Source organism: Juglans microcarpa x Juglans regia, chromosome 3S (genome assembly GCF_004785595.1).
Source record: "Juglans microcarpa x Juglans regia isolate MS1-56 chromosome 3S, Jm3101_v1.0, whole genome shotgun sequence".
Classification (NCBI taxonomy): domain Eukaryota; kingdom Viridiplantae; phylum Streptophyta; class Magnoliopsida; order Fagales; family Juglandaceae; genus Juglans; species Juglans microcarpa x Juglans regia.
Window position 1 is genome coordinate 17,832,436 of NC_054599.1, and position 62,898 is coordinate 17,895,333.

At 35.3% G+C, this 62,898-nt stretch overlaps 3 protein-coding genes and 1 non-coding gene across 9 annotated transcripts; 1 reads left to right on the plus strand and 3 right to left on the minus strand.

Moving 5' to 3' along the window:
* Window positions 1-9,602: 9,602 nt before the first annotated feature.
* Window positions 9,603-21,923, minus strand: LOC121257587 (putative potassium transporter 12). 3 transcript variants are annotated; one of them, XM_041158651.1, is made up of 9 exons: window positions 21,419-21,923; window positions 19,955-20,183; window positions 19,618-19,866; window positions 17,376-17,426; window positions 16,769-17,029; window positions 11,982-12,034; window positions 11,765-11,879; window positions 11,375-11,629; window positions 9,603-10,972 (listed from the first exon to the last, which is right to left on the minus strand). In XM_041158651.1, the coding sequence occupies exons 1-9, from the start codon at window positions 21,668-21,670 to the stop codon at window positions 9,903-9,905; spliced, it is 2,535 nt and encodes an 844-aa protein (XP_041014585.1). In that variant the 5' UTR covers window positions 21,671-21,923; the 3' UTR covers window positions 9,603-9,902. The 3 variants fall into 3 exon arrangements, with proteins under 3 accessions (XP_041014585.1, XP_041014586.1, XP_041014588.1); XM_041158652.1 differs by lacking the exon at window positions 17,376-17,426; XM_041158654.1 differs by lacking the exon at window positions 11,375-11,629.
* A 10,698-nt stretch (window positions 21,924-32,621) lies between these two features.
* Window positions 32,622-32,728, minus strand: LOC121258922. The gene has a single exon (XR_005939473.1). It is a non-coding gene; the product is annotated as a small nucleolar RNA R71 (small nucleolar RNA).
* A 15,870-nt stretch (window positions 32,729-48,598) lies between these two features.
* Window positions 48,599-49,989, plus strand: LOC121257873. Of its 4 annotated transcripts, none has more exons than XM_041159128.1 (3): window positions 48,599-49,217; window positions 49,365-49,748; window positions 49,808-49,989. In XM_041159128.1, the coding sequence occupies exons 1-2, from the start codon at window positions 48,728-48,730 to the stop codon at window positions 49,733-49,735; spliced, it is 861 nt and encodes a 286-aa protein (XP_041015062.1). In that variant the 5' UTR covers window positions 48,599-48,727; the 3' UTR covers window positions 49,736-49,748; window positions 49,808-49,989. The 4 variants fall into 4 exon arrangements, with proteins under 4 accessions (XP_041015062.1, XP_041015061.1, XP_041015060.1 ...); XM_041159127.1 differs by having other exon boundaries at window positions 48,600-49,217; window positions 49,290-49,748; XM_041159126.1 differs by having other exon boundaries at window positions 48,604-49,755; window positions 49,810-49,989.
* A 232-nt stretch (window positions 49,990-50,221) lies between these two features.
* On the minus strand, window positions 50,222-54,371 carry LOC121257872 (spermidine synthase 1-like). The gene is made up of 9 exons (XM_041159124.1): window positions 53,956-54,371; window positions 52,847-52,923; window positions 52,647-52,769; window positions 51,891-51,995; window positions 51,551-51,623; window positions 51,394-51,465; window positions 51,109-51,304; window positions 50,571-50,700; window positions 50,222-50,498 (listed from the first exon to the last, which is right to left on the minus strand). Exons 1-9 carry the CDS (start codon window positions 54,143-54,145, stop codon window positions 50,433-50,435), a joined length of 1,032 nt encoding a protein of 343 aa, XP_041015058.1. The 5' UTR covers window positions 54,146-54,371; the 3' UTR covers window positions 50,222-50,432.
* Window positions 54,372-62,898: the final 8,527 nt, after the last annotated feature.

The following is a 62,898-nucleotide window of genomic DNA, read 5'->3' on the forward strand; positions in this document are numbered from 1 at the left end:
AACAAACTACCTCATCCATGGAACGTCGAGCACCTCAAGAAGTACTACCCTTAGAAACTGTAACCTTGCTTATGAGAATGTAACGATTACATTTCATAAATAAAGAGATACGTTCGCCTTGATTTTACTCTGTTAAAATCGGGAACCAACAAGCTAGTCCCTTGAGTTAGAGTGTCCCGTGGCTAGTCGGACACAAGTCCATTGACTTGCAGACCTTCATGACAGACAAGCCAAGTCCCTAGACTCGCTATGATGCATTGACTAGGCCAGGGCATCCCGAGCTCGCCCACAAGGCCAGTCAAACACACGTCCTTTGACTTGCCAACCTTGGTGACCAACAAACCGAGTTCCTAGACTCGCCGTGATGCATTGGTCGGGCTAGAGCATCCCAAGCTCGCCGACAGGGCTAGTTGGACACAAGTCCCTTGACTTACAGACCTTCATGACCAACAAGCCGAGTCCTTAGACTCGCCGTGATGCATTGGCCAGGCTAGAGCGTTCTGAGCTCGCCCACATTGCCAAGCCGAGTCCCTAGACTCACCGCGATGCGTTGGCTGAGTTAAAGCATCCCGAGCTCCCCCACATGGCCAGTTAGACACAATTCCTTTGACTTGCTGGTCTTCGTGACCAACAAGCCAAGTCCCTAGATTCGCTATAATGGATTGGCTGTGTTAGATCATCTCGAGCTCGTCCACACAGGCAGTCAGACACAAGTCCCTTGAGTCCTTGACTTGTCGACCATCATGACCGACAAGTCGAGTCCCTTGATTTGCCACCCTTCGTGACCAATAAGCCTAGTCCCTAGCCTCACCACAATGCATTGGCCGGGCTAGAACATCCCTAGCTCGCCCATAGGCTCAGTTGGACATAAGTTCTTTGATTTGCCGACCTTCATGACCAACAAGCTGAGTCCCTTGACTTGCCATGATTCGTTGATAGGGTTAGAGCGTCTCGAGCTCGCCCACATGGCCAGTTGGACACAGGTCCCTTGACGTTTCGAGTCATAAACTAGTCGCGATTCATCGGTCTGGCTAGAGAATCCTGAGCTTGCCCACACAGCTAGTCGAACACAAGTCTCTTGACTTGCCAACCTTCGTGACTCAGCGAATTCACAAAGAAAAATGGGAAAAAGAGGAAGGGAAGGAGGAGATACACAAAGACAAGAGCCAATTAACTAAGAAACCAAAGAAAGCCACACAAGGCAAAGCTCATATATACCCATGCCAAAGCGTTACATCAGTGGCCCTGTCGGGTGCAAAAAAAAAAAAAAAAAAAAAAAAAACATGACGACAGTTGTGAAGGCAGAATGGAGGTGTCTGGAAAGGCAAGGGCATCACATCCTTCTCGATGGTCTTGACGAAAGCAAAGGCTCGGAGGTTGGGTTTGAGGGGAAGCTAATTCAAAGTACTAGGGTTGACTGCGGGGTTCCATAGAATGCAATCCCTTAACTACTCGAGACCTCCCTTGTAATCGTAGCCCCAGGCCTTGTCCCGAACGACTTTGGCACTCCTGATCTGAGACATGACGGCTTCCCAGTAGTTGTGACTGGCAGCCAGGCTGGACTCCATGGCCGAAATGAGGACTTCTTAGGTCAGGATGGAGTTGGTCGCAATGAGCAGCTTCGTCTCCAAAGAACGGACCTAGGCTTCCCGTTTCTGCATAAGGGCTCTTTGACGATAGAAGGACCAGGTCAGCTCAAAATTCTTGGACAACAACTGCGAGTGTCGTCCGGCCTTCAAGGTGTGTTGCTCTATCAGCTGCCTCCTCTCTTCTTGGAGCTCTGCGAGCCCCCTTCATGCCAATCCTAACTACTCTTCTTGCCTCTCCAAGTGTCGTTGGAGCCTAGCACTCTTGTCCCTGAGATGCCTGCACCCCACGACGACTTGGGAGAGCTCTTCCTTCATCCTGCCTAGCTCACCCTCCTTAAAGGACTTCTAGTCTCGAAGCTCCTTGCCCCTCTCCCGCAAGAGTCTGTTGCTCTCCCTCAACGTGTCCAAGTCCTCCACCAGGGTTTCACGTTCGAGGAAAACCTTCTCCACATCTCAGTTTGTCTTGCAAACCTCAAAGTGGGCAAGCCGCGCCAGGGAGCGAAGCACTCGATTTTCCTCCTCAACCTCCCGTTGCTCCTCCACGATCATAGCAGCCAGTTGAACAACACCTTGCACCAAGAGTCACGTAAAAAGAAGGAAATTTGGGAGAATCAGATGGAGTGCAGACAAGAGATACATGGACAAAGAGAGGCCTTAGCTTCTGAGCTTCTCGATCGATTGCCTCGACCAGAGCCCAATCGAAGCCCGGGCCCGTTGCCTTGGGCCCCTCGAACCCAGCATACAAGGACGACCCAACCCCCACCCCCCTTCCCCAATTTCTATGAGGACCCAGATGAGCCCGAGAGGAACTCGGAGGAGGGGACTATATTACAATCCTTTGGTCGGCTACCCAGACGTCGACTTCCCTTGGCTTGATCACTCTCCCCTCGAAGGTAGCAGCCCTCGAGGAGGGTTATGCAATCCTCGTGGGCACTTCAACTTGCGTTGGCGCTCCCTCGGTCTCAACAGTGGCCTCTGTTCTTGTAGGGGCAGGCTCTCCCTTGGGGGGGGGGGGGTGGGTGGGATTGCAGCATAGCCTCATTCAGAACCAAGTAGGAACCAATGTTTGGCTCTAAAGAGTAGCCGAGGGAGGGCGACAGGGTGGAGACACAGTCTTTGCTCAACTCCACAATGAAAGAGAGGCCTGCCTCAATCTCTTCTTGGACAAGCAGCTGGGGATCGGTAGTAGGAATTGGATCATTAGGCACCACGAGCTAAGGAACAGGGTGCACCAGAGGAGATATTTTTTCGAATGGAGGAAACGACTCCACCTCCATGGGGGGCTCTAAGGTCGGGGTTTGAGGAAGGCATTGAAGAAGGCCATCCGAAGATCTTCATCACCTTCTTCCCCAATAGTCATAGGCCCCGAGGTAGATAGAGACACGGTAGCCACGAATGGAGGGCACGATGCCTTCTGCACAAGGCCCTTTGAGGGGAGGGTAGCGGGACCTTAGTTCAAGCAACCATCCCTTCATCCCTCGAGATAGAGTGGGAACAAGAACCTCCTCACTCCTAGAGGTCTCATCGACGGCGTCACATGCCACCAGGTGCCGTTTCTCCTAGCCACCGGTCGTGGGAGGGTTGGTGTGGCGTTTCCAGACCCAAGGCTAGGAAGGACCTTCCAGGAAGTCTTGTCCCAACTGGGAATTCCTAGTTGACCTCCTCCCTACTAACGTACTCCCACCCCGAGCCCGAGACAAAGATGAATCATCGAGACCAGTCTTTGATGTGGGAGTGTCATTTCTCTAGACTAGTGATGCATTTCTTAGAGGAACGTGCCTGGAAGCTACATAAGCTCCCGTCGAGACGTAGCACACGGTACAAAGACAGAAACTCCTGAGCCATCAAGTCAGGATACTTCTCCAAACCAGAACTGAGTACTCTCCGGAAGATCACATAGTTGGCAACCAAGAGCAGCCATGCATTCCGATGAAGCTGCGCCGGGGCCACCCCCTAAAGATCGAGGATGTTCCATATAAGGCGGGAAAAGGAGAGCCGCAGACCGTTCGAGAACATCAAAGGGTAGAGCGCAACCCGAGATGCCATCTTGTCCGAATCCACCGCGGCGACATGACGCCCAAAGATCTCCAGAATTGCTGAGTCTGGTATATTATAAACTTTCTTCAACGCATGGAGGTCAGTGGCGAAAATTGACTACTCCCAGCTCCGCCCTACAAAATACAAGTGTCGAGCATCAGAAGTTTCTTTGGGGGTCATCGAAGAGGAAAGGAAAGGTGGCGAAAGAAATGAATGGTAAAGAGAGAACCAAGGGAATGGAGACGGGCACGAATGAGAGAGCATAAAGCATAAGAAAGCTTAAATAGGGAAGGGCGTGAAGGTTGGGGTGTCGCAAGAAGTGAAACGACCTGCCGTTAGGAACCGAAAGGGCATGCCGAATCTTGAGATTCATGCCAAGTGGCATCATGGAGAATCCAAATGGTCCGAACCCACAAATGAGGACAAAGCAGACATCGCGCACGTAAGAGGCAAGGACCAATACGCTGGCAAGTGCGTGGACGGACCACTACCTGCCGTCAACTATCAGAGAACAAAAATATGGGAAGAACATGAGTTGCCTACAAGCCATCATGGAGGCAACCGAACTGTCACGGGGTCTCGAGTGTGAGAAAATGAGGATTGATCTGAAGGAAACAACGGCAACTCTTTGAATTCCCACCACACGTGCATGGTGGGAATTCATAGGGTATTGTGAGGGAGGTTGTTCCTCTCGCAACGGGCCGAGAAGCAAAGGCCCAGCCCGCGGGGCACAAACAGCCTCAGGGTACCCCATGTTGCATGCGTGAAGTGTGAGCCTTCCAAGTCAGAAGGCCTAACACCTATACTGGCCAACAAGCCGTGTACGCGAGGTTAGAGATGGCTAGTGACCCAGACTACCAACGGCGGGTCAAAAAGAGAAAGTGGGCTCGCCAGTGCAGAGCACGCCGCATTTAATGACTGGTGGGGTAAACAAGCCACGACATGGACCCAGGTTTGTCAAAACGGCCATGATTTGGCATGGTCAGCTTGTCGGATAACAGAAGGTAGGAAGACGATACAACCTGGGTACAAGGTGGCATGACCATGATCAGCTTGGCAGGAGATCGCCTGCCACTGGGGCCTCACCCAATGCCCCAACATGCTACCATTGACAAATGTTGGGGACCACCGCAACCAAGTGTAACACCCAGGCTTAGCACCAAGCCCAAGACAAGCACGAATGCTATAAAATTTTTCTTTTGGGTTAATATATATGAAAAGCCCATTTGAGTTTTAACGAGTAATTTTAGTTTAAGTTACGGGCTCAAAATTTATTTTTGCAAAGTATGGATTTTATTGAGCTTAAAAATTAGGTTAAAATCTTCTAATGGGCCAAGTGGGATTTGACCCGAGTAATTTATGAGACGAATGAACTATTTTAGAAGTGAGCCGAGGCTCATTACTCATAAAAATACGGTTAACTTAAAGAGATTATTTGCATTACGCTAATTTGTCAAACCCATTTTTTGTTAAGTTCATACACCAACAAGATGTAGGCCCAAATATTTCGAAATGGACCCAAAGCCAAAAGCACTACCTTAGACACGTGCATAACCCATGCATGTTGATCTCTCTCTTCTCCTTCATTAGGGTTTTCAACATCGTCTATATATATATTATATATATATATATATAGATAACATAAACTTAGATCATGCACAATAGTTTCCTCCCGCCATGAAGACCCACATCTCACGACTCTGCATCGTTGGAAGCCAAAAACCATAGAAACCACTCCTCCTTAGCCCACATGAAAACTGCCTTGGAGCCACCGTACCTCCTCAAGGCCATCACTGCCCCTATGTGGAGTCCAGAAACCCACGTTCAGGGGCTCCAACAACCAAGTCGCGACCTAGCTACAACCGTAGCCCTCCATGCATGTACGTACGTAGCATACATGGCACCTCATGCCACCACCGCACTCGAGAAACCACACAACCCTCAAGCCTCCACGTTCAACCACTGTCAACCCACACACCAACATTGTTGCCTAGTCACTTGAACCACCACCCCAAGCAGCCACCTTAACTCCTTACACACGGCTAACAAGCCACTTGCAATAACATGGAATCCTCTATTTTTAGGCAAGAAAATAGAGCAATCCTGAAACTGGCTGCCCTCCGTCTCAACCGAGAGTCACCGTAGCCCTACCAAGCTCAGCCTCTCCAGGCTCCCATAGCTTTGTCCAAACTGACAACCCCATCGTAAACCACCAAACCGGTGCACATGAAGCCTCCAAGCATGGCAATGCCGTAAACGTTCTCTCTCTCTCTCTCTCTCTATCTCTCTCTCTCTCTCTCTCTATGACGGGTTACTGCTGACCACCCTTAACTGCCGCCCAGACCTTACTTCGCTACACACCTCCTTCCCTCTCGGTATGCCTCAGCCATATAACACACTCAATGGCTCCGTGTTTACTTTTTGTTTTTCAAATAGAAACTATTTCTGTTGTTTTCCCGTAAGGTTTAACGTGAACTATGAGTAGTTTTGAAAAAATTACACTTATGCCATTTGAGTTATAAGCCAAAGTGTAGTTATAATTTTGGACGTAAATTTTACCGTGGGTCTCAGTAGGTTTCCAGAAAACTTGTAAAATATTTTAAGTGGACCTAGTCTCACTTTATAGTACAAATAGTATATTTTTCAGAAATATCCTGGAATTAATGTATTAGTCAAAGTGATTAGGAAGTGATGATATTTTAGAGTTATGAGAATTTTTGGTTTTGAGGTATTAAAATTGGTCAATTTAGCATTTTAAGCTTAAATATTGAAATACGTGGTTATTTAGAAATTTACGAAAGTTACGTGACTATTTGTTATAGGTGATTGATTTTCGTTTATCACTAGTATGAAGAAATTCTGAAAAACTAAAAAGTCTAGGTAAGCGGGGTTCCTATACTAGACTTTGCATAAAAGAAAATGATTGAGGTTGAGGTTGAAAATATGCATGTTTGTTCTGAAAAGAAACCTGAAAATAGCTATATGTTCTGCATATGCATGAAATCTATATAAGAATGAAGTATTTTCTGTCATGACTGATGTAGACATGAGCTTATTTTTTTAGCATTCTGTTTTTTGAACCATGCAAAAAGAGTGAATATGAAATTTATGAAAATTTGTGTATGTGATGTGAAGCTGTTCCAAATCTGTTTTTGAATATGTGTAATGATCTAATTCTATTCAGTATTATGTTTTGATATGATGTAGCAAAATCTTGGCATAAATTTTTGATTCTGTAATTGATTATAAGCTGGTTACAATGTTGCTTTTGTTCTGTTTTAGTTAAGGCCTTGCCATGAGTATAATAGTGGTATACGACCCCGTCACGGGTATAATGGTGATATATAACCCTACCAGATAGTTTAAACATAGTATACGACCATGCCATGGGTATAATAGTGGTATACGACCCTCTATGGGTATAATAGTGGTATACGACTCCGTCATTGGTATAATAGTAGCATATGGCTCCACTACAGGTATAATTGTAGCTTATAACTCTACCACGGGGATTAAACATGGTATACGACCTCGCTACTGATATAATGGTGATTTATAACTCTACCACAAGGGGTTAAACATAGTATATGTCTCGATGTAATGCTCTGATATGATATGAAGATGAGGTCTTAGTTTATGATATGCCAAAGGATTTTTATTTTTGAATAAGAATGTTTATGAAAGTTTCGCTATGATATTTTTTATAACATGTTTTGATTATGCATTCTGAGTCTCTTCTCCCAAACTTCTCTCACGCGGCCACGCCACACATCGATGGCATTTGTTCTTTTGAATTTGAATTTCGATTTGTGAATCTGTGATCTAGTTTTTATTTATTTATTTTTATTTTTATTGCATTTTAATATGTTTGGTTTTTATGTGTTCTTCATCTTTGATTATTATTTTTCATATTATTTGTTGTCTAAATTGTTTATATGTGTATGTCCAAGGATTTTAAAAATTTTGGATCAAATTCTTGGGACTATGAACAGTGTGATCCAAGACCTAATTCCAATGTGAGTGTTAGATCAAATTACTTGGTGTTGATTTAATATATAAATATATATATATATATATATATATATTTGCATAAATTGTGTCCACTTCCTAAGAAAAGAAATGTGAATGATCTGTCAATTGTTTGGAACCATTTTATGAAGGTGGAAGGTTGTCTCGTAGATGATCTTAAGGTTAAGTGTAATTAGTGTGGCAAGTTGTACTCTTGCCACTCAAAGAGGAACGAAACTTCATCCATGCAAAACTACCTGCTTTCATGTCCTAAAAATCTTCATAAACGTGGGGCTTTGGATAAATACCAAAAAGACATTGGCGGTTGAGGCAACACCTGAAGAAGAGGTTGGAGAGCACGATGGTAGTGCGGTAAAGAATCTTATAACCCACAAGTATAGTGAAGAGGCTGTGGGTTGTCGATTGCAGAAATGGTAATTATCGATGAATTATCATTTATAATTGTTGAAGGACAAGGATTTAGGAAGATGTGTTGGTTGCTTGAACCTCGATTTAAAGTGTCATATCATATCACAGTTGTAAGAGATTGTATGAAATTGTTTGCATTAGAAAAGGGAAAGCTACAAAAATTGTTTAAAGATGGAGGCATGAATATTTCATTAACTACCGTTACATGGAAATCAGTACAAAATCTTAATTGTGTCTAACTGCACATTTCATTGATAGAGGTTGAAAATTGCAAAAAAAAAAAAAAAAAAAAAAATCATTAATTTTTGTTTAATCCCAAATCATCGGGTGATACTATTGGAAGATATATTGAATTATGCCTCATTGATTGAGATATTGATAAGATATTTACTATTACTATTGAGAATGATAATAAAATTAAAATTAAAATAAAACTTGAATATTTAAAATGGACTTTAAAAGCTCAGCAAATTAGAATTTGAAATCATCCCAAAAAAGTCCAAAAAGATGTTGAATTGAGAAAAAAAAGTCCAAAAAAAGTTGCCCAAATTGGTCGGAACTGATCCGGCCGATTTCACCCCTTTACATCGATCGGTTTCAGCCAGTTTCCCCCAGTGAAAAACCACCAATCGATTGGTTTCGGTTTGGAGCCAAAACCGAACTCACCGGTTTGATTTTAGCCCTAGTGAAATGTCAAATTTGCCCTTGTTTAAAACTCAACCTCATGTTTTTTAGACCCTTCTCACCCATGAGCATCACCCACATTTCTCACCCAGGGGAAAGAAATCTCAGAGAGAGAGATTCTGCTCACTGGTTGTTCAATGGAAACCCTAACCCTCTGCTCGGTGTTCAAGTCAATGCAGTTTGATGAAGGAAAGACCCGTGTTCATTTTGGTAATCATTCATTTGCTCTTCTTCTCTCTATCAGAAAATTAACTTTACCACAACTCATTTTATTATCTCACATTTTCTCAAACAAGGTGAGATTTTCTATAACGGTGTTTTATTCCTCTTAGTAAGTAGTTTGGTAATCTCTATTGAACGAGGGAATCCTCAAACAAAAAGAGAAGAAATGATTTTGTTTTTGGTTTTTTTTTTTTTTGGGGGGGGGGGAGGTTTTGCACGAGAGAAAGGGGAGGTCTTTTGTACGAGAGAAATGATGGAGAATTTGGAGTTGATTTTTTTTCTTTTTTTAATCCAAGTTTCATGCAGTGTGTTTCACTTAAAGGCTTTTGTATAGCATTGCTCATCTTTTATACCTAAAAAATTTAGGAATTTGCTATATATCATCCTGCACCACACACCACAAATGTTTTAATTTTTTGAATAATTAACTCAACTTTGTGAAAGAAAAAGTTAGTCCTAGGGAGAGCTCTAAACACTGCAGGATATTGTTTTTTTTTTTTTTGGCTGAATAACCCCAAGCATGAATTGTGCCATACATACTGGAGAAGCTTGCTACATAAACGGAAGTTAGAAGTTAGAACATATATAAAAAACCAAAAAATTTTGGAAATGGAAGAGGGTGAGTTCAGTAAATAAAAGGTAAAGGACAATATCATCAAGGGTTTTGTTTAAATGTGTCCCAAGACTCCAAGCCCATGTTCAGCAAAAGCTCACCATCATCCCCAAAAAACACAGGTAACAGGAGACGAGAGAAAGTGCATCGAGGAAAAAGAAACAATCAAAGACACTAAGAGCTGCAACACAGTCAAAAGTCATGGTAAGATCGATCATTCCTAGTCTATCTTTAAATGACTTCTCAAGGTCCTAGCATTGATTTAGCAATGGGCATCCAAACTCAATGAAAGAAACAGATTCTAAAACGCCATAAACAGATTATACCATGTATGTCATTCCAACGCGAATGACATTCAGGTGAGGCACTCTCATGTTTGCAGCTCCTGCTCTGCAATTCCTCCTCAAAAATGCATAGAAGTAATTTATTACCAGTTTCTTAAGGAAAAATGAGTTTTTCTTTGCCCTTACTTCACCATGTGCAAGCATATAAGTAAATCCAGAATCCATTGCCTCTCGAAGAGCTGAAAGCTCATATTCTAGACTTGGGTCTTCATCCACGTCACTGGAGGGGAATGCAGAGACAGCTTCTTCTGAGGTAACAGTACCTGCTTCTTCCGAGGTAACAGTACCTGCTTCTTCCAGTATTCGATCGCGCATCAATGGAATCCTAAGATCATCATTCCCATCCCCACCTAGGGCTCCAGAATCCCTCGACCTCACCGAAACACTATCAAACTCCAACTCGTTCAAATTCATCTCCAATGCAAGATCTTGAGCCTCTCTTCTCAAGAACTTCACAAGGCTCTCAACCAAAAGTTGCTCAAATGCATGATGATCTTCCTTCTGGACATCTTTGTAACCATATCGAGCAACACAGCGGAACATATGGTAGTCTTTTGGGCAAACTCTTCGAAACAGAAACCTTTCCTCTTGAGGAACCACTGGAACTGGGACATACTTGATGCAAACAAACACCATTGTAGAGTGGATAGCTGGAAGGCCCAGTAAGAACTGCCCAAAGATGGAGGGAATGCCTTGGACAAGCTCGTTGTATAGCAATCCAATTCCTGGGACTCGTACTGTCCCGAGGGTTGAGCCAAGTTCAAGCATGAAGTCTGTCGATATCTTCCCCTTGACTTCACTCTGGTACTTCAATACACTGCCGTAGTTCCAGGTGTACATCACAGAGAGGAAGCAAGTAGCAAAAGCAAGGGGAAGCCAACCACCCTCTTTTATTTTAGATAGCGCAGCCAACAAGTAGATGAGCTCTACTGATCCAAAAACAAGTGGGAAGCACAAAACCAACAACAGGTTGGTCTGCCAGATTAGAAGCATTACAAGTGTCACCAAGGTGGTGCTCACAATCATGACACCAACTTCAGCTATGCCTGCAAGAACAAACTGAATTTCATTAGCAGAAATTAACACTAAACCATTAGTGTTGGTATGTGTAAATTCAATTCTCATTGAGTTAATAAAAATGAACATTCATGGCCCTTACATAAAAAACTTTGGGGTTGAAGTAATTATTTGCCGCCATCAGCAAAATGGTAAAAAAATGCCAGGACTCAGTTTGAGGAAAAATAGAAGGAATTACATTTGTTGATGAAGCACATCATGGGTAGAGTGAAAGATAAGCATATGCTGTGATTGCTTCAATACTTAATGACCTCCAGAATTTTCAACACAATACACGGCTTATTTTTACAAGATAACCAACCAATAAACATTAAGATAGTATTTTCCTAAAAGACACTTCCAAGAAGAAGAACAGGAGGAAGATACTTAACCATACGCATTGGCAATATCTGTAGTGCTCTGAAAGATGGCAACTACAGCTATACACATGATCATTAAAAACCAATTCATTACGGGGATGTAAATTCGACCCATTTGCCGTCTTGAGGTGTGAATTATCTTCAGCCTCGGGAAGCATCCAAGAGCCATAGACTGCTTCACACATGAAAAGGTAGCAGATATCATTGCTTGGCTGGCAATCATGGCAGCAAGGGTTGCTATCACAAAAACTGGCCAGAATAAAGCATCTGTTTTCACAAGATCCGGGAACAGGAAGTGTCAATATGAGTGCATAATCTAAACACATTTCTCCTGAGTATAATAACATGAAATATTGGGTCTGTTCGACATATGTAAGCAGCCACATCAATAAAAGGTGTTACCTGGCACAGAGTCATAGAATATTCTTTCTGCAGAATTTGGGTATTTCATCAGATAAGCAGCTTGGCCAATGTAAGCAAGGAGAAGACAGGGAAATACCACACAAGTAAAGGCGATCTGGATAAATAGTATGGATTATTCATAAGGAGCCTCTAGTAAAGCAAATGCATGAATTTATTCTCCAAGGAAAAAATGATTTGATGTAGTGCAGAAATAAACCTGTATGGCACGTACAGAGAAGTGACCTAAATCAGCAAACATTGCTTCTGCACCTGTAGCAACAACAAATGAATTGGCCAAACTAGTGGAAAAGGTAAGCTGGGACATAAAGTTCAAAGGAAAATTAAAAAGAGTACTCTTAAACAAAGTTAACTTGCCACCCTTAGATAAATATATCCTCTTCCAACCAGCCAATCCACATTCAATCTTCTCAATCATCCCATCCAAAATAGACTTGGCCTTGAAAGAGGCACCATAGGCCAAGGTACTTCATGAGCAAAGAGGGTACCTTGCATCCCAGTATGCTAGCCATACCATCCACATTAGAAACATCACCCACAAGAACCAACTCTGATTTGGCCAAACTCACTTTCTACCCAGAAAGAACTTCAAAGCTTAACAAGAATGGTTGATTAGCTATCTTTGTACTCTCTTATGCAAGAGAGAGTTCTTTTCAATAAGTAACTTTATTTATTCAAGAGCAAGTTACTAAGCTAGATTGAGACAACTCAATTCAACTTGCTAACTCGGTTTGATTTGATTCAACTCAACCTGACTTGAACTGACACTATTCTGTTTAACTCAATTCGATTTGGAAAACTATACATCAACTCGGGCCCAGTTCAAAGCAGTTCTTATTAAGGGGAAGGGGGTGTTACATATATACGCTAGATCTATGAACTGCATCAGTTTATCTTAGCCAAAGCATGCACCTTGACCTATTAGTAAAACTCTTTTTTTCAATGCTGGGCCTATAGATGATCTTAAGCAACCAAACAACAAACTCTTAATGAAGAAAAATTTATGTCAACATTAACAACTAGTTGTAAATCTTAATTATCTCATCACCCTGTTAGATAATATCATATATAGCTACTTATAAAAAAAAAAAAAATATCATATATAGCTAGGATACGTTTACGGTAAGCAAATCCTTAAAATGAGGAATATTTCTCTTGAAAACGGAGTTATAGCTATTCCAACGCTAATTCCCTCACACAACTCTGGGGGTGGTCCAACCACTCCGGATGTCATTGGGGTGGCAAAGACCACCCTTGATGATTATCTGATCCCAATGGTGGCTGGAGGTGGTTGGACCATAGCTGGAACAAAATTCCAAGGGTGGTGCGACCACCTTGGATGTTGAATTTTTTAAACTTTAAGGTGAGAAAATAAAAAGGGTGGTTGTTTCGGAAAAAATTTTGGAGCTCGGTCTAGATAATCAAGTGGTTAGAAGGATGACTAGAGACAATGCACTAGGTCTAGATGGTTTTACTATGGCGTTCTTTCAGCCTTGTAGGGAGGTGGTTAAGGAGGATATAATGAGGGTCTTCCAGGAGCTTTTCTCTTTGGGAAAGTTTGGAAGAGCCTTAATGCTACATTCACTACACTCATCCCCAAGAAACTAGGTGCGCCAAATGCGAAGGATTGTCACCCTATTAGGCTTCTGAATAGGTTCTATAAGATCATCTCAAAAGTCCTTGCTAATAGGATGAGCACGGTTATGGAAAGAATAATTTCTAAGCTACAAAATGCATTTGTAAGAGGCAGACATACACTAGATTCGATCCTAATTTCTAATGAATGATTGGACATGGAGTACCAGGTATTATGTGTAAATTAGACATGGAGAAGGCCTATGATTATGTTAAATAAGATTTCTTACATTACTTGCTTGGGCGAAGTGGTTTAGGGGAGAGATGGAGGGCGTGGATCATGTATTGTGTATCAACCTTGCAATTCTTGGTATTGGTGAAAGGTGATCCTGTAGGTTTTTTCAACGTCTCCCTGGGGTTGAGACAAGGCAACCACTACCCCTTCTACTACTTGTCATTGTCATGGAGACTCTTAGTAGAATGTTGTCAGCTTTAGTTCTGGGTGGTTTTTTCTCAGGTTTTTTCAGTGGGGATACTAACCAAGGCAATACAAAAATTTCTCATCATCTGTTTGTAGAGGATATGTTGTTATTCTGCAAAGCAGACCAAGGTCACATTCAATCCTAAGGGCTATTCTTCTTTGCTTTGAAGCTGCTTCTGGATTGAAAGTAAATCTTCCTAAATCTGGGCTGGTCGTGATCAGAAATGTTGGCAACATAAGGGGTCTGGCTCATACATTGGACTGTAAGGTATCTTCTTGCCTATGAAATGCCTTGTCTTCCTCTTGGAGCATCTTTCAAGGCCAAAACTATTTGAGACGAGATGTTGGAGAAGATCGAGCTAGGCTGGACGGGTGGAAGAGGATATATCTGTCAAAAAGGGGTAAGATTGCTGTAATAAAGTGCACACTTTCTAACCTACAGATTGCCGTAATAAAGTGCACACTTTCTAACCTACCCACATATTCCCCATCCTTATTTCCTCTTCCTGCTGGTGTTGCAGCCCCGATTGAGAAGCTTCAATGCAATTTTTTGTGTATTGGGTGGGGCGAGGAGTGTAAGTTTCATCTTGTGGGTTGGGACAAGGTGTGCTCTCTGGTTATTGGTGACGGGTTGAGGATTCGCAATTTGAGGGCATTCAACAAGGCACTCATAGGGAAACAATTGTGGCACTATAATTATGAGAGCGAAGCCTTATGGAAGGTTGTGATAGATCATAGTATCGGGGTGCTAGGCGGAACGGTGTTCTATGAAGTTCGCGGGGAATAAGGAGTGGGATTAAGCAAAAATTTTTTTTTTTTTTTGATAAGCTAAGCAAAAATAATTGGAGAGGCTGGGTCTTGTTATAGCCATACCAGATTGGTGGTGGGGATGGCTCCGGGATTAGTTTTTGGCATGATATTTGGTTGAGTGATAGGGCCCTTTAGGATGCTTATCCTACAGTTTTCAGAACTGCATGAGAGGAGGAGGCCTCAGTGGCCGAATAAAGGGAAATTTTTTTTTGTCTCACTAAGTGGAATGCTCGCTTTATTAGGGAGGCTTGTGATTGGGAGGTTGGTGTTTTCACAGAATTCTTCAATATGCTGTACTATTTTGATGTTGGTAGTGATGAGGTAGACAAGATGATTTGGATGCCTATCGTTCCTTCTAGCAAAGGAAAACTCTACATACGCTTATTCTATGAGACTCTCACTACTCAGGATAGCAATCACTTCCCTCGGAAGAGTATCTAGAGAAGTAAGGCACCCCTTTAGGTTGCCTTTTTTGTCTGGATTGCTTCCTCAGGGAAGATTCCAACAATGGACAATCTAAGGAAATGTTGGATTATCATAATTGATTGGTGTTGTATGTGCAAAAACAGTGGAACACGTACTCCATTGGGGGTTTGCCAGGCCTTGTGGAATGATTTTTTCAGGAGAGTTGATTAGCATGGATTATGCCTGGTAAGGTGGTTGATCTTCTAGCGTGGGAGAGGTCTTAAGGGTAACCCCCAGATTGCAGATGTGAGGAAGATGGTACCCATTTGTTTACTGTGGTGCATTTGGAGGGAAAGAAGTGATTCAAACTTCGAGGATCGAGAATGCTTTTTGGAAGAGCTTAAAAGTTTCTTCTTTAAGACTTTATTTATGTAGACCATAGCTATAGTTTTTAACGGTCCCAATTTGCATGATTTCTGTGTATCTATCTCTAGATCCTAATTAGGTGCATTCTCTTGTATACTATTTGTGTACTTGGGCTATGCCTATTTGAAAAACAAATTAGAACTTGAATATGTTAGTAAATTGTGATTAAATCCTAGAAAAATATCATGGATTGTCGCCAAACAAATATATATATATATATATATATATATATATAGGAATGAGCATTTCCTTTTCTATAGGTATGAGAATGCTCATTTCGCATTCCAAACATGCCCTTAGTGTAGGAAGCAGTTTCTTAGAAGCTCCTGAGAAATATCTTGTTCTCTCACTATCTTAAGGATGCCCTTGGTCACATAGACTATTGTATAAGTTTGGGCACTTTAAGTGGAAGGCTTTACCAGTACCGATTGGGTAGGTTTTACATTAGATAGCCCATCAAGTACGGGATCTCGTGTTTTTTTCAGAAGCTTGTTTGGTTATATGGAAGAAAACGAAACAGGCAGTGGTAATAGGTTAATGTAAAAGCTGAGTTCAAGACAATGGCTCACACCTATCTCAGATATTTTGTTATAACTAAGCTGCCCTTATAGCATTCACTTGTCTTTTATAAAGGAATAAGCATATGTGATAGAATATTTAGTTAGATATTATTACACTATTTGTTTTTCTGATAAGTGAGATATCATACTATTTGTAAACTCCAAACATCAACTTGCAGGCATCTTCCCAAGTTAGGATTATACGACCCATAGTCTTCAGCTTGCAGGAAAGTGCTATAAGTCATGGTATTCTTCTCGTAATGTATACCACGTAAGGGTGTGCTAATCTATTGTATTACTCTTTCCAATATATATAATTAAATTGTTTGGGGTGGAGTGAATGATTCTCTCCATCCACCATTCTCCCCCAACTTCTTTCTCTCTCTTCTTAGTCAACCCTAACGTTAACAAACCCTGAGATTTTATGGAATGAAATGTCTTTAGGTTTTCCATTTCAAAATATCACTTTTTTAAGTACTTCAGGTGAAACGCAGATATGTAAAAGAAAGTAGAATCTGATGAGTTTTAGGATATGTCAAAAACAGTAGTAGGGTCTTATCTCTTAGGATTTGACTAGCTCTATCTAGTATCTACCTGCAGATTTTGGCACAGATATCTACCAATGGTTCTTATCTCTAAGCAACGAGTAGAGTCATAACACTAATATGTTAGCACAGCTATCTATAAAAAGTTGCCAGTCTACCTGCAGATATTTTGGGTGAGACATACCTGTAATGCATAGAACACAACCACCAAGAGCTGACCATGCATCTTTGCTGTTCCTCTTGAAGAAGAAATAGATATAAGCCGGGTTGAATGCCCTTAGAACAGTAATATCATGCTTCACTAGATTGTAAAGTCCTATGGATCCCAAAGAGAAGAACCACAAAGCAAGTGCAGGAGAAAACATGAAACCAACTTTACCAGTCCCAAATCGCTGAATGCTGAACAACGCCACAAGGATCACAATCGAAACAATAACTACAGCACCTGCAAATGAAACCAATCAGATTATAGGCTATCATGTGAAAAAATGATAATATTGGATGTCACACACATCTTTAACAACAGCTATTAAAAAAGAAACACATTAACTACACGGAAATGAAATTTCAAAGACATCAATCTTGATGTCAAGCTGCTCAAGGAAAAATTTCCAAAGATAAATCTCTACATACAAAATGTTGCATTGACAATTTCCTTTATTATCGATAAAAGGAAAAATAGAAACTGGTAATCTCAGAACAGCATCCGTATTGACCAATTATAGTCAGCTCTCATGTCTTTCATAAGAAATTGATTGTCCTAAAATTAAAACAAAAAGAAAGATACCCACTTGTACCAAATCCTTGAATTTCACCATTCAGACCACTTACAGCAGAAGTCACTGAAACAAGAAAAATAACTCCAATTTAGCACAAAACCAGACAGCAAATGTACTGTATCAAAAGTGATGGTGTATATCATTGCAACTCCAGGTGTGTAGCATAAGGATATTTCATTCTTTTTGATAAGTAAGTTAAGTGTTATTATTTATCAAAAGAGGTGTTTCCCAAGTACACGATGTATACATGAGATACACCTAACCAGAAAGACAAGAAAAAGCAAAAGAGTCTTGGAAAGTAGAAAATAAAAACCGGTCTTTCCTTTATCTCCAAATACACCGCAACAAACAAGACGGGAATCTTCCACAATCCTGTAATGACTCAGGGGAAGTCCAATTCACATATGAACTTACACTAAAAAAGACTAGTCAATATAAGAATTGGAATAGGAACCCCTAAGAATATCATAAACTGCAATAGATCTACCACAAAGTGAGGCATAACCGAAGTTAACTCAAACAACCCAAAGATTGAATTCCATTAAACACTAGCCACCTCACAAGCACGGTGCAATAAAAGATTATCATTCGACTCCTCAGCCCTACACGTGCAGCACAAATCCAACACAATTATATTCCTCTTCCTTAAATTATCCAAGGTGAGAATCTTTTCTATAGAAAATATAATGGTGTATAGAAAATGTGGATAATCAGCTCAGACAAGTTAAGAAACCTTTGGTCCCCTATAAGGAATTCATATGGTTTCTGGCCTATAAAGATGAAGAGAAAAAAAGAAAATATGGGCCCATGTAATCGCTGGCTGCTAATCAGAGCTACATACCTCATGTAACAACAACAGGGTTCACTATCGCAAGGTGCTAGTAAGGATATTCCAGTTTCAAATTTATATGATGCTGGATATACTGATATTAGTTAACTCAATCAACTCAAGAAGCCTTCATTCCTACAGCACCAAAGATGTATTGCCAAAAGGATAATTCTGCAACCCTTTGAGGCAAGCTTTTTTACCCTTACAAAGAAGTAGACACTCTTCGCCAATGAAACAAAACCAAATTGAAGATAACTTTGGGCAAGAAGTTTAACAGTGATCGATGATATATGTAACCAAACTCATAAAATGTGAGCATCTGTTTATCTTCTTATTTGCAATCCAATGAAGTATATAACAAGGATAAATACTACTGTCTGCATGCAAAAATGACTTTGTCCGCATGCAAATACATCCTATACAGATAAGCTGGGAAAAATATATGTTCCCTGGAGAATTCTAAAGCATAAATCAGAAAACACAACCACACACAAACACAACCAGAAGTTAAGACAGCACTGCCCTGTCAAGGCAGAAGCTGTGTGTAGAGCCACATCAGTCCCAACAGATCCATATCCAGCAAAAAAGAAAAAATCAAATCATCTCTGCATATGCTGTGAGAATGAGAACAAACAGCAGAATTTCATTCCCAATGGAGATACCCTCTTCATTTATTTTATTTATTTACCAGTTTCACATTTCTTACCCAACAAAACATATTGTACTATTGGGAAACCACAAAAATTAGTCCATAAGTTGAAATTGGTGGTGGTAGATTTTGTAAAATTGAAACAAGTTCTCAACTTGGCATTTTTTTTTTTTTTTTTTTGCATATGGGATTAGTGTATACATGATTCCATAATAGGCAAAAACAGCATATAAACAAGAATCAGTCAAAGATTTAACTAGATTTTGTTTAAGTCTTGTATTCTCCTTGTGTACTTGGGCTATGCCTATTACTGGGTTTAATAAAATTTCTTTTTACCCATATAAACAAGAACCACTCCCTCGAAATTACAATATAGAACACTTATTCATTGGATACATCTTACATCGGGTAGCCTATTTCTTCTTGTGTACATGGGCTTCACCTATTTCATTTGCTTCTAATAAAATTATTTCTTACTTATCAAAAAAAAAAAAAAACATCTGGTAGCCTATTTCCAACCATGGCATGTCTACAATAGTGGAGTATAAGTAATGCTCTTCTTCATCATAACCTTTGTCATCTCCAGTCACACTTGGTGATGTTGCACATGTCACATGGGTGTCATTTAATTGATTGATAGACAAAATTACTTCGAAATGTGACACATCATCCTTATGACTGGGGATGATAAGGATTAGGATGAAGAGTTGCATTGCTTTTAGGAGTATTAATGCCCCCAAACAATTCAGTTACAGGATATATTTGCAAAAATGTACCTGACATTGCTGGGGTAAGAATACCATCTCCTATAATCATGGAAGTTCCCATCAGAACCAACAGCAACAGAACGGTTTTCAGGGATGATCTGCTTTCCAAACTCTCTTTTATGTGTAGAGCCCTTTCAAATGCTGGAGTGGGTAGTTTGAGGCGAAAATTTGATATATGTTCATCAGCTGCCTGTCGATTAGGCAGCGTATTAACATTTGCATACCTGCAAATCAGCGAGTATAGAGCAAATGTCCCTCCTACAATTGGAATCATCATGTCTCAATAATTATACACTCTACCAGACTGCATCAAGTGAAAGGAGAACTCAAAGTAGAAAATTCTTACCTTCTCCATTATCGTTGGCTTTAAGCACTACAAAAATATATTTTGCTAAAGGAAGAAGAGCAATTGTGTACATCACGAGTGATAAAGCCCCCAAGATGTCAACTTCTGACTTGATGGGCACCTTGCTGAACACATCAGCAAAGACATATAAAGGGCTTGTCCCCAAGTCACCGTATACCACACCAAGTGTTTGAAATGCTAATGTAATAGTTTGCCAAAAGTTTTGATCCTGATTCATTAAAGAACAGACTTCAGTGTGAAAGGCATAGTCCACTACATTGACATGTAAATTCTTTTATTACACGATCAATTAAAATTATTTCTGGCTGCGCACATATGCAGTCAGTTGTATTTGTGTCTGTGGAAAATGCATGTCTGTGATTTATAAATGTCCTCTCCATGCGTGGGATGATTTTTTTTCTAAACCCAGGTTTGCCAGCATACCACCAAGAACTAATATTCCAAAGTTGCCCTTGTCACAAGCGCAGCCATCTACTAAAGGTTTTACTATTGTTTCCCTTGACAGAACAATAATCATGGACTTCATGAGATGAGCAAATGCAATGCCGTGTTGACTGCTCAAGCCTGAAATTAGAGCCCTTCTCTTATGTTTATATAACTCTCAAGTCTCCAAGCAAGGACTCTTTGTCAATACACTCAACGATAAAACGGTATAACAGAAAAACCAACATTCAGTGTCATAGTTGCCTAACAAAGTAGAGAATTATCAGAATCATCAGAAGGTAACTCACCTAATTATGAAGTTGAAACTTCTAATGGAAGAATAATTACAAAGTGAAGGAAAACAAAAAGCACTGTCATGTTTGAGGACCCAAGAAAACAAAAAAGGATTAGTACACGACAAGCCAATACTCCCAGAAGTTTGGTCAAGGGAGTCAAAGGAGAAGGTCATCCACATCATTCAAACAGAGGTGGTTTATTTTCAGAAGGGTCTCTGAATTCCTACTAGATGATCCCTATACATTAATTTTTTAAGCCAGAAAGAAGCTACGGCAATTTTGAGCAGCTTCACTGGTAGCAGCATGGCATTTTGTTGGCCTACGTTAGGGATGTGGAGTACATGTTAACGCTATGACTTCAACGGATCTCTGCAGTTTCACTTTGCTACTTCTGTTCGGGATCATAAACACTTGTATTTTCTTAAATAAGAGGGTTAGGAGGTTTTGTGTAACGACCCCACAAATTCTTCATCCAAAGTGGAATGTACTATGAGTAGTATTTCATATCGATCGTGATAATACATATCAATAGAAGAGGAGATGAATGCGATAGCAGAAAAAAAAAAAAAAAGAAAGAGAGAGAGAGAGAAAGAAACACCACACTAAATTTTAGGACGCTTACCTAGACATTGTATAGAAAACTTCGGCCCTTTTTCATAAATTCTAAGACCATACTGATGAATTTGAAATTAAGAATCAAATGAAAGTAGAAATTGTATATTACTTTGGAATTGTGGCCATGAACGCCAGCGATCTCCATGGCTTCACCATCAAAAGAATCAACCCGCTTGGGCCTCTTCACCAGCCTCCTCCTCAAAGATCCATACCCTTGTCTGCCCTCAATTTCATCAAGCACGGGATACGAAGGTAACTCCGCATCCAGCTCAGTACCATCAACCCACCTGGAGTCACTGCCACTAGCACTACTACCCACCAGTCTCACACTAATCTCCTCAATTCCATCATGTTCGTCCATGTTACTACAAAACCCACCCCCAAAAACTTCAGCTTTCGCTCAAAAATGAACCACTCTTGACTTCGAGCGCTTCCTCTTCCGTAGCTAGCAGTCCTCACTCCTCATAACTAGGAAACAGTGAATAGAATTCTGCTGTCTGCTGCAATCTCTGATTGGTTATTACATCAGTTGCGTAACTAAAATTGTTTCCTGGCGCGATTGTTGACTAGCCGGACAGAAAGATAAACGAGAGTACCCGTCGAGGTTGTATTGATTTTAGGCTTGGTTAGGGTAGTTAGAAGTGTTAAGACGTGAATAGTAATAAAAGGTAATGAAAAAATAATAATAAAATAGTAAATAATAATAAAAAAATAGATAAAAATAATAATAAATAGTAAAAAAATAGATAAAAATTAATAATAAAATAAAAAATAGTGATGAGAATATTTGAGATGGTAGTCACCAAAATTTTTTTATTGGAAAATGCTTTTCCCACGGAATTTGGTCGCCAATGGTGGCCATCTAAATTTTTTTTAATTTTTTTATTTAGTAATTAAGTAAATATGTTTAAATAAATATGTGATTTTTTTATTTTTAAAAAATATCTAAATAGTTTAAAAAAATGGTGAATGTAAAAGTAAAGTGTATTCACTATACACTATACTCGTAATTAGTTCTTGTTTGTTTCTCATTTTAAACGAAATTACGGTCAGATCGCATCTTTAAAAAATGAAAAATTATACTCATATTCTTTATCACACTCCACGTAATTTATTTTTAATAAGTAAAAAATTTTAATTAATTTAATAAAATTAAAATTAAAAAAATAAAAAATAAAAACAAGTATAATGTATAATGTATAGAATAATGAATAGCAAACTCATTTGCCCTTTAACATGCAACCTTAGCTTAACAACATGGTAATACGTTTATTAAAGAATTCTGCTACATACAATTATTTTTATATATTTTTTGTGAACTCTACTTATATTTCTATTTTTGTTGGCAAAGACAAACTCCTATTCGTATACCACAATCCACGTATAATTTTTTTATTTTTTTTATTTTTTTTTCTTAAAAAGTATGTAGTATAGAATAATAAATAGAAGAATTTAATTAATGTAAGAATAAAAATAAAAAAAATAATAAAAATGGTGTATAGTGTATAAAATAATAAATAATAACTCATTTACCTTTTAAGATGCAACCTTAGCTTATCAGCAATACATTTACCAAAGGGGAATGCTACTCTGCCGCCCACTCTTTTTTTTTTTTTTTTTTTCACATTTTTTTAATACATTTAAATATTTTTAAAAAATAAAAAAAAAAATACACTAATATACTTAAAAACACTTCCTTAATCACTAAATAAAAACAAAATTTGCCAAGCGATCAAAAAGACCGGTCAAGTTGAGGCGGCATACTAGTATTTTCCTTTACTAAAATAGCACAGCTCTCTATTTTCGTTGGCAAAGACAGACTGATTTCTTGTTGCTCAATTATTTTCGTTTGTTATGAGGCGAAAATGATGGAGTTGGACCATTGCGTTTAAATGTTGAAATGAATTAAGTTGAATTGAGTCGAGATGATAAAATATTATTAGAATATTATTTTTTAATATTATTAATATTTTAAAATTTGAAAAAGTTGAATTGTTTATTATATTTTGTGTTAAAATTTGAAAAAATTAAAATGATAAATTGAGATGAGTTTAGATGTATTTAAGTTCCAAACGTACGGGCATCAACGAACTTTGGTTTGAACCAAAGCTTGCACTGGTTAATTAATTAAACCATTCAAATTCTGTATAAATTGACCCCTTTGTTATAAATTCTATTTATTGTTTCATGGTTTTTTATAATAAATACTTCTCAAATATTTAAAAAGATAATCTAAAAAGTATTTAAGATTATATAACTAAAGTTAAATTCCTGATAAAAATAAGCCTTGATATAATTATCATGTATGAATGCATGTTTAAATTAATAAATATTTATATAAATTGGAAATTGGTCTATTGAAATTTTTTTACTAAAATCATAAGATATACATAAAATATATATGATTTATTATAAATATAAGATTTTCAATTTAGCTTTCATAAACTCCTATATATAGTTTATCTAACACAATCGTAACATAATCAACTAACTAATTATTAATATCAAATTATGAAAATATTTTAATATATAAGACTTTTGTAATAGAGTTGATTTATTTTAAGAACATAATAAATTAATCAAGCAATACACAATCAAGCTTGAACTTATTACAAAAATAAGAAAATGGAAACTTTATATTCCCTCTATCACATTCGTGTTTGTGTTTTCATTTTTATTTTTTTAATAAATCATGTGGCACCACATAATATTGCCACATCAAAAAAAGTCATATGAGCGATAAATTTCATATGACCTAATAACAATAGTCATAAATAATATAAAATGTAAGATAACGGTTCAATATCGGTTCATATTTACATAAAAATTAAGGCCTCAATTGAATATAAAAACGGTCTCATTTCATCTTATCATTACAACTTTTTTAAATTTTCATAAAAAATATAATAACAATTTAATTTTTTCAAATTTCAAAATAATAATAATATTAAAAAATAATATTTTAATAATATTTAATCAACTTTTAATTTTTATCTAAAATTATCTCATCTCAATATCTAAACGGAACTTAAATAAATAGAACTTGAACATCTACTTGACTAGAACCTTTTCAGGGAAATGGCAAATATGTTAGTTCCCCAAACAAAGTTAGTGGAATTGTTTAGAAATAGGACTGATTATTTTTTATATAAACCGTGAGAGGTGTCCTCCCTCAATAATATGTTAAATAGCCAAAAATTACCTCGAACAACACTTTTTTTATATATAGAAAATTAACTTGAACAAATATAAGCTACACAAAATGGATTTATATATAGATATTCTTAATCAAAACGTTATGCTGTAGTGGTTTTTGTGCTAAATAACTTTTAAGTTCTACGATTTCATCTCATATCATCTAATTTTACTAATATAACTTTCTAAAATTTTGACACAAAATATAATAAATAATTTAATTTTTTCAAATCTTAAAATAATAATAATATTAAAAAATAATATTCTAATAATATTTTATTCAACTTTCAATTTAAAGAAATTCATGGGTCTAACTTATCTCATAAAATCAGTTCTACAAAAAAAGAGTATTCATTTCTTATAAACATGTCCATACCTTATCCAAAGGCAACGTGAAATTATTTCTCAATACCTTCCCTCACGTGCAGGTGAGTATTTTTACTAGTCCTTATTACGGGATAAGTAATGTGAGCCCCCATTTGTCCTTTAGCAGGTTCTGATACCATTAAAAAATTTATGGGTCAACTCATATCATAAAACCAGTTTTACAAGAGATGATTGATGATTCTTTATAAACATACACAATACATTGTCTACAGGCAATGTGAGATTATTCAATAACATAACTTTTATCTAAAATAATAAAATCTCATCTCACTATTCAAGCGAGCATTTAGTGGATAGAGCAATGCTATTCTTTATTTTGAATTTTGCATTTTAAGTCATATTAATTATTATGATATCTTTAAAGTAAATGACCACTTAAAATATGACACATCAACTATGTTCTTGATGATGATAAAATATTTAGTCATACAAGACAAGGAATATTGTATAGCAACAAAGAGCGGTAAGAAAGGGAAATAAATCAACCAGGAAAGAAAGCCTAAGATTGCAGGAAAATGGAACTCTTGATTCTTGAAAGATGATTTTACAACATTCAAAAGCTAGTTGTATTTTAGGCAACTCCATGTTCATGCAAGATACATTGTTTATGAAAGAAAAGATGATAGGAACAACTCCATAAAAATATTCACCAACTTCCTAGATGATGATAATTGATTGATGTCCCCACCAACCATTCTAAATCAGGCAACCACTTTATCTTCCTCCATTATCCATCTGTTTTTGTCAGTTTTTAGATCTATTGTCTTGAGTTGTTGAGGCAAAATAATGGGTATCAATTATTTAAGGGTTGGCCAACCAGGGAATTTCTTGGTAGGAACAACGGATCACCGCATATAAAAGATGTTGACCTCTTGAAAATGAAGATGAGAAGGAGTGAGTTACACAATTCAATAAATAAACGGTAGCTAATGTGTGAGAGGATGATTATAATGAATTATTCATATTATCATGCATGAAAGGATAATACATTAACTAGGACAAAAAATAACAGCAAAAATTAGAGGGTAAATATATATTGCATAATCTTGTTAGATGATTAAATAAAATTACTAATGAAATAAAGTTATGTTAATAGTGAAATGTGCTTGCTCACCACAAAACAAGTCAAATATGGTCCCATGGAAGTAGGGGTGGGCGGCAAGGCTCTTCCACCTGGCACATAGTCCGGCCCCATCTGTCATGAGCAAGGGCCCCAATTACTTGTAAGGCAAGGAAAATGATAGACATACAATATTTTTTTATAATTTTTTATATAACTATATTTTAAACAGGAGACATTTTTGTAAAGTAACTTATAAAAGTAACATTACTTTACATAAATATCCTTGTTTTAAAATATGGTTGTATAAAAATTTGTAAAAAAGGTTGTACGTATATAATTACCTGTAAGGCAAAAGGTCAAACGTCAAGCATCCCTTTGGAAATATAATTATTTGTAGGTATTCTCATATATTTCTTTGGATATTTTTTTTCCAAATATAAAATATTTTTTAATTTTTTTATCTAAATATTACATAATCATTACAATTTTTTCAAACTCCTAAACAAAATACTATACAACTTTTTCAAAATTTCAAATAAAAATTATATTAAAAAATTATATTCAAACAATTTTTTAACCTTATAATATTTTTATTCAAATATTTCTCTCTTCCTTCTCAAAACCTAATAAAGTATTTTAATTCAAACTATTTCATTATTACTCATAAATTATTTCACAACTATTTATAAATATTATAATATATTCTTATCCAAACGACCCCTAAATAGCAAAGGGACTTCATTGGAGCATCTTCAAACACCTGAAATTTTTTGTTGTTTTCTCTTCCAATCCATTGAAACATTGAGCAAAGAGAGGACACGCAAGCCTTTACAAAATTTTATGACTTCACTTTACCAAGACTTGTGGGTGTAGATTTCAATGTTGAATGGCATTAAATCTTTATATTTTATTAATTTTTCTACATTTTAGTTATGGTAAAGAGTAATGCTACATACAGTTGTAAAGTGCACAAACGCCATACAGTCATTTTAAAAAAGAGTGGGGCTCACAACAAGTTATGAATGTCCACAACAAGCACCTCTATCATAAAGTCATACAATCAGCTCTTGGTCACTTGATTAAAAAAATGCACCAAAGTTTGGCAACACCTGCGAATATTATGATTTGTTCTCAAGATAAAAGGAGGTCATGCACATATTGGATATTTTGGGACGAAGATTTTTATCCAAAAAATGCCATTTTCATCCCAAAAGCTTTTTAGAGACAAAGAAATTAAGTCTCTAATTCGTCTCAAAAAGTGATTCTCGAAAAATTTTTGCAGTCGAAACTTTTTTCTGTCCCAAAAAATACTTTTAGAGACGAAATTTTATGAACCAATTCGAATCTGTTTGAATGAATTTTTTTTTTTTGGGACAAAACGATATCATCCCAAAATACTGTTTGAACCGAATAAATATTGTTTGAACTATTGGTAGTTGTTCGGACATTATGAGAATTTAATTTGAACGATACAAATTTATTTGATCATGTTCGAATGAAACCAATTTTGAACCCTTTATTGTTGTTCGAACACGTCGATTAATGTTCAAACAAAAATAATTTGATCGAACATCCTTGAAAAACGTTCGAATTATAAAATATGTTCAAACTTTTAGTCCGATAATCTTTCTTCGAATGGTTTATTGTTCGTTCGAGCATAATAGTATGTGTTCGAATGATCAAACATGCAGAGTGTTAGAACCTATTATTAATCTATTTGAACCGGAGTGACGATTCTTAATTTCATTTGAATGGCTTTAGGTTGCTCATTCGAATGACGGCAAAAAATGTGTTCGAATGATAATAATTAGTAATTTACTGTTCGCACTGAATATATTATGTTCAAACGGTAATCATGATATAGTAACTATAATTAAAACATCACAATTGTTCAAATGTTACATTAAGTCAAAAGATATAAAGTAAGAAAATAAGTTCTAAGTTGTTGGTGACATAAAGTTCTAGTACATCATTAACTGCATCTGTTCGAACATTTTTTGGGATTAGATTTTTATCTTTTTTGCATGTTTTTTTTCTAATCACACCTTCATATCCGCTGCCTAATGTAATTGAGCCTCCAACTCTCGTTGGACCTCAATTGTTCAATCTCGAGCCTTGCTTCCTCTAAGTTTTGAGAGTTGTTATTCGACCTGCCTTAAGAAGAGGATGATGTAAACCTCTCAAATATCTAGAACGAGGTCCAAGAACCTGAAAAAATATCTCAACATCGTTAACGGAGGATTCATCAAATGCAGCAGCAACATTTTTCCAAAGTGAAACCAACTTCTCCTAACAAAAAAAAGAAAAGAAAAGAAAAGAAAAATCATTAAAAATAGCATAAATAACATAAATATTATTAGTCAATACATATAAAAAAAATTAAACTTACATAATTTACTTATGCTTCGAGACTAGTCAAAATACCATTACGATTTGTATGCGATTTAGCATACAATTGGGTCAAATTATAATTAGTAGGACTATCTTGTTCTTACAAAAGGAAAATCGATATTACAACTTCAAACACAAATGTTGATATTTTAATATTTAACAGAAACTAGTATAACGTTACCAATTTTTTTTATAGTCGATAAAAAGATTTAGAACATGCATGATGGTGTATCGTTAAATTTACTTTATTTTCTTTGTTGACAGTACTCTATTGCTACAATAAAAGAAACAACATTATTACTATATTTTTTTTATGCATCTAACATATAGCATAAACAAAGAAAGTAGCAAAATTACTTGATATGCTGAATATTCAAACATATCACAAAAATTCTCCTATTCATTTGGTGGCATGTTTCAGAATGGGTTTTGACGAGCCTTTGTTGCACTTTTAAACTTTTGATAGTGTGCTTGACGTCTACCTTTATATTTCTGGAATGCATTATTCATCAGCTCATCAACCGTTACTTGATCCTCTCGTCGACTAAAATTAAGTTCAAACTCATCCTTTAAATAATTAGGAATGATTAGTCCAAAAATTAACTAATTATAAATTAAGTAATAATTGAATAAAATTATTTTTCTAAGTAACTTATTATCAGGCAACGTGTTTTGATGTGGTCTTTCACATCTTGGGAAATCTTAGCCCAGGAGGATGTAGCCATGGGTGCATATGTGCGGGTAAGGGTACCAACACAGAAAGCAAGCCAAGCTGCCGAATCATGAGAGCCACCAGTGTGATCATTGGGAATATCAATTTTAATTTTTTTTTACTTTCTGCACTTTCTCTATGCAGACACCTCTAGTAACACCTCGACTCTGGCGATGGCTTACAATAGCTATACAACTCTGATGGAGGTGACATGTGCTCAACATTTTCATCAAATATCGATCTATTTGGATGTCATCTATGATCATGCGACAAGTATCGAAGATGTCCCATGAAATATAATTTTCTGTCATTTGTCAACTATTGAGAATGAGTATCTTTATTATAGATAGGACAAGTAATTTTACCTTTTGTACTCCACCTAAAAAAGTTTCTGTATGCTGGAAAAATATTTATTATCCACAGTACTACAACATGCATCTTGAGCGCTCTTGTTAAAGCCGCATCATATGTACTAGCACCAGCATCCCATAACTCTTTCAATTCTACAATTAGTGGCTAAAGATATACGTCTATTTCACTCCTTGGTGATCTTAGCCCCGATATAAGTAGAGTCATCTTAAAATATGGATTCTTTATGTACTTCCAAAGTGGTATATTATAAGGCATTAATATACTAGCCAAGTATTATGAGAAGTGTTTATATTGTCAAATGGATTAAAACTATATGTTGCTAACCCAAGACGTATATTACGAGAGTTTTTGGCAAATCATGGGTAGTCAGCATTAGATTTTTTCCATTGTAAAGAATCTATAAGATTCGAAAGAAAATTTTCATTTCTGACTATTTCTGTGTGATGTCAATACATATCTTTTGCAGTTGACTGGAATATAAACAATCTTTGCAATATAGGAATCAATGGAAAAATGTCTTCACACTTTTTGGGGTACATTACATTTATCGGATGCTCATCTTCAATCATGACACATTGGACATTCAACATATTCCGCACATTACTACCATAAGAGAACACAATCATTCTTATATGCTTGAATGATACTATAATCAAATCATAATCTTCGGTTCAATTGTTTCGTTTCATAAAAATTACGGGGTAAGACGTTATTGGATAAGAATGCCTCTTTAAATAAATCGAGCAACATGTCAATGGCCTTCATAGAAGCATGATATATAGACTTCATATGAAGCAACCTCACTATAAAAGACAATTTGCTATGACAAGTGCACTGATAAGTGTAACTTTTATGTGATTTTTATTATTCTTTTAATTACAAAAAGTGTTAGTTTTCCTTCAATTCTATTAATTTTATTTTATTTCTATATATTTTTCTTTATTTTCTTGGATTTGAAATAATGAGAAGATTTAGTGCGGAATGAGAGTATTTTGGTACAAAATAAGAGACTATGGATCCAGACCGATGAGAGGCGACAAAATCTGAAGAGAGCCGAGGGAATTTAGGAGAGGAGACCAAATGGCAATCAGAAATGGCGACAAGAGTTAGGCGATAAGCGAGATGTTTTACCTTCAAGGCGAAAAGACTTGGTTCAAGGCTCTGAGCAACTAAATTGGGAGACCAGTCTAAACGTTCAACTTAAGCAACCAACCTAAACAATATTGTAGACAACAACTAGAAAAGACGAGCAGCTTTACTGCTTGGTAGGTTGACGAGAGGATTCTATCATCCCAATCAGAAGTCTTTCCTCTCGATAAGTAAGAGGGTTCTATCATCTCGATTAGGAGTCTTTTCTCTCGGTTCGCGAGAAGGTTCTATCATCCCAATCAAGAGTCTTTTCTCTTGGTAGGCGAAAAGACCAGTTATATTCAGCACACGCACATCTACACAGTTGGACTCTTTCAAGTTCCGCAATCAATCTGCTGACCACCAAATCCTCCTGAACTCTATAAATCAAGCTGCATATCATTGAATCTTCAATTTTAGATAATCCCGTTATTCTTGGGATAATTTCTTTTATGTTAACTTTTATCTTTAGAAACTATTTTCCAGATTTTTAGGGTCGATTGTAACCGTGTTTATCTTGTTTTCGAATTTAAATTTTGACATCTATTTAATCTCGTCTTGTGGGATGAATAGATGAGAGTTTTGAGTTTGAGAGAGTCTGAGTTTTAGATTTTCAGTAGTTTATAGTTTATCATTTAAGTTTCTTTGAAGGAGGCAGATATGGGAGAGCAGAGACAAGAGCCTCATGCTTCATCAATCAACTCCAATGAAAAATACTAGTTTTATTCTTATTCTTTCAATTTCATTATGAACTAATTTTTTTTTTTTTATAGAACTTTGATATAGTCTAGCATTGAACACACAATTTATATTCTAAATTATCGTATTTTCAATATTTTCATGATTGAGTGTTTATTCCTTATTCTTAATGCATACAGTTTTCTAGCTAATTATTATTCCTATTGTATCACAATGAGATTAAAATGTGATTTGTTATTAAAGAACTGGGATTAAGCATCATTAGTTGAGCGAAAGTAGAGATAATTTACCGCGACTAGAATGATTTTTTAGGAAAAATCTAAAGAATTTAATGAGTCTTCAATTAGTTGAATTCACATAGAGATATGAAGTTATTAGTTAGAGATATTTTTCGTATTGTTTGAGAGAAAATATTGAATTGAATAGTTATGGGATTTTTATCATCGACTTAGGATAATTGGAATTCTATAACAAAGAATAATAAATTGTGAGAGATTTGTTAGGCGAAATCAAACAATCTAGATCTATTCTTATTATCTTTAAAATCTTACTTTTAATGCTATTTTCTTCTGTTTAATTTAGATAATCTATTATTCAAATATCAATTTTCTAAATAGTAATTAATTTAGTAAAGTTCAGTAATCAATAGTATAATTATTTTCTGTGGGTTCTACATTCATTTTCTTTAAAACACTTTACTACTTGTTACGATTTTGTACACTTGCAGAAATATTTTTATGCGAACAAGTTTTTGGCGCTGTTATCGGGGAGTAGTTATTTCTTATTAATATTGATACTAGCTAGATTTTTACTACTTTGGATTTTATTTTATTGGTTTAAATCATATCTCAGTTTGGTTTTTCTTTTCAAGAATTAGAAGTGCATGTCTCAATCTAAATCATTAGAGCATACACTTTTCCATCCTGAAATTGAAAGAACCTTACGTCGGATCAATAAAGAAAAAAAGAACGAGGTCGCCACATCTAAATTTAATATGGCCAACTAGGAGCACAAGGCCTTAAGAGATTATGTTATGCCCTCTATCAATGGGGCGACATCTAGTAAATCCAAGTCAATAACTTCGAGATCAAGCTAGCCATCATTCAAATGATTCAACAAACCATCCAGTTTGGGTGGCTGTCACAAGAGGATCCTAATGTCTATATTGCAAATTTTCTATAAATTTGTGATACTTTTAAATACAACAGAGTGACAGATGAAGTGATTTGATTGAGACTTTTTCTTTTCTCACTTAGGGAAAAAGCAAAAGTTTGGTTGAACTCTTTGCCGCCTGGCATCATCACCACCTAGGAGCAGTTGGCACAAAAATTCTTAGCAAAATATTTTCCTCCGGCCATGACAGCGAAATTAAGGAATGATATCACTACCTTCACCTATTTTGAGGGTAAATCATTATATGAGGCATGGGAGAGATAGAAGGATGTATTGCGCAAGTGTTCACATCATGACCTCCCAGCCTGGCTTCAAGTACAGACATTTTACAATGGTTTGGGACCCATAAATCTATATATGATTGATGCAGCCACATGAAGAGCATTAATGAGTAAGACCCCTGAAGCTGCATACGAACTTCTAGAAGAGTTGGCGTCTAACAACTATCAGTGGGCCACAGAGAGAGCAATGCCAAAGAAGGCGGCCAACATCATTGAACTTGACTTTATGTCCGCAATTGCGACTTGGCTGGCACATATATCCAAGCAACTAAGTAAAATAAACATTAATGCTATTCAAACTAATGTTCTTTGTGATCATTGTGCAGAAAATCATTCAAGTGTAGATTGCCAAGTGGGGAATCCTTTGCCCAACCGAGTTATAAGCAAGCCCATTACATGTCCAATTTCCTACATCAAAACAATCTTTATTCAAACATGTTTAATCCTGAATAGAGAAATCACTCTAACTTTTCATGGAGCAATAACCAAGGGTTGGTAAGACCACCTCAACAGTTTCTACAACAAGAGAAGAAGCCAATACTTGAACATATGCTTATGCAGTACATGCAAAAGAATGATATGGTGATCCAAAACAACTCGGCTTCAATTCGCAATCTTGAGGCACAAATCGGTCAGCTCTCAAACATGCTTACCGAGAAGACAATAGGAACTTTACCAAGCAACACTGTGACCAATCCAGAGGAACATGTCAAAGCTATAACATTGAGAAGTGGGCAAACATATGACCAGCCACAGACTGTAAATACCGAGTAAGATGCAGAAGTTACCTAAAATGTGGAGTCCGAGAAGGAGGAAACCGAGTACAAGGTGAAAGAAGCATAGCGGGATGCGACCGACCAGCAAGCTAAGAAGACTAAAGAGAATAAAGGAGTTGCAAAACCCAAGAAATCCAGGGAGTTTATTTCTGAAACTTATTTTCCTTCAATTTATGATCCACCACTTTCTTTTCCGCAAAGATGAAGAAAATAAGATTGATAATCAATTCTCTAAATTTCTGAGTATATTTAAGTAACTGCATATTAATATTCCTCTCATTGAAACTTTAGAGCAAATGCCTAAGTATGAAAATTTTTTTAAGGATATATTATCAAACAAGCGGAAGTTGGAAGAGCATGAGACTGTAATGCTGACCGAGGAGAGCAGTGCAATTTTACAAAAGAAGCTGCCGCCTAAGTTGAAAGATTTGGGGAGTTTCACGATCCCTTCCACTAAAGAAAATTCATATTTTGATAAAGTTTTATGTGACTTAGGGCAAATATTAATCCAATGCCTACCTCTGTTTTTAGGAAACTAGGTCTTGGAGAATCAAAGCCTACCACCATCACTCTATAGTCGGCCGACAGATTTATTAAATACCCGAGAAGACTTATTGAGGACTTACTGGTGAAAGTTAATAAGGTCATCTTCCCGGCCGACTTCGTTGTACTCGATATGGAAGAGGATGAGGAGATCCATTTGATACTGGGCCGACCTTTCTTTGCGACAAAGAGAATTTTAATTGATGTCCAGTAAGAGAAACTCATTTTAAGGGTTGAAGAGGAGCAGGTCACTTTTGACATATTTAAATCTATAGAATTCCCTTCCGAGATACATTCTTGTTTTCAAATAAGCGACTGAGACGTGGTCATGACCAAGCAGACTTATGGAGCTGAATTTCCAAAGCTACCACTAGAGATATGTCTTACTCACTCTACATCTATTGAATTCGAAGATGAAGAGGTTAGGGAGTGTGAGAGATATTTGGAGGTTACATCATCCTTTCCTCCTTCAATTAAACTGAAAGTGGAAGAGCTAAACTCATATCAGCCGACATCTCCAAGTAAGGAATCACCCAAACCTGAACTCAAATCACTTCCACTAAATTTAAGGTACGCTTTCTTAGGCCAGGACTCTACTTGTCCAATTATTATTAATAGTTCCTTGAGTGAAGTAAAGGAAGAGAAGTTGATGGAAGTCTTGCGGGAACACATAATGGCCTTGAGTTGGACCATCTCGGACATCAAATGAATTAATCCTTCGATTTTCATGCACAATATTTTAATAGAGGATAATTTTAAAACGATCATCCAACCCTAGAGGAGATTGAATACATTGATGCAAGAAGTGGTGCATAAAGAGGTATTGAAGAGATTCCGAAATCATTTATCTAATCTCAGATAGTGCATGGGTAAGTTCAGTGCAAGTCATCCCAAAGAAAATAGGGATAACCGTGATCAAGAATGATAACAATGAACTCATACTGACAAGAACGATCACAGGATGGCGAGTATGCATAGACTATCGAAGACTGAATGATGCAACTCGAAATGATCATTTTCCCTTCTTTTATTGATCAAATGCTAGAAAGACTTAGCGACCACGCTTAATAGTGTTTTCTAGATGGATATTTCGGTTACAATCAAATAGTCATTACACCCGAGGATCAAGAGATGACCACTTTGACCTATCCTTATGGCACTTTTGCATATAAGCGTATGCCTTTTGGTCTTTGCAATGCGCCAGCCACTTTCTAAAGATGCATGATGTCCATCTTTTCGGATATGGTGAAAAAAATTTTAGAAGTTTTTATACATGACTTCTTGGTTTTTGGTCACTCTTTTGATAATTGTTTATCTAATTTATCTTTTGTTTTGCAGAGATGTAAGGAGACAAATCTTTCTTAAATTGGAAAAAATGTCACTTCATGGTCGAGGAGGTAATAGTGCTCGACCACTATATTTCCTTCAAGGGAATTGAGGTCAACCGAGCAAAGATAGAAATTATTGACAAACTCCCACCACCGACCATGTGAAGGGTGTGAGGAGTTTCTTGGGTCACGCCGGGTTCTATCGTCAGTTTATTAAGAATTTTTCCCAAATTACTAAACTTCTCTACAATTTGTTGATAAAAGATACTCGGTTTGAACTTTCTAATGAATGCTTGCATGCTTTTGAAACATTGAAAAAGAAATTAATTTCAGCACCTATCATTGTATCATCGGATTAGAATTTACATTTTGAATTAATGTGTGATGCTAGCAATTATGCTATAGGGGCTGTTTTGGGGCAGAGAAAACATAAAATTTTTCATGTTATTTATTATGTAAGTCAGATCTTAATAGAAGCTCAACTTAATTATGGTACTACTGAAAAAGAATTGTTAGTGGTTGTGTTTGCTTTTAACAAATTTCATTCTTATTTGATAGGTTCGATGGTGGTCGTCTACACAGATCACTCTGCTCTTAAATACTTGTTATCGAAGAGGGATGCCAAATCAAGACTGTGAAGATGAATTTTGCTATTAGAAGAGTTTAATTTGAAAATAAAATATAAAAAATGTATCGAGAATGTAGTGGTCGACCACTTATCTCGTCTTGAGCTTAAAGAAGCGGCTGGCAAGGAGAAATTTTCAATTAATGAGACCTTCCCGGATGAGCAATTAATGGTTATATAAGTCGTTCCATGGTATGCCGACATGGTAAATTATTTGGTGTCCAAAATTCTACCAGCCAAGATGACATATCAACAAAAGAATAAGTTCTTCTCCGACTTGAAATATTATTTTTGGGAGGAACATTTTCTATACTGGCATTGTGTGGACCAAATAATTAGGAGATGTGTGCCTGAGGAGCAGATGAAGAGCATACTCAGACATTGCCACTCATTGAAAGTGGGCGGCCACTTTGGTAGAGCAAAAACAACAGCGAAAGTTTTAAAATATTGGCCGACTAATTTTAAAGACACTTTTAATTTTTTTAATTTATATGATCATTGTCAAAGGGTTGTCAACATTTCTAAGAAATATGAGATGCCTTTAAACAATATTTTAGTGATTGAATTATTTGATATTTGGGGTATAGATTTCATGAGTCCTTTTCCATCCTTATATTCTAATAAATTTAATTTGGTTGCTATTGATTATGTCTCCAAATGGGTAGAAATGGTCACCTTGCTAACCAATGATGCGAGGGTCGTAGTGAATTTTCTACAGAAGAACATCTTTTCCCGATTCGGCACTCTAAGAGCCATAATCAGTGATGGCGGGAAGCAATTTTGCAATTGCCAATTTGATGCTCTACTGACTAAGTATGGAGTTACCCATCACGTGGAAACACTATACCAACCTCAAACGAGCAGCCAGGTCGAGATGTCCAATCGGAAGCTGAAGCGCATATTGGAGAAGACCATGAGTGTCTCTCGAATAGATTGGGTGAGAAGGTTAGATGACGCACTATGGGCCTGCCGCCTATCGGATAACATTCAAAACACTAATCAGAATGTTGTCTTATTGGCTTGTTTATGGAAAAGCCTGTCATCTACCCGTGGAGCTAGAACATAGAGCCTATTGGGTGATGAGAATACTGAACTTTGATTTACAAGCAACTGGCGAGAAGAGGATACTGCAGATCAAAGAGATGGATGAGTTACGCAATGATGCTTATGAGAATGCTCGGATTTACAAAGATAAAACTAAAAGATGGCACGATAAGCATATTTTGATAAGGGAATTCGAAGTTGGGCAAAAATTTCTATTATTTAACTCAAGACTTCTACTCTTCCCAAGAAAGCTGTGCTCTTGGTGATTGGAACCGTTTGTGGTGACCCGTGTCATTCCCTATGGGGCAGTTGAAGTCCATCACAAGACAAAATGCACATTTAGCGTAAATTGACAGAGATTAAAATCCTATGTGGATGGAGACTTTAACTCGAAAAAGTGTTCCATCAATCTCGTCAGTAATAAATGATGAAAGAATGTCTAGCTATAGACTTTAAATAAAGTGTTTTTGGGAGGCAACCCAAGTTTTTATTTTATTTGATTCCTTTTGCTTAATATCATTCATTTGCTTTCATCTTGCAGGAATGAAGAGGCGAGGAGATCTCCAAGGAGTACACAGCTACACCTTCAAGGAAAACATTCAATTGGCAAAACTGGACAAAATCAGGGGAGCATCTCTTACATTCTCTCATTTTTTGCTTTAGTTTTTCTTCATTTTTTCAATTGAGGACAATATGATATTTAAGTCGGGGGGGAAAAGATATTATTTTATTTAAAAATAATAATAATAAATAAAATAAAATAATAAAAAGTAATAATAATAATAATAAAAACAGTATGGTTTGATAAATAAAAAGCCTATGGTAAGAATATGGTTGAAATAGATTATAATTTTTAGAAAAAATTCTTATTGCTTAAGTCTAGTTGTTACTTCTTTACTTGATCTTACTTAATTTGATATCTTCTATGTTCAGTGAATGCTTATTATGATTATTAATCGTTTTGACTTTTGAGTACCTAAAGAAATTTTATGTAAATTTTGTGAATTTGTATGGTCTCAACTTACTTTAAAACTTGTTTGCTTACAATCGAGGCGAAATCGTAGACAGAATATTACTGGAGAAATGATTAAGGCATTCTTTAGACCGATTGAGCCTTTCAAACTTACCCATTTATTATCTTTATTTCTAACCACCCCTTTGAGCTTTATTGAATTATAGTTTGGCCTTATATTTTTCTTTCTTGTAAACTTCATATTTCCTGCCCTATTTAAGTTTAAACACTGATTTCCTTACCTTCAAGAGAACTAAGTTTACACAAAGTCACAGACTCACAAGAGCATGAAAGGCAAGAGAGGCAGAAGGTCTACAAGTAAAATTAATTAGAGCAATATTATCAAAATCATAAGTTTGGGGGTGTGAAAAGTTAACTCGTCTACTGTGTGGCCAATAAGAAAAGGCTAACGAGAGTCATCCACAAAGGCAGTTGAGAAAGTATGGAATATTTCCATGATGAAAAAAAAAAATGTCCTACCTTCAAATAGAGGGATAAAGAGAGATACTTGAAAGTATAATAAAGAGATGTATGTTGAGAGATTTACAATGGTTGAGAAAATATGTTAGAAGAGAGAATGTTCTATTTGTTCTATTGGTGTTCAAACTTAAGTTCTCTACCTTTGTTTGAATCCTACCTTTTCTTTGTAACCTTCACCCTAACCTTACATTACAAGCTTAATAAAGACCTATTAATCCTTGATGATAATTTTTATTCTACACTAGTGGAGAGTGATTTGAAAAGCAAGCCTATGGAGTTTTTAGAGATCCATTATTTATTTACTTATTTGCATAGAACTATCAGGGGAGCTAATGATGAAGTGAGAATGATGGGTATGCATGAATGTGAGGATGGATAATGCGGTGAAATTGAGTTTTGAATTAACTTTTGGGACTTGATTGATCGAGAATGATTCATTTGAATTATAGACTTTAGGCAATCTTTGACGCAATAAATTTTATGAATCAAATCAATACTTGTTTTAATTGTCTTTCTTTTCTTTTTTGCTCGAGGGCAAGCAAAACTTAAATTTGGGGGTATTTGATAAGTGTAATTTTTATGTGATTTTTATTATTCTTTTAATTATAAAAAGTGTTAGTTTTCCTTCAATGTTATTGATTTTATTTTATTTCTATATATTTTTCTTTATTTTCTTGGATTTTTGAAGGAATGAGAAGATTTAGTGTGAAAGGAGAGCATTTTGGTACAAAATAGGAGACTATGGATCCAGAACGACGAGAGGTGACGAGATCTGAAGAGAGCCGATAAAATTTAGGAGAAGAGACCCAATGGCGACCAGAATTGGCGACAAGAGTTAGGCGATAAGCGATATATTTTTACCTTGAGGGCGAAAAGACTTGGCGCAAGGCTCCGGGCGACCAGATTAGGCGACCAATCTAAACAACTAACTTAAGTAACCAACCCAAACGATATTGTGGACAACAACTAGAAAAGGCGAGTAGCTTTACCGCTCGGTAGGTTGACAAGAGGGTTCTATCATCCTGATCAGGAGTCTTTCCTCTCCGTAGGAGAGGAGACCAGTTATATTCAACGCACACGGCATCTACCCGGTGGGACTCTTCCGAGTTCCGCAATCAATCTGCTAACCACCAAATCATCTCAAACTTTGTAAATCAAGCCGCATATCACTAAAACTTTTATTTTAGATAATCCTATTATTCTTGGAATAATTTCTTTTATGTTAACTTTTATCTTTAGAAACTATTTTCCAGATCTTTAGGCTAGATTGTAGCCGCATTTACCTTGTTTCCATATTTAAATTTTGACATCTATTTAATCCCGTCTTGTGGGATGAATAGAGGAAAGTTTTGAGTTTGAGAGAGTCTGAGTTTTAGATTTTCAATAGTCTAGAGTTTATCATTTAAGTTTATTTAAAGGAAGCAGATCTGGAGGAGCAGAGGTGAGAGCCGCGTGTTTCATCAACCGACTCCAACGAAGAATACTAATTTTATTCTTGTTCTTTTCAATTTTATTATGAACTAATTTTATTTTATAGAGTTTTAATGTAATATAGCATTGAACACACAATTGATATTCTAAATTATCGTATTTTCAATATTTTCATGATTGAGTGTTTATTCCTTGTTCTTAATGCTTGCAATTTTCTATCTAATAATTATTCTGATCTATTGAATCACAATGACACCGAGATGTGATTTGTGATTAAAACTCTAAGATTAAGCATCATTAATTGAGCGAAAGTAGAGATACTTTACCGTGACTAGTATGATTTTTTAAGAAAATTTCAAAGAACTTAATGAGTCTCCAATTAGTTAAATTCACATAGAAATATGGAGTTATTAGTTAGAGATATTTTTGGTATTGTTCGAGAGAAAATATTGAATTGAATAATTAAAGGATTTTTATTATCAACTTGAGATAATTGTAATTCTATAACAAGGAAGAATAAATTGTGTAGAATTTGCTAGGTGAAATTAAACACTCTAGATCTATTCTTATTATCTTTAAAATCTTACTTTTATTGTTATTTTCTTCAGTTTAATTTAGATAATCTATTTTTCAAATATCGATTTTCCAAATAGTAATTAATTTGGTAAAATTCAGTAATCAATAACATAATATTCCATATGGGTTCGATATCCGTTTTCTTTAAAACATTTTACTGCTTGTTATGATTTTTTGCACTTGTAAAGATATTTTTTTTGCGAACATCACCCCTTGTACAGTTGTCATTGTGCATTCACTCACAATCTTCCAAAATTTGCGCTAGCCTTAGATCATTGAGTAGACGTCCTTTATGCATCCCTCGTCCCAAACATTCCAGCACCAAGATCGCCTAAAATCTCTACCATATCCTCTCCATTATCTTCACTATCATCATATACATCCACATTTATGTCATTTATGTCGTTGTCATTTTCTTTCCCATTTGTTTAGTCTGAGTGTCAAATTTGATTCCTTGAGCAAATGGTTCGTCATGTAAGATCTACGGTGAGTATTTATGATTGATTCTGCTGATGTATAGATGCTCCTCCACTGCCACCAAATTATAAGAATTAAGGTTTTTACACTTCATGCACGGACATCTTATAAATTCTCGAGTATCAACACTCTCCCAAGCAAATTCTATAAATAAGTTCGCCCCTTGTGCATATTCTTTATAGTCTCTACCAAGTCATCTCCTCATGCATCCAATTCTTATCCATTGTATTTGCGCTAGTATACAACCGTTATAGAAAACCAAAGTCAAGTTACAAGGATAGACACTATCACAGGTCTTTCCATATTCACTGCTCATATAGATTTCATAAGGTAGTTAGTTGGTTATATCTCATTCAAGAGACTATCATCTACATCACATATATACTCAATCTAAAACTCCCATGTCAGTCGGAAGTTTGGCATATATACATCTCATATTTTCCTTATATTTATCAATTACAGTTGTAACTTCGGTTTCATTGAATGAAATGAAGTCTATTTTCCATAAAAGAAAAATATAACTAGTATAAGATAACTAGTATTATATAAACTAATATAATATAACTAGTATATCTAATATAATATCAGTAGGTAGTATAATATAACTAGTATATAATTATGACTATACTATTCATACTATACTAGTAAAAATATAACTCAAAGATTAGATTATAATATAAATATGCTATACTATATAACTACTATATTATATTATAGTATATATAGCATATTATAAGTAGTATGATATTATCATATAACTACTATAATATAACTATACTTTACCTTACTATTTATAATAGAGGCGTTCTACATAGGGTTATAAGTGAACTATTCTGTTCAATAGCCAGCTCGATACTCTTCCAATTAAATTCGAATCAAAATCGACTCGTGAAAAAAAAATTTGCCCGTGAAAGCAGATACACACTCAATTAGTAAATAACACATACTCAACTAAATTTGACTCGTTGTTAAGGCCTGCTCATTTATGCCCGAGTCGACTCATTTGTTCGACTCGATTAAAACTCATTTATATATTGATAAATATATGCATACACCTATATATATACCTATATATATATGTATTAGCTAATAATATAAGCATTGCACTTATAATTAAATATATTGTATGTAACCTAATTACTTATGCCTAGTCACTTATGTCTATATATTAAATATGTTTCATAGCTATATTTTATAATTTATACAATAGTTAGTCGGTAAAATTTAATAATTTCATATACTAGTATGTGAGAACTATATATGAAATAGATATATGCTATCATATTATGTATGTATTAATAATTTATATAGACATATAATATATTATTATTACGGATAAATATCAACAAGTTATATATTAATTATTCATAAATTTTTAAAATCTTATAATTCAATAAATGTTCTACTTGTTAGTTATATAAATTTAATATTAGATTTATTTTTTTATTTTTTTATCTAATTCATTAATCATTAAATTCTATTCAAAAAATTAAAAAAATAAACAACTCGAACTGAGCTCAAGCTCGGCTCGACTCGAACTCATTTTTGGTTCGAGCTTGAACTCGAACTTGAGTTGAGAGTTTAGCTTACCGAGTCGAGTTCAAACAAAGATTAAATAAAAATCTCAAGCTTGAGTTTTTTAAAATCAAGTCAAGTTCGGCAAGCCAAAAAGGGGCTCGACTCGATTACAACCCTAATTCTACTCAATATCCCTACGCCGCACACCACATATAATTTTTTTTTTATTTTTCTCCCTTACCAAATATGTGGTATATGGAAGATGAGTATTAGAATTTCTTTAATATAGTGAGAATAAAACAAAAATAAATAAAAAAATAAAGTGTGGTGTGTGGTGTAGGGATGATGAGTAGAATCCTTCTTTATCATATTTGTAATTAGTGTATAATATAAATATACTATACTATATAACTACTATATTATGTTATAGTATATATACAATTACAATATATTATAAGTATTATATCATAGTATAGTATAGTATAATATAAATAAACTATACTATAAATTACAATTTATGCAATTAGAGTATAATCTGTTCGAACAAATTATACGCATGTTCGAACAAAGTATACGTCTGTTTGAACGTACTTAGGTCCTTGACGGCAATGAATCATCGTAGTTTATTCTGGAAGCTTCATGCATCGACGATTCAAACGAGATAATTTATGTTTGAACGGATAAAACATTTCTATATTCCTTTCGAACAATATAACATTAGGTTGAACGTATCTGGGTCCTTGGCAGACTCACGGTGATAGTTTGTAACGTATTATGCAAGTTTCATGAAACTCTCGTTCAAATGGTTAAATTTGGTTCGAACAACTAAAATAATTGTAATAAACCGTTCGAATTTAAAAATACTAGTTCAAACGTTACTGTTTTGAGGCATAAGACCAAGTTTTCAATTCGAACGGTTCATTTTCACAAACATCATTCGAAGCCACTATCATCGCTCGCCACCACTCTTCGTCCTAGCCATTGGTTGTCATCTAAGAGTTATGGGCCACCATCCATGTCTCTATAGGCTTGAAATTAGTTCGAACGATATCTCATACACGGTTCATGGCCATATGATGATTCTGTTCAAACTATATATTTATTTGTTTGAATGAATTTAAACCGTTCAAACAGGGTGTCGTACTTGTTTGAACGATTTTATTTAATGTTCAAATAGGCTAAATGTTAGTTCGAACTGTATATTTTCTATTCGAACAGTACTCAGTATAACATAATTACAACTTTATATTTTATTTATATTTGTTGTTTATTTGTTGCAACCTAGTGATGAAACTAGTGAGCCGAAGAGGTCGATATTGGTTGAGCGGGAGATTTTGAGATTTTTTCTGGGATGAGGAGCCTATCTTCTATATTTAGTGATAGAGGATGTGACCAGACCTATGAGCAGAAGGGGGGGGGGGGGTGGTCCATCTTGATATGGTCATGGAGTTTTATCGGGCCATATCAAAGATGGGGGGATGATGAGGACTCTTTTTAGTTTGTTATTTAGGGAGTTAGTATTACTATCTTAACAGACAATATCGTTGAGTTTCTAGGGATCCCTCGTGTGGTGGTTGCATACCTTGCAAGCAATTGGTTGTAGGAACAGACAGTGAAGATGCCATCGAGGATGAGGCTTCGACAGATGACGGTCCAACACATGATGAGATTCGTCTGTTGCTGCATGACGATTCAGCTCCTCAATATGATGGCAGCAAGGTGATCAACAGGTTGATTGTTGAGCCTTTTCTCTCATGCTGAATTTGATTGTCTCACAAAATATTGATCCAAGGAAACACAAGATAGGTTTCGGCATCAAACGGGCTCGATTTATGTTATTGATAGCACGAGGAGAGCCGATTGATCTGCCTCTATACTTCCTCATTCCCATCTGATCTGAGTCATGGTATTTGATTGGAGGTAGTCTACCGTATGCATTGATGATCTCCAACCTCCTAGTTAATTTGGAGGTTTATGTACTATTTACAGAGCGGAGACAACCACATATTGCGCCCCTTAACAAGATCACTTTCAGCAAAAGCAAGGGCCATTTGCAGAAGGCTTGCATTAATGTTGCAGCGGCGACTAGTACTGGCATGGACCGTGACCTAGCTTTTATGGATGCCAATGTTGATACAGAGGTAGCAACGACAACTAATAGGGAGATGTGATCCCTGCTCGAGGAGCATCACACACTTTTCATTCCATACATGGAGATGATCGCGGAAATGATCACTGCGCTCATCATGGTTCGATTGCAAGAGATTGAGGGACACATTACTGTTATGGACCTAGATAATCTTACTGTATCGATCTTTTTGTTTTGTATCAAACATTGTCAATTTAATTTCTATATTGTTTTTATTTTTTATATATAGCTAGCTTGTTTGTTATCAAAAATTAGTTTTGTTATTTTATTTAATGTTTGGCAATATAAAAAATGACTTCCCCGGAAGGAAATTTTTTTTAATTGCAAATTTTTATTTACCATAAAAAATTGTTAATTAATTTTTAAATTAATTATATAAATTTTCTAGGATGGCATATATGATATATTTTAATTTACCATAAATAATAAATTCGTATAGATAGATTTTCCATCTTTTAAAAATAATAATTAATAGAATCAAATAATATTTTTTTAAAAATATTTGAATTTCTTTCATTAAATTTGTATAGCTAAATTTATTTCAATTGTCTGTATCACAGTTCAAACCAATTTTATGAGCATTCAAAAGGTTTATAAATCCGTTTGAACGCAACATTACCGTTTGAACCAGGTTGGGATGTTTGGGGAATGAGATAAGATGAAAATTTTATGAATAGCAATAAGATAATTTGTGAATAATAATGAGATAGTTTGAGTTAAATATTTATTGGATTTTTGGAAAGGAAAGATAAAAAGTTGAATAAAAAATATTATAAAGTTAAAATATTATTATAATATTATTTTTTTAATATTATTTTTATTTTAGAATTTGAAAAAGTTTATTTTTATTTTTATTTTTTTGAAAATATAAAAAATTTGTAATGATTAGTTTTAAAATATTTATATTTAAATGATATTTAGGAAGGAAATGAGATATGATGAGGTAAAACTAAAATTATTTCCAAACATCCATTTTCTATGCTAACCCCGGTGAAGATTGGTCAATGTACTCGTCAACAGATCATTAGCGTGTCGTTGTGTGCACGGCAACATGCATACACCAAAGTGCAAGCAAAAGCTGTCAGGATTCTACTTCTAGCCCGCAGCCCGCTATCCGCACGCCAAGCAATTGACGGGTGAGCAGCTCGCCAATAATGAAGTCCGCCCTCACACACAAAAGTAATAATAATAATAACTTTTTTTTTTAAAAAAAAAGGACAACCGGTGTCGTTCCACCAACAGGGTAAGCTAAAGCTACCTCCATTATCTTGCATGGCGGGCATGATGTCTGCAAACAGAGAAGTAGATTGAAGAATGAGAGGATAAATTGTGTTAGGAGGATGAAATTGACTATTGTCCCATCTCTAATCCATCTAGATTCATCGGAGGCCGTTTGTTTTGTCTCTAGGAAAAATTAGGGTGATTTCATCAGTTGAGATTGACTGATTCTGATATAGGTCCGGCAAATGGTTTCCCAAATTATTTAATATGTTTTTGTATTCAACGTAGCACTCTAAATAAGCCTACGTGAAAGGACGCATTTGTGCCATATGCATGAAATCGATTACCATTCATGGAATCATTAATCATGTTACGACTTGTTTTAATTAGATATAAATTTTGTGACTAGAAGGTCTTATGACGCGATAGATATAAAAGGCGGAGAGTAAAATCATGCTTTTTAACTTATCCTTTAAAGAAATAGGACACAAGCATTTATCAATAAACTTTTTAAATTTAAAAGTAGTACAAATTTCAAGAAAATCATTTACATGGATACAAAAATCTTCTTTCATAAATTCATTAAAGGTAGAAAGTATATAGTTGAATTACCCAAGGCTTTAACTCAAGTGAGGCACATTGGTTGCATACAACACTATGCATGATGGATGTTTGGTGGTAATGGATGAAAAAAAATTCTTTAGGAGTTTTTGGATCCTCAAGATTTTCTTTCTTCTAGTGTGGACAAAATCAAAATTAAGACTAGTAAGGCTAGATCATGTATCCATGCTTTCATGCACCACATAATACAACATCCAAAAACTTGTTGCAAAATTTCAATTGTACTTGCATGTACACGAATCTTATCGAGGTATAATTTGGCAAAAATGAGGTTGACGGACTTATAAAAATATAGGAAACCAATCCAATATAAATTAAACAAATTCTAATCTAGTTCGAAAAGAAGTGAGTTTTCTAGAATAAAATAAAAACTAAACAACTAATTAATCTAAGTAAAAAATAATAAACTTTATAAGCCTATCACAATAAAAGACCTAAAATTGGTTTTAAACATGTCAATTATTCTAAACAACAATTAAACTTTTAATAAAAAGGAACTAAGTTTTGGAATTCAACTCAATAACTCATACTTCTATATATAATATGAGATATTCTGCTCATCAGCCGCACTCTCTCTGCACACTTCATATGAGATTTTTTTTTTAAAAAACTCAGCACATGGTGTGCTGCAGCTGCAGTATACAGTAAACTGTAATAAAAAATTTTCCATATAATATTTGACGAAAAGTTCTGCTCACCAACCCACCATTCCTTCTACACCGCACACATTGCTGACATGTTTTATTTTTTTATTGTTCCTGCTGCTAATCTAAACATACGTTTCTCACAATTTATTTTGAATGTTTCTCCTTCCCCGTGTTGTCCCCTCCACAAACACAAACTAGTACTTAGACTAGAAAAGTAGTGAGATCAGAAAGTCTGGGAGATGATAACTGGGAATGATTTCTACAAGGTCATGTGTGCAATGGTTCCTATATATTTCACAATGTTAGTAGCATATAGCTTAGTAAAATGGAGGAAGATATTTACTCCCGAGCAGTGCTCAGGGATCAACCAGTTCATGGTCGTCTTTGCAGTTCTGGTGTTGTCCTTCCACTTCTTATCTCTGAACAATCCCTACCAAATGGACACCATGTTCATAAATCATACTGGCCGACACTCTCTCTAAGATTGTGGTCCTTGTCTCGCTCTCACTGTGGGCTATCTTCTTCAATGGCAGCTTGATTGGCTCATCACTCTCTTCCTTGTGGCTACTTTGTCCAACACACTTGTGTTCGTCAAAAGGAGAGAAGTTCGAAGCTGAGAGAGTGAGAGAGCAAAACGAGGAAGGGGATCTAACCTCGTGAAATTTGGGAGAACCGTGACCTAGCAAATAAACCAGGTTTTTTATTCGGTGTGCGGTGTGTTGTTTTCGAACCGGCTGATTAATAGAATTTTTTAATATTTGATTCTTCTTGATCTCCGACACCATTTTTTAGAGAAAAATTATATTTATTATCTAAACACTACATATTATACATAATTTTTTTATTAAATGTGTGATGAAAAGATTATGAGTAGAAAAATTTCTTTAATTTAACTAGAATAAAATAAATAATAATAATAAATATATTGTGTGGCATAAAGATTACGAGTATAATAACTTTTTTTCAAAATCCGTTTGACTTTTCAACTCATCTGGTCCCACATGTTAGTTTTGTCTCAAAATCCCAATGGTTGTATGCTTATTTGCTCGCCAGTAAATGATTTTTTGTAAAAAAATATTCTGCTCATCAGCCATTCTTTCCGTACACTTTATGTGAGATTATTTTTTTTAAACTCAATACATAATGTGCTGCGACTGCAGTACACAGTAAGCTACAATAAAAATTTCTCTTTTTGTGAAGGATGACAATACTATTTATCCCATTCCTAATAAAAAGTAGGTTATAATAATAATAATTAAAAGAGTTAGCACTAAATTATTTACTTGCGATCAGGGAGGACATCTCTGCCCGGCTTGTGAGTGGTCTGTCTGTGTCCTGCAATGTTATTGTGAAGACTACTAACACGTTGAAAAGTCCAAGTAAACGACCGAAGACCAAACCGGGTCTATGACTCTATGGTACCAAATTTCCACATAATTTAAGGGAAAAAATACAGTAAAGTCAAGCCAGCTTGTCGTGTTCGTCGGTCTTTATATCTTTTGGGAATTGGATTTGGGGCTAATGTTACAGATGTTCATCATTCCATCGTGGTGAAACTTGGGCTTGGAAATGAAAGGTTCGGAGATGGAGAACACGCATATGATGCTGGAGCAAAAGCTGCTGGAGGACAATCTTGCCATGCCAAACCAGAAGCTGGAGGTCCTTGATATCCTTAAAGCAGCTCCAACAATCTTTTTCAAGAATTTCAGTTTCATCATCTTCCTCCTTTTCATTTCCCTCCCTCTTTTCTTCTTCATGGTTTACTACGAAATTTTCCTTCAAAGAACTCTGACAAATATTCTAGAGCAATCTCATAGTCATGACTTAGAATATCATCGTTGGTCAGTAGTAACTTCTGAAGTTACAACCGAATTAAGAACGACTTTTTCTCATCAACTGGTTCAACTCGGTTTCCTTTATCTGGTGCCCTTTCATCTTCTTGAGCTTTGCACTGTGATTGTAACGGTGGATTTGGCATCAAAGATATACGCAGAAGATAGACCAATACTGACTCTGAAGGAGATGCTGTACAAACCGATTTATGGAGCAAGAATAAGAGGTACTTTTATCACATCCTTTTACGTTATTCTCTTATCAACTTGTAATCTGCTCGGATTGGTATGGTTAGCAACAAGCTACCATGTATTTTGGAGAACATCGGATTTACAGGTGCCATTTCTACTGTTCTACGGACCGGTTTTCATAGCTTTGCTACTAAAATACTTGGAATGGAGTGCGGTGTGGAACGTGAGTATCGTCATTTCAGTGTTGGAGGGGACTTTCGGGGTTCGAGCAATGGCGCTTTCTGCTCGTTTTAATAGAGGCAATGAGCGGCGTGGGCTACTTTTGATGGCTGTTTTCTTTGTTTGGGGACTGGATTTGAGGCTGCCATGCCTCTATTTTAGATGCTATGAAGGAGAGATTATGGGAATTGTTGCACAAGTTGGGTTGTTCTGCTTGGGGAATGTGCTGAAATGGGTGGCCTGCATGTTATATTTCTATGATTGTAAGAAGCAGACTCTAGAGAAGAAGGTTGATGTGGAAGCAGGGAGAGAAATCAAAGTCGTTGATGCATAATTACTGCAGCAAATACTCACAAGTAAAAGGAAATTGGTTGGTTGGATTTCCATTAATGTATGTAAACTTGACGCGAATGCTTAATAAACTTGGTGAAAGAACTTGGATCTTGTAAAAGAGAATGCCTTACGAAATTGGTTGTTCTTTTGGCCGTCTAGGAGGCGGTCCTCTCTCTGTCTCTCTCTCTCTCTCTCTCTCTCTCTCAGAGCAATCACACTCCGGTATAGCTTTGGCATTGCCTAAAGATTTTTTTATCGGTGTCAAAAGTTTTATTGTTGATGAGCATGAGCGAACATAAAGAACTTCTCATCTGCTGACATTTTTTGTTTTCGTCATTTTTTACCGACCATGGTTCGGTTTGAAAACTCTCTAATCTCTATAGATCGCAGCGATTCCTTCAAGGCCCAATTCTCAAAACAAACAAAAAAAGCAAGAGAGAGAGAGAAATTCAGCAAGGAAAATCAGCCCTATTTGTAACAACTGAAATATAATAATCACACCTCAAGAAACAGAGGCGACTAATTAATGAGGAATGAGAATAATCGCTGAAACCATCCAAAATACTACAACTCTCTTCCCGACACTCAATTTAAACAACTTATTCCACGGTTCACTGCAAGATGAACCATTGTTGTGAAGCCAATCAACGGCACTCCACAACAGCAGCCACTTGTGCTATGAATTCTTGAAAGTTTCTTCAATTTGATTTCCTTTCAATCACCTTCTTCGCAAAAGATGGCAAACAGAAAGCCGCTGTATGAATCTGAAAATAAAAACAAAGGTTACATAACGCAATGAATAAGATAGAGGTGTTTGGGATGAAGCAGAATCACACCTCTGGGTTGTAAAATTTCAAGGGTCCTTTGGATTTGTTATGGCTGTCATTCGCATCTATCGAATTGACTGGGTGCTTGAAGTCAACAGGGGGCCCCTCGGTAGAACACAGCATAAAACCAATCACCCCACTGAAACACAAACATTGATAGAAGCAACATCAACATCACACAAGAATATTTACTCGCCACCCACTGACCCGCACAGAGAAATACCCAATGCAGATAATAACCACCATTAAAGGCCCAAACTGCTGCCGCAGAATTGGAGATGAAGACATTCAAAGAACGACTTTACCGAAAATAAGGCGGTCTCCAAAATCACAACTTGCGTATTTTAAACCTTAACTATGATGAACTAGCAACTCAGTCTGACCCAATAAGAAAACTCGATTATCCCTGCTAATGCGCACACAGGCAAATACACTCATGCATGCATGCAAACATAAACATGTATTCAAAAGCATATATCTCTTTGGGAGGATTTTATGGGGAGAAGAAGCTGGCCGGAGAAAATTAATTAAGTTTGAGAAAGGTTACCTTGGGTATGTTGGCACCGTAGTCCATGCATAGTTGACAGAGCCTTTAAATATCTGACGACAGTTTGTCACAATGTCCTCAATTATGTGCATGTGAAGCCATATACTTTCTGCCTGAGTACACACAACTCCCCCAGGCCGAAGAGCCTTCGCTACTGATTCAAAAAAGGGCTTCTCAAAAAGCTCTTGTGCAGGACCTGATCAGATCAAAAGGAAAACTTGTCGATACAAAGTACAATACTCATGTTCCCAGTGAGAAAAGGATTGAATGCAGAGATAACCTTACCTATGGGGTCAGAAGAATCCACTATAATCGCATCATAAGTTCCTTCAGGAGCAGCCTTCAAAAATGCAACTCCTGGACCAGTATGAAAAAGCCCTTCAAAATTGATATTTGCAAAAATAAGGAATGCAAATGAGGAAGAAGAATGAGCTGATCATACCATCACCAATATGAAGATTCACTCGGGGATCCTCGTACCCAACTGCTACCTCAGGGAAATACTGTTTAGAAACCTAGTAAAGGTGGAAAAAGAAATTACAAGTACGGAAATAGTTGTTCCATGATGACTGAAAGTTCTCATGGTACATTGGGAAAAAAAAAAAAAATTGTAGGCTCGTACGTTGGTAAAATAATCAGAGTTCGCATATTCACAAGTGGATTCATTCTAGTGTGAAAAGAAAATGTAACAGTGACATATCCAACGAGCTATTTTCATGAGCTTCTGACCTAATGCTAGTACAAAAGAATATTATATGTTTTTCCATCAAATTATTACTTACATCAACTACCATCTTATCGATTTCACAAATATCAATATGCTCAACAGATGAATGGCGAGACACTTCCCGCAGGACCCCACCATCTCCTCCACCAATAACAATAACCTGAGTGGAAAAAATATAATGAGTCTGAAAGACTAGGCAACAAAAAAAATACATATGCTTATTGCCAATAATCAGTTCACTCTAACAGTGAGCGCGTGTTAAGTACGAGAAAAAAAAGAGTGAACTGTATTCGAAAGAAGTTTGTTTTCTTTATTTTATGAATGTGTTTCCCTTCCTGTTTTCCTCTGCTGATAACCATCTGTAGTTTTTTCAGGAAATAAAGAGAGAAAGGAGGCCAAGAGAAGAAATGTGCAGGGGACCCTGAATGATTAACAAGGTTTATCGGACGTGTTGTTATTAGTTGCACCATTGTGATTTGCCTTTTACATACTGTTGCTATCCTATGTTTAACAGTCCTCAGCCTTACTATATACAGAATATTGGCCGATCAACAGATAGAGCCTCGTGTGCCCTCTGTCTGTGGGCCTTCTCACCACCAGAGCTGAAAAACCTCTGTTCATCATGTATAACAGTACAAGCTGCATTATAATATGATGCATGGACCACAAAAGTCACCGAGGTTCCAGCCTTAAAAGTGCTCATATGTTCTAATTAGCTAATAATCAACTGTCATGTGAAAGCACTGTCAAGAAAATTCTGTCAATGGAAGCAATTCAAGTAAGTTATTTAGTCCCAAGATTATATGAAGACCTTCTTTGGGTTTGGGATTGAGCACAGTGGAAGGTGAGTGATCATTTCTTGATATGCACATTCATCCCTTTCAGTGAGCTGAATCACCCCATCCAGAACAAGAACCTTGCCATATGTTGATGACTGCAAAGAAAAAATCGCAAGACCAGAGTTTATTTTTAAGGAAGATCAGATATAGGTGGAAAAATTATGATTTGTACCTGAAAGACCATGACATTCTGATATTCAGATTTTCCTTGAAATAAGACCTTCTCAACCTTCAAGGAGTGTGCCTCACCTACATTGTGTCAGGCAGCTCAGATTCAATTAAACGACTAAAGAGTATAATTTTGAAGAAAAAGGATGTCGATTAAAAGAGAATGCAAAATGCACTATTATTCAAAAAAAAAAAAAAAAAAAGTTACCAGGACTTCAGTTTCATAGACATTATAAATGTGAAATAACCACAGATGGGTATGCTTGGGGGGTAATTGGCTCGCAAATCTAACATCATAGTTGGCTGAAAATCTAACATCATAGTTGACAGGTTCACTCGTCAAACGAGCAAAATACTCGGACCAAATAACTCTCCACCCCTTCACTGACAAGTCAATATGTCTAGCAATGATTGATCTCTACAACAATAATATTTAACTACACATCATTCAGAACCCCAAACTTTAAGAGAAGATCAAAGAAAATTAAAATCTGCCCAAAAACATACACGAGCAGGGAATTATTTGATTGCTAAAGAAGGTGCCACTTGACCTAGTGTTAGTTAGCCACAACCCATGGATATAGACTCCTAAATTAAAGAGGGCACAGTGATACATGGCAAAATATATATATATATATATATATATATATATATCATAGGCGTTATTTCGAGGTGAACAAAGCAATGCCCATAGAGAAAACAACTAAACAAGTATGAACACGAGTACGAAACAAATAATAAAACTATGTATACATTCTCTAATCTTATTATGAAGCCAAAAATAAAAAAAGTTCTGGCGGCAGATTTGACAAACACTCATCGAACTAAGCCTAAAAACCACATTAACACACACCCACATCACCAAGCATACAACATAACTACGTATGCGGAGAAATAGTGAACAAAAGACCAATAACGAATTCAAAAGATGCCTGGTCAGAAAAGAAAAATGAACAATTCCTTCTTGGTCGCCGAGAATCGATAAAAATGATTTTTTTTACTTCTGTTGCCGCAGTTTCTCAACAACCGAACACATATATAATAGGAAACGCAGATGGGATTTTTTTAGGGGGTGGAGGGGTGGAGAAACAGTGAGAGAGTGAGAAAACCCACCAGGCCACATTGGGCTAATCTCAGAGAACCACCCAGGAATCACAGAGGATATACAATCAGGCTGCTCCTTTTTCCCCTCCAGCTCGATGGAGGACAGAGTGGAAGCAGAGACTCCATTAGTAGGTTCCTCTTCTTCTCTCGGCCTCTTCACGGGAGAATCCGTGGACCCAGAAACACCCTCTTCGGCCATGGCTTTCTCGCTGTCGCTAAAGCTCACGCTCGCGAAAACCCCAAGCACGGCGCAAGATAAACGAGCCGCTTTGTACTGAACAGAGGCCACACAATCTTTGGTCTTCCTCCGTTCCAATTTATAAAAATAATTAACACAAAATAATTAGTAAAGAAAAAAAAAAAGAAAAAAATTAAAAAAAGAAGAGAATAATTGTGTTTTTGCGCAGCAGCAAGAATCTGGTCACGAAGGACGCCGGACGCGTCTATCGAATATGAACACCTTCGAATAAAGTCGATACTCGTGCCCAATAGTTTGATTTGATTCGTTCACACCAGTTGCTCTGGTCACTTGGTACCCTACCCTACCCTACTTACGACACTGCCTGTTGTGCAATAATTGCATGAAATATTGTAAAAAAATACTGTATACTTATCATTTTTCTTGAAAGAGATCAAGCCATCGAAAAAATTACACCTATTTTGTATATAATTTTTTTTAATTAATAATTAAGAAAGTGTATTTTAATAATTTTGTGATTTTATTTTTATTTTCATTTTTAAAAATATTTAAATGGATTTAAAAAATATTTGAAAAAAATATTTAAAAAATTACACTATTCGATTAAAAAAAAAAAAGGTTTAGAAATTTCTGTAACCCTTCTACACCACTTTGTCATTTTTCATCGTTAGTAATTCAAATAGGTTTTATAAGTAAGTTATAACGGGTCGAATTGTTTGAGTATCCGCTTCATTTTGATAAAATAAATTATTTATATTGTATTTTATAATTTTATCGACCCAAAAAGGTTTTTTAAATTTTGCTAATATTTCTTATTAAGTTTATATATACATATCTCCATGACTATAAATATATAAGGATTCAAGTAATATATTTAGATATATGAACATGCATGATTTCTTTGAATCTCTTTAAATGTTAAAAATACTATCGTTAATACTATAAATAATAATAAATACAATATTATTCTTTTATACAAATACATTCATATGATGTCTATTACTTAATAATTAATCATAATTTTATGTTCACGAATAATTCATTTAATAAACGAATTGAGTCGAACTTGAATCTCAAGTGACCTATCGAGTAATCTTGTTGATTTACAACCCTAACAGCTCGCGTACCATGGGTTAAGAATTGAAAATTCTACTTCCCTACAAGGTTCGATATGGTCAGATAATGTTAGTGCATAACGGATATTGTTGTTAATAATAATGAAGAAATAGTTTGATTCTAACACTAGAATGTAGTCTGAATATATATTGTAATAAAACTTTTTAAAGCACCCTCGTAATATAATTATAATTTACAATTTTATAAATTTTTTCCTTATTTTTAAACATAAACAAATGTCCAATTTATACTTTAAACATGCCAGCTAATTATTCCATGTGTATTAAGATGCCACCTCGTACTATAAAAAAAAAGTAAATAATAAAACATAAAACTAAATAATAATTACAAATTTGAAGAAAGAAGATATTTAAAAAAAAAATAGAAGTTAAAATTAAGAAAATTAAACATTTTAGAAAATTAAAACAAAAATATAAAAAAAAAATGAGAGGTTTAAAAACTTCAAATTTTAGAAAATTAAATAATCAAGAAAGAAAGAAATATGGGAAGGAAAATGATAGGAATTGAATTAATATATGACTGGTACACAACTTTTTTACTGCTCTCTGATAAAATATTATTGTTTTTTGAGTTCAAAGTAAAGTCAAATAATCAAGAGTCTCATGGCCTAATAACATATGATTTGAATTTTAAAATAAGAAATTTGGATTCAAAACCTCCCATCTATAAAAAAAAATTAAAAAAAAAATAAAAATCAAAGTCAAACAAGTTAAAATAATAATTAATGCTTTATTAGAGAGTTTGTGTGAGAATTATAAGGTTACGTTATTTTGTGAAAGTCATATGGATTTTAACAATTTGCAAGAATTATCATTCAACATCCGTTAGTTTTCTAATGGTAGAATTGGTGACGTGGATCAGCCAATAATAAGTCGTTGCGTGTCCTAATCAGAAAAAGTTATTAAAAATTTTAAAATATTTATGTTAAATTAAAAAATATTTTTTTCTAGAAAAAGTATAATAATGATTTTTTTTAAAGTAAAAAAAAAAAAAAATTCTCCTAACCCTCCCACATTCTAGTTTCTACCCCATGAAAAGATAACAGACAGTTCAGAAATATTTCTGAAGAGTAATACTAGATACAAGCTTCAAATAGATAAATTTCATATAAATTTTTTGTAAAATAATAGGTCTCACTAATAAATAATAATTTTTTTTATACTTTTCTAAAGTGGGGTCCGCATTTTACAAAGATTTGTATGGAACTTATCTATTTAGAGCTTGTACAAATTATTTCTCATTTCAGAATACTCTTCCCACCCTTCAGGTGTGAGTTCTAACAGATTTGAATGAAATTACTAAAATAACCTTGTACTATGACAGACTGAATATGTAAATAAATTAAACTACATCGTTTTAATACTTGAAAGCACTACGTACATTACTACTTCATTAAAACTGTGCCGTTAAGTGAAATGATCAGAACGCAACTGTTCGTCTCCTAAAGCCGCGACGTCATTTCCCTCCTCTTTGCGAAACGGTGTCATTGGCTACTGATGAAGCCCTAATCCCTCGACGCCCCTTCTCTTCTTGTGCATTCTTCTACTTCTCTTTGTTCCGTCGCCCCCACATACCCTCAAGCTGACAAGCTCCCCCTTTTGCCTCCATTGATCCCCACTTGGAAGCCTCCTAACACATGTATCCATTTTGTCACATGATTTATTAGGATGTTATAAAATTAAGATCTAATTTGGTTTTACAAAATTTTCAAACTATCACATCTCGTTAAATTTCAATATTTAAATACAAATATTTTTCAATTTCAAATTTTTAGATTTTTAACTTTTTCATCTAATAATTACAATTTTTCAAAATTTTGAAATAAAATACAAAAAATAATTCAATTTTTTCAGATTCTCAGAATAAAAATTATATTAACAAATTATATTCAAAATCTCTTTTAATTTTATAAATTTTTTATTCAAATTTTTCTCTCTTATTTCTCAAAATCTCACGAAAATTTTAACTCAAATTATTTCACTATTATTTATAAATTATTTCTTTATTATTAACAAATTTATCATCTCATTTATATAATCAAACGAGATAGAGTTGTTAGACAAAGGTGTTTGATTGCAAACTGTAAATAAGGCAGCTACTTAAACCGATAAAGTGGACCGGTCGTTGCAATTGCAATTTTTTCTTTCAAATATTTTTAAATTTTTTTAATTTTTTTTTTAAAAGATACACAAACTCATTAATAAATAATTATTTCTTTAATTATTAAGAAAAAAATAAAATAAATAAAGCATCAGTTGCTTTGATCATCATCTATTCCATCGTTTGGAATAACATTTTTCATTGTTCAAATATTAGATATAAATGTTACCAAGTGGGAAAACCAGGGTGCCTTTGTACAAATTGGTAAAAATCGAGATACTGAGTTTGCAATTAACTAAAAAATATAAAATAATTGTATCTATTTTATTTTTTTCTTAAAAAAAAAAAAAAAGGTCAATGAAAATGGGAACATTCACCTCAACGCTAGGACTATGAGATGCTAATATCTACTATTCTTATTTTTTAGAGGAAAAATAATTATTGCCCAAAATGAGTTATTATTTTTTCATTTTTATGAATTAAGTAATGTTAAATATAAATTTTAAATAGATAAATCTCATATAAATATTTTGTAAAATAATGAGTCTCATTAATAAATAATAATTTTTTTATACTTTTTTAAGGTAGAGTTTATTTTTTTATAAAAATTTATATTAAATTTATCTATTTAGAACTTGTACAAATTATTTTTCAATTATGAGATAGAAGAAGAGTGGAACCTAATCTACGTCATAATTCACGTAGCAAACGTGGAATATGTTTTAACGAGTAATTCCATCTTAGCAATCATTAATCTTTGTTACTTTTTGTGCCTCCAAGCACCGACTGACCGACATTAATCATATGGCCACTGATTGCGACACGGACACATAACAGACTACTATATTTGAATGGGGGAAATAATAGGATTATTAACTTTTTACTATTTATTTATTATTTTTTATTATTTTATATTTTACTTCATAATTAAGAATATGATTATTAATAAAATTATATATATTTTTAATCTTTTTTAATAATTAAAGATGTTAAAAAATATTTAAAAGAAAATAATAAAAAAATAAATATATTATAAATAGTAAATGAGTACTAAATACATTATAAGTAGTAAATAGATAGTAAATAGGTAGTAACCCATTTACTACTTATAGTATTTCTTTTTTATCATTTTCTTTTAAGTATGTTTTTAACATCCTTAATTATTAATAAAAAAATTAAAAAATATATAATTTTACTAATAGTCACTTTATTAACTATTAAGTAAAATAAAAAATACTATATTGATAATACTACTATGCTGTCTCATTTTTTTTTCTCATTTTGACCGTTCTTATATTTAATTTTTTTTTTACTTATTAATTAAGAAAGTGACTATTAATATATTAGAATATTTATTTATTTTTTAAAAATATTTAAATATATTTAAAAACAAATAAAAATAAAAAGTAAAATTTGTACCAGTGAAAAAGCCAGCAATCACACTAGCATTACCCTTATTTACAAGTTTGACGTGATTGCGTCAGTTATAAAAAAAAAAATTAAAATATAATATGTATTTTTTTTATAGCATATGATGTGATAAATTTCAATTATAATATCTAAATAAAAAAGCAAACATACAAGGATTTACGGACAATGATTGAATACATGGTAAGAAAAACAATTATTTGGCCGAAAGTGATTATTTACAATGAAAATAAGTATTTAATAAAAAATTATCATTTTCGTAATAAATAAATATTTTTTTAGTGATATAATTTGTTTTCATGTTAAGAGATATTGGAAAAAGAAAAAGAAAAAGAAATAACATTAGGAATTGAATGTCATTTATATGGAGGATTCATCAACCATGATAAAATGTGAACATAAACGTTTTCATTTGTGTTTGTATTGTTTTTTTCTTGAGGTTGGGGGTGAGGAATGTGGGTTGTGGGCCACACAGAAGATAAATCTTGATTTAATTTATATAATCAACTAAAATATTTCATCTAAGTTTTAATGTGTAAGTGATCAGCTCAATCACTTGACCCCTACGACAAATTACTATTTTTTTAAACATTAATGTTTTTGGTCCCTGTCAAGATGTAAAGCTTTTTCTAGACATGATTTCATCCAAATATATACAATATCTTTAATCTTATCTTCCTTATTGAAAAATCATCGAGAGCATTGGCATCTTTTAAATTTTAGGAAATTGGACCACCTTTTTAAGTGAGTATAGGAAGATGGTAAATGAGATCTTCTATTGCTTAAGAGTTAAGCGGGAGGAGTAGTGCTCTTGAAATATAGGCCGTCCACGTGTAATACTGATTAGTTATTTTGAAATATAAGGTGAGATATATATGCTCGTTTGAATAGTGAGATGAGATGATTTTAGATGAGTTGAATAAAATATTGTTAAAATATTATTTTTTAATATTATTATTGTTTTTGAATTTGAAAAGTTGAATTATTTATTATATTTTATATGAAAATTTAAAAAAATTATAATGATGAGATGAGATGAGATCGTTTCTCTACATAAACAAACTCTATGTTTAGGTCTTCTTTGGATAATTTAGATATCAAAATCAATCTCAACCAGAGAGTATCAGACTATACATGGTAGTTTGCTCATGAAAAGGAAGCTCTTACTAACTTCTGTAGTGACAATATATGATGTTCAAAGGGCCCGTGGAAACCGTATTAAGTCCAAAAGGCCCATGGCCAATTTAAAATCACAAGTCAGAAAGATATTCCTAGCAAGTGCCTCTATCAATCTATTTTAGTAAGATCTCGAATTCAAAATTTTCATAGATGTTGCATGAGATCTGAGATTTGTATCTCATGCAACCGTTAAACTCTATGAAGAACTCTCATCTGCTATTCTCTCACAATTCTATACACACTTTTTTACCTCGGCATTGGAGAGTTCTTGGCCAAATTCTAGTGTCATTCTTTGTTGGTTCTTGTGTTTTTGGGAGTTATTGTAGAGAGAGGGCTACAAGACATGATGAAAAGTTTCATCAATAGTTTGGTTTCCACTATGGGATTTGTGAGCAGTTGATATAATCTTCCTTTTTAGTATATGACTGTAAGTTTGAGACTGGAGATGCCTACCATAACCCGATCTCAAAGTGCTACTGGAAGGGGACAAGAACATGGGCATATAGGGGCTGGACCCTCCAATCATGCTGCCTCTCAAGAGAGGTGTCATGCTACCTCAAGAGACATGTTTTTGCCAAACCGCACAGGACATGCGGTTGATGTTGCAACATAATCAGTAGATAATGGCTAGATTAAAGGACTAAAGAGCTAGTATGAGAGGATAGATAGGGTCAAGCACTAGACTATATGGTTGACACGACTGCTAATAGGACTTTTCATTCCTTGTGACCCCCTCTTTATGATAACATGCAAAAACACAAGAATAACCAAAATAAAGATGCTAAAGATTTGATTAGGAACTCATTGATGTCCAAGTCATAAAATGTGTATAATTGAGAGAGAAGTATATGGGAGTTGTTCATTAATCGTACTTGTTTGTGCCGTGGCCTTTTTATATTGAAGATGTTACACGTCTGCTAGGCAACAGGCTGATGACTTGCTTAGAGGTCAAGCTCCTCCGAGAAATAAGAGAGTAGAGAGAATAGAGAGAACAAAAAAGAAGATAAAAGAGAGAAATTCAGATTGTATTTGATAATTTGCATGCAGTTTACAATAGTTCCCTTTCGACATATAACAACATTTTCCCTCATCGCCACACTTTAGCAATTAACAACAAAAATTGTAAAATAAAACAACACATAATAAACTGGATAGCCACAATAGTAAATTGCAATTAGAAATAAAGATAATTGGGTTGGGCCTTTCTACTGAGTAACAGGCCTTTGGATCCTCTGAGACATGGACTGATACTTGTAAGTAGGTTACTTTAAGTAGTTCAACCGAATGGCAAATATCATGAGTTAGAGGCCCAAGCCCAAGGCCTTATGATCTTCTGTTAACCTAATTCCTTCCTTCCTGACAGAGCCACACGCATTGCCCCTTCCCTTACAAGCTACTCCTTCACTAATGCTACATTTGGGTAGTGGAGTGATCTCAAATTATTTGTGAATAGTAGTGAAAAAATGGTGAAAAAGTAATGATAAAATATTGAATAGTAGTGAAAGTAGTAAAAAGTAGTGAAAAGTAATGATAAAATATTTAATAATAGTGGAGTGATCTCACTACTCAAACACAGTCTAAGGTTGCATTTGGGTAGTGAGATAATCTCAAATATTCTGTGAATAGTAATGAAAAATTAATGATAGAATATTAAATAGTAGTGAATAGTAGTAAAAAGTATGTAAAAAGTAATAATAAAATAATGAATTGTAGTGAAGTACTATTCTAAACTCCCCCATCATAGTAAACACAGTCTAAGTCTCTTCTGCCGCCTAGAGCTAGGGTTGTGACAATACCATCCCCTTAGAGTACCTTGCCCACAAAGGTATGGGTAATATGACTTCATCTCCGTGTCCCTCTCCCATGTTGCCTCGTCGTCCTTTATCCGTGTCATTTCACCAAAAACTTCTACCGAAGAATAGTTCCATTACTTCTTCAATCGACAGTTGAGGATGACCTCCGGCTTTGGCTTGTAAACCTCTTAGGATTCCACTGGTGGTAGGTGAGGAACCACCATGATCTGTTGTCTGACCTTATTCTTCAGCTGGGACATGTGCAAAATAGGGTGGATCTATGTTGTGCTTGGTAGTTCCAGCCTATAAGCCACGACTCATATCCTTTAGAGGATCTTGAACAGGTTGTAGTAGCGAGAGGCGAGCTTTAGGCTTCGATGGTGGGAGACCAAGAGCTGTCGGTATGGCTGCAATGTTTTTTTTTTTTTTTTTTTTTTTTTTTATTTTTTATTTTTTTATTTTTTTAATAATAGTAGCTTCTTTCATTAATAAGAGCCCCACCAAGTTATCAAATCATCTATATTCCATGCAAACTTAGCCAACCCATGAGCTGCAGCATTGCCTAAACGACTGCTGTGTTGAATAGAGCAACAAGGAAATCTCAACATTAGCTTCTTGATCTGCTGCACTAGATTGCCGTTGAGAGATCTTGATGTATTGTCACTTTGCACTTCATTCACCATTAGTAAGGAAGGAGTCACTTTCAATAACCAAGTGTGAGATTCCAAGGGGAAAGCAAAGCTTGAGGCCTCTCAAAATTGCTAGCATCTCTATTTCAATTGGATTATTTACTTCGTTTTCCTTTTTACTAGTCGAGAAGATGATTTCGGCCTTTGCGTTTCTGAGAATAAGACCCACTCCTGCACTCATTTGGTTTGCAAACACTGCCCCGTCCACATTTAGCTTCAAAATTCCAGGTTCAAGGGGCTCCCATCGACAAGCTTTCCTGGGTCCTTGAGAAGCAAGAACCTGCAAGTGAGCCTTGTGGATGGACAGTGCAGTTTCTGCAGCTTGTAAAACAGGTATGACCACGTCTTCATGGATCATCTAGTTCCTCTTGTGCCACATTCCCCAGGCTATAAGGAACACTTTATCTAATTCTTCATCGATGCCTCT

Excerpts from the sequence above, each read along its gene's own strand:
- LOC121257587 (XM_041158651.1), bottom strand. The coding sequence starts at position 21,670 with ATGGACGAACATGATGGAATTGAGGAGATTAGTGTGAGACTGGTGGGT. Across the intron at positions 19,867-19,954 it reads AGCCAACGATAATGGAGAAG|GAGGGACATTTGCTCTATAC; the intron begins GTAAGAATTTTC and ends TTCCAATTGTAG. Across the intron at positions 17,427-19,617 it reads TCTTACCCCAGCAATGTCAG|TGACTTCTGCTGTAAGTGGT; the intron begins GTACATTTTTGC and ends TTCTTGTTTCAG.
- LOC121257873 (XM_041159126.1), top strand. The coding sequence starts at position 48,728 with ATGAAAGGTTCGGAGATGGAGAACACGCATATGATGCTGGAGCAAAAG.
- LOC121257872 (XM_041159124.1), bottom strand. The coding sequence starts at position 54,145 with ATGGCCGAAGAGGGTGTTTCTGGGTCCACGGATTCTCCCGTGAAGAGG. Across the intron at positions 51,305-51,393 it reads GGATTCTTCTGACCCCATAG|GTCCTGCACAAGAGCTTTTT; the intron begins GTAAGGTTATCT and ends TGATCTGATCAG. Across the intron at positions 50,499-50,570 it reads TGAAATTTTACAACCCAGAG|ATTCATACAGCGGCTTTCTG; the intron begins GTGTGATTCTGC and ends TTTTATTTTCAG.